The sequence below is a fragment of the Leuresthes tenuis genome, unplaced genomic scaffold, assembly GCF_036924035.1.
Source record: "Leuresthes tenuis unplaced genomic scaffold, fLeuTen1.0.hap1 SCAF_5, whole genome shotgun sequence".
In the NCBI taxonomy this organism is placed as follows: Eukaryota; Metazoa; Chordata; class Actinopteri; order Atheriniformes; family Atherinopsidae; genus Leuresthes; species Leuresthes tenuis.
The window spans coordinates 4,545,275-4,617,363 of NW_027325359.1; the positions used below are offsets into that span (position 1 = coordinate 4,545,275).

At 39.6% G+C, this 72,089-nt stretch overlaps 2 protein-coding genes across 2 annotated transcripts; both read right to left on the reverse strand.

Moving 5' to 3' along the window:
• Positions 1–667: 667 nt before the first annotated feature.
• On the reverse strand, positions 668–39,161 carry trim44 (tripartite motif containing 44). Its single transcript, XM_072385532.1, has 6 exons — positions 38,899–39,161; positions 37,629–38,278; positions 35,478–35,555; positions 28,305–28,601; positions 24,465–24,487; positions 668–2,058 (listed from the first exon to the last, which is right to left on the reverse strand). Exons 2-6 carry the CDS (start codon positions 38,271–38,273, stop codon positions 1,974–1,976), a joined length of 1,128 nt encoding a protein of 375 aa, XP_072241633.1. The 5' UTR covers positions 38,274–38,278; positions 38,899–39,161; the 3' UTR covers positions 668–1,973.
• A 21,103-nt stretch (positions 39,162–60,264) lies between these two features.
• fjx1 (four-jointed box kinase 1) lies at positions 60,265–63,426 on the reverse strand. Its single transcript, XM_072385533.1, has one exon. It carries the CDS (start codon positions 63,070–63,072, stop codon positions 61,789–61,791), a length of 1,284 nt encoding a protein of 427 aa, XP_072241634.1. The 5' UTR covers positions 63,073–63,426; the 3' UTR covers positions 60,265–61,788.
• Positions 63,427–72,089: the final 8,663 nt, after the last annotated feature.

Below are 72,089 nucleotides of genomic sequence, written 5' to 3' on the forward strand. Positions count from 1 at the left end.
CAATCTTCTCCTCTCAATTTCCTTCCCCCACAGCAGGCACATTTTCCTCCCTCAGGTTTGTTATTATTGCTTCAGAACGCTCATAAAGGGGTAATGATTATTCTCTTTTTGAAAGCACAGGAGACTATCTGACTCTGTCCATCCCTGGCTAACTACCATCAAACAGACTAAAACCTACACACAAGAAGAGAGACCCTCCAAATGGGTTTTTTAAGTGCTCTGGGCTCGGTCAGCAGGCAGCACTGAAGATCAAAAGTTAAGCTCATTACAGAATATAAGACAAGATGTTACCACCTAGGTAGCCAAGACCTGCAGCTAAATAAGTATCCCCAAATCAATTTGACAAAGTCAGCATCTCAGTTATAGCCCGAGAGAGCATTCTTGACTGGATGAAGCAGCTCCGGTAGAGAGCTCAGGAGAGAGAACTGTGTGCTGGATGGTGTGCCTCTGTGAGGAGACATGAAGGAGAAGCAATAGTTTTTAGGATATAATGTCATCAAAGTTCGTTCTCGCACTTTTGGGTCTGGTCTACAGTCGGGTCTGGTCTACATTTAAACGCATATGTGCCTTCAATCAACTTGGTTTTCTGTTTCTTGAGCTTTACAAGAGAAAAACAATATAATGCTTCTTCAAATAGAGACACAAATACAACCTTCCACATCCAATATAAAAAACAGGCTGTTTATTTATAGTTTAAGACGCAAATAGACAAAAACTGGAGACATCAGACATTCAGACTCCTGTCCGTTGTCACAGCAGAATACAAAATAAGCTCTTGATGTTTTTTTTCTAACAGCCTATTGATACACTAACAATTCCCTTGGGCAGGTATACAACTTTAGTGCATCTTAGTGCAGTGCTACAGTAGCAAAGTCATGTCATTGTCTCATACCACATATTATTAGTGATACGGTCATGATTCTGAATTTAAGGCAACGGAATCAATCACAATAAAAACAAACTGCTGATATGTAGACAGACTCGTGGCAGTACATCATCGGTGAAAGCTGTGGCCGAGTGGGTCTAAGCAGAAAGTGCGTACACTTCTCTGGACTGTAATCCGTCATATGCTGCAGACTAGCCGGGCGTAATGAGCCTTTACATTACAGAACGTAGAGAATTGATAAATGTGGGAGAGCTGTTTTGCACAGTCAAATTGCAGTTCCATTTACATTTTACAAAACAAAATAAAAAAAAAAATCAGCAACATTCAGCGATCAATAGGAGTCCAAACGCCCCATGGTTCTGGAAATATATCTGAAAAGCACACGAGTAAGCGCAAAACAAATTCAGGAGCATTAAGAATCAGCAGGTGGGGCAGGACATGTAGGCAAAGGAGAGGTGAAGGGCACTGGATGATGGAGAGCATAAAAGACACTTTCCTTGCTTTACTTTTTATAGACAAAATAAGACCCTTGGAAAAAGTTTGTACAATATTTTCTTAAGGCATTGTGGCATCTGAGAAATGCTCCCTTTCCATGTTTCAGACCGTCCAGAGTGTCTAAACAGCAGAAACAAAATGATATTGCAAATAAATGAAGAGTGAAAAGCAGTGTGTCACACACTTTCCTATTCCTGACATCTGTAGGGTTTAACAGATGCTCTGCTGGGCTGCCTACCCAGGCTCCTCTCTGAGTTAGCCAGGCTCACCAGTAAGCCAGGATCTGACTGGCTGTGGAAATTGAGCCTGATGGTAATAGATTGCACATAACTTGCGTGCTTCAATTAAAGAAAGTTAGTAGCAAGCGAGGAATTAAAAAAGTTTGTAGAGTTGAAAAGACGTGGCCATCCATACTTGTCACAGCAGCCTTCTTCAAGGTCGGTTCACTGCCAGAGAGGGATGGGGTGGGGGGAGTAACAGGGGGAGAAGACTGACAGAGAGCGAGGAGACCTGACAGCTCAACGGGGCTGACGGCTGGCAGAAAAAAATCGTGAAGGGCAGGTGGATGTACAAGTAGTCTGGTTGGCTCATATCAGGGCGCATGATCCATGGATGGTCCAGAATCATTGTCTTCAAAATCCTGTTGGTTCATGGGGTGTGCCCTCGGTTCCGGTAGCCTGGAAAAGTAAAAAAAGAAAACAAACGTATCATTTTGGTGGCAGTCCTCCTGCTCTTTTCAACTGCATTTCACAACCACCTGCACACAGACCCACAAACAAACCCCCCCCACACACACACACGTACATACTGCGGGAATATAATGAACCATTGTGAAATGTAATTATCTTCAATCAAGCTAAGCCTTAAGTAGAAATCATTCGTTCTGTCGGTCTTATATTAGCAGCTCTGGTGTGACAGAGACAAAGTGATTGCTAAATTGCGGGGACCTGTTGTAATCCAAGCCTGGCTGATAGATTCCACTGGAGACAGTCTACACTAATCATATGCTCTAATTGGACAATGTCGTGAGGGTGACAGCACACTGCTGCTCCCTGGGAGGAAACTCTCCTGTAACTTGGTTCTACCTTCCCTTCAACTTTATTATGGTTTTCCCACTAAATATATAGTACCGTAATCTATTTTCAAAAAGACTATATGTCAGCAGGAAATTTCTAAACACACGTTTTCTCTGTGGGGATGCCATTTAAGTCAATGAAATTCAATACACTTTAAAGGTATGCAATTCACGCTTATTGACTGTATTTTGATTTAAATATATATATATATATATATGTGTGTGCCCAGTGTAAGAATCTGAGATAATTTGTCGTCTAAATGCATTCATACAAGCAGGGCAAAAAGTGCAGTTGTTATATTGACAGTGCTTCATGACAACCAAGAGAGCATCAGCTACGAGAAATCTTTTTCAACTACAGTTTTTTTAGCTGTTAAATGCAATGCAGAGCAAGTGATAAAAGATTTGGTGACGATCACTTATTTTTTCCTGCTAATAAAAGCGATAATCTAGCTCATAATAACTGTGACTGCGGTTAGGGTCTCTGTCCAAAGTTGGGTTGAACTTGTTTGATAACAGGACAAACAAATGTGCAGCTTGCAGCCCCCATTTTCTTCTCTTCAAATTGACATTTGGAACAGTAATTCAACATAAACAAGACATTCTGCTTCTCTACTTCTGACTGCAAAATGTTGTGCTGCATTTAAAAAGGTTCTCTGCTTCTCCCTTTAAAAACAGACTGACAGACTCTCAATATGAAAACCTTTAGGAAAAAAAACCCAAAACTTTCAAAATTCAAAGAACAATGATGCCTGGAGAGAGCAAAAAAAAGATGGCTGACATACCATCAAACACAAAAGTTTTACTGCCCAACACAATAAATGGGCAGTGAACAGCTTGTTGATCTTTTATATGGAACTGTATGTTGTCTTGAAGGCCATGACAACTACGTTCCGTGACAAATATTTTTTCCACAAGATTCAAACGAGCAGCAAATGAAGAAATGCCAAATGTACCTGATTTTGCAGGTATCATTTAATGTTAATGTTATTTCTATCTCCCGTCTCTCCAAGAATGACACAGACACAAGTCCAGTATCACACACACGCGTGAGCCTTAAAGCAGAGCCTTTCAAGTCCGAATGCACCAAATTCAAATTGGTTAGTGGTCAAGCTGCACAACACTTTCAAGTGTTTACAAAGCAGCAACATACAGTCGCATAATGCACACGACTTGGCAACAAGTTCCAAATGACTGCCAAAAGAAATGATGTTGTTGGACTCATACTGGGGTAATTGGTGTGTAGTTACAGCATCTCTTGAAAGTAAATTGAGACATTAATTATTCAACAGGGCTGTTAATTTGAATCCTTGGCTCAGTTGCCACTTGTATTTCCATTCACTTCACCAGTTTTATTCCAAAATTGTCAACAGCACCGAGCAGGCCGTTTACGTTTTGTCGCAGCACAGCTCACAAAAGACTGCACTGAGCTGATCCTCTCACACAGCTTCTTTCTTTCTGAAGTGGCATTTGGTAGAAATAACTGGCAAACTGATTTGTGTAAAACAATTTCATCTTGAAACTCCAATCAACCCAAACGGTAAAAAAAAAAGAAAGTAATTTACAAATCTACTCCTATGGCAAAAAGTGAGGCGCATGGAGGCAAATGAACTATTTATATTCAGCGGGTCTTTGCTAAGTCTTAGGACACAGAAATGTAATAAGTTATTTACGCCTTCTACAGGAAACTGCTCTTACTTGAGAGAGAATGGCGGCAAATGGAATGGGCGAGGAGGAAATACAATCTTTTTAAAAAGTGCAGCGCTTTAACACACACAAAAATGTCAGAGGGTGGTTAATAAATTCCCATTAAGTTAAAGCCTTTGCTTTGTTTTAATCTTTCTGTCTGTTCATCTTTCCTGGCCAAAGTAAAAGACTATTTCCTCTGTGAATGAGTGTGCAGACCACTGGGTTCTTTCCATCCATGACTTATTCATAAGCTTTAATGCAGCTGATGTTTTATTGATCAGGAATGATCATTGCCTCCTTGCCTTAATGTGACCATGGTCTGTGGAAAAGAGTGGAGCTGATAGCTGGGAGGGTGGACGCAGAATTGGTCAGTGCCTCCGTGAAACAGGCCCACTGTGCTTCTGGGTGATGGATGGACAACAGTCCTAGTGTGTGGAAATTTGGAAGGTTGTGGGAGTGTGTAAGGGAGAATGAGAAAGAGATCTGGGTTTAGATAGGACTGATCGAGTGGAACAAAGCTAATCTTACTAATGTCTCCTCCCTGAGTGAAACAGAGAAGTTTCTCCAATAGCCCTAAAATGAACCCATCACTCATGGAAGAAAACCTCTGGCTCCTGTGAGGAAAACAGAGGGTGGGAATGTGCAAGATGCTGCCTGGACCTTGACTTTTGTCTCTCTCGTTCTATTCCCACTTTGGCCTCAACCCCATGGAGTTTGCTGGGAGATAGGGGAGGGAGGGGTCCTTGCCCTGATTAAGTTTGAATTTCCTGCTCTTAGCAGTGAAGCTGCAGGACTCCTAAGTCATCATCTGGAAACACTCCCACCACGCTGTGGCAGCCTTGCCAGCTTGATTCAGCCTTATTGCCATATGAATAATCATACTGCAGAAGCTTGGCTATGATGAATGAGCCTGAGATGTGTGTATACGTGTGTGTGTCTGTATGAAGATGGAGGATTGCAAAAATGAGGAGCTGAGGAGCAAACTGGGGGTGCTGATAGGGAAGTGAGGTTCTTCTTGATTTAGCTAAGAGGTTGAATGATACTAAAGCCATACACTGATGTCATGGCAATCATCCAGGAGGGGAATAAGTATTTCAATTTACATTCCCAAACATTGGTGATGCCATTTAAGCATACTCCATCACATAGGATGGCTTAACCAATTTCTCAAGCCCAGGGACCTTATGAAATCTGGACTAATGACAGATGGTCTGTAATGGTTATTGATGGAGCCCAAGGGGACAGCCTTTACTCCTTACATTTCAGTGAAGCAATCCATTTTGCCATTACCTAATGAAGTAAAACTGGTCACTTTTAAAGGATGATTTATACTACAAACAAGTTTACCAATTTAATAAATAAATAGGTAAAAGGAAGTCATCGTAAGAGCAATTGAACAACATTTTTTCTAATTCTTTTACTCAGCACCAACAACCACAGTATTAACTCTCCTCTCCAGGCGATTTTAGAACTATTTATATGTTGGATCTTGTGACCAAAACACACTTGGTCAGTCAGGTAAACAGCTTATGGGTGACAAAGACATAATGACCCACACAACGGTCAGGATAGTCAGTGACACACGTTACCTTAACAACCCACCAAGTTTGAATGGTCTTTCAACCACTTCTAACCTGAGACTCTCCACCAACTAGCCAGAACCCGAAAGGCCTTTCCGATGAGAGGTGAAATGTCTTCAAGCACTAAGATGAAGTCCAGTTGCCATTATCAAAGCTCTTAGGATCACCATGACCTGGATGACTGAGAATCTGCACCAAACAGTGATTAGAGGGTTGAGCATCAATGACACGAGAAAGGGAGCGTGAATAAAAAAAATCTAACTGTTTGATTTGTAGATTATGACAACCTCTTGTTGGATTGAAAAAGAGGTTTTGTTGGCTGTTCATTTATAGTCTCTACTCATCCTGGGACAGTTTACATCCCTCGCCCTCTGGTGGAGTCCAGTTTTCCCAACTTCCTCTCTTTTCTTAATGGAGTTCATTTCTTTCCCCTTCACCTTTGTAAAGGGATGTGTAATATAGAAACAGCCCCTGCAGACAACTTTCATCAAGAGCATCCGAGTGATCTCTTTGCACTCTTGCAAACAATTTCAGATATAGATGTATGCTTATGTGGAAAAATGTGAAGCAAATACCATGGAGAGCAAAGGAGTGACAGAGAAGTGGAGGAAAACTTTTAGAGGAGGAAAAGATCAGAAAAAAAGGCAGGAGAGCCAAATTAATATCAGGAGGGTGATGTTATCCTAATTGATACTTGTTGCTGAGATATAAAAACAAGGGGGATGTCACGTGTAAGTTTGAACTAATTTGCCCGGTTACAGTTTCCCATTATAGTTCCACTGTTGCAAGCTATTGAGACCATCATGCAATGCAGAACATTTTTCTCAAATACCAGGAGCACTTTTGAGCATTGATAGTAATTTAGTTAGAAAATAGTTCCTTACATATAAAATCCCCCAAATTAGGTGTTGTTAAAAAAAAACCAATCAAACTCAGGATCCCTTATGATTATTTAAAAAAGCTTTCATTGTAATGGGAATTAAATCCTCTAAAAGAAACATTTTGTTTCCGGGCTGAGAAGCCTCTGACACAATAAGACATGAGGAGGATTATGTGACCACTACAGAGGGACTGTCTCAGCTGTGTGTGAGCCAACCTTTGTGCTGGCAGTAAAATGGAGTTTTCTCCTTTTTAGAAAATGTTGAACCTATCAAATGCTGATAGATATTGACATACATAAGGGCAAAGTCAATATCTTACAATAAAGGTTTAATGTTTAACATTACTTTTATTATTTTTCTTTTTTTTCCCCAGTTAATTCAGAGGCTGATAAAAAATGCGTTAGTGGACATTTTGATGTTTCCCAGAAAAAAACCCTTAGGTTTGAAAGGGGATTTTTAAAATAAAACCTTAAGTTTCAATATGCAACAATAAGACTGACAGAGAAATTCAAGCTTTTAACATTGTTAACCAATGTACAAACAGTGTGTTTTATATGCGAGAATGGAGGCTGAATGTTACAGAGTCAAACTGTTGCGGTTTCATGTGAAACAAACCTAATGAACCTTGGTATTATAGTCTGGGGCTAAATTTAGAACAAAATCTACAGTAGCGTTTTACTTCAAATCACGAGTATGTGGTCAAGAAAGCTCATTATCTGTGTGCGCATACTTCACTTCAGCTCAGTGAGTCTCCACTACAGTTTTACTGCTCTGTTTTGTTTGACATGAAAATGAGAGTGTGTTTCATCCTTCGTGTTCAAGAACTCAGTGTTCGACTCTGCCGACTTAATAAAGAAGATAACTATAAGGAAGCATTGAAGGGTGTTAAGTGGTGCACATCGGCTCTCATCACGGGGACTTGGTTGTGAATATAAAAAAAAAAAAAACATGACTGGCACACTGCTATTTTGTGTCCCCCCCCCCTTCTACTTTTGTTTTGTTTCCTCTGTAACCAAACCGAGCCGGGACTCTGCAGCTGCTCCGTAAACCATGGCTGATTTCAGAGACCTGCGTGGGGTCATATTCACATAACCTCTGCAATACAAAAAAACATTAAAGTATGTTTATGTTAAGTCCACCCCTCCCACTTTGATGCTTTATTCTTTGCAAAGCGCTACTCCAGCGTATTCAAAATGGAGCTCTTCAGAGCTGCTTTGACAGATATTGGTACTCTCTCCTGACAATTCTGGTTTTACTTTGAAACGTAATGTGCCATCACACCACACCAGAATGTCTGTCTGGTCATAGCAAAGAGAGAAAACTGCTGTTACAGATGTGACAACAGTTATTGATGAGTGAGGACGCCATTGAGATTCTACAGTGAGAGCTGGTGTCATCTGTGCAGCTACTGGAGGTGGACGGCAGGCAGGATGAGTCATTACAGTTGAACTGTTTCACTCTTAAACCACCGACACACAGGATGTTCACATGATTCGATGTCCTCAACACAGCACAAGTGTGCCTTAAATTGGATTGCATTATTTGACAGTCGGTTTAACATAATAAAATATGTGAAATGCTCCAGGATGTTAGATTGTTTTTTATTTCTTCTTCTATATACAGTATATAAGTCTGCGGCCCAAGGCTGTTCAGACCCAGTTGAAGTCACGTCTCAAGTTTTCTTGATGAAGCAAAGAACACAAATAAATAGTCCGCAGACACAAGGGGATTCATGATGTTAGTGATTTGCCTTGAAACAAAGAAAACAACTACAGCACTGTTCTACGTCCATGTGATGAAAGAAAAAATCTACAGGGGAGTCAAAAACTCCCTGAGTATTTTAATGATAATTCTGGGAATATCTAGAAAACCTGCATTTTTGTAGCTAAATTATATTATTGCAATATCTTAATAGCTGAAGATTGCACCGAAAGAATGAGTGTACCATCACATGATACATGTTCGGAATAGATGGGAATAATTGCGACAAAGAGCCTCTTTCAAAGTCATGAGTCTACTGAAAGTGTTCACAGGGACTGCGTTCCCTCCGAAAAACAGTGCAACACACTGTGGTGTTTCAATGCTTTTTCAGAAGACTTAATCAGTTCACAGAGGAGCTAAAGAGACAAGGGACAACAACAGGCAATGCATCACTGCACCGTATATGGGACAGAGAGCAAGGGGATGTTTAATATGACCCTGTGTGAGCACAACAGGTTTTTCATCAGAACAATATGAGACAGGCAAGGAAAAATCCATTTCATTATACACTAGATGTATTGCCTCAAGCAGAGTCTATTCAAACTCATGTCCATGTAGGCGATTATCATAAAGTGTAAATCATAAATGTTGAGCACACCACTCCAATCAAGGATTATGTGACGCTTGTGATATGCGAAGGAGGCCTTCTCCTGTGTGGAGCCAGCACACAGTGAGGCAGAAAAGGTCAGCGAAGCAGAATGGAGCGATGCGCTAATGCTCAGCCAATCAGAATAATCACATAGGCTTGTCTGGCTTCAGCAGGTGCAGGGAATTAGACGAATACCGTTACCCCTCCATAAACTAAAATCTTGCTCACTCCGACACATGTATCTGCCAATAATCATACAGACTAATCAACGCAGAGCCATTCAGATAAGAGCATTAAACAGTGGAATAGACTTATCTTATATTGGCTCATTTAGAGATTTCACCATTTCTGAGGCCATGGGGGCAATTGAGAAATTAATTGCAGAGAACTGTAGTAATCCCACCCATGAATCCCACAGAAATAAAGCAGGTCAAACAGAGAGAATTTAACATTAAAACCTAATTGAACATACTAAAAACACCTCCATTGTCACTTACTTCAGGTACATGGCTGTGTGTGGACTACAGATACATCATTAGTAAATAATCAACAATTATTCCTCTTAATTTTCCAGCCATAATACAACAGGTCACAAATGATATGGCAATGAATAATATAAAGTAGATTCCTTGCAGGGCAACGCCGCAACAATGGAATCAGTTTCACGGTTTCCAAATGTATGACAAAGAGAGCAGGGGGCGATGACAGATAGGTTGATGTACTCAGCCAACAACATTTTGCATTCTCAGGACGGCGCACTGTGTCATTTTCTGTTCTTTGACTGATCGTCAGGACTTGGTTATGCATCTGCAATCTTCATACATACAGTCTGCTCAGAATCATAATATTAATGTATCTTGGATTGCTTCAGGCACTTAAAACAGACAGTAAACAAACAATTGACAACCAGATAAAGAGCTGTACTTCCAAAAGTTTCCGATATTGCTTTTTAGATTTAATGGTTTTACATAACTTGTTTTCCTATTAAAATGTATTTAAAAAGCAATGCAACCATCTTAACTGCTTCAAGAATTTAAACTTCCCAGTTTCACATAAACCAGGTAATATAGTTTTACATTATTTGGTCATTTTAGAACTTTATTCGGATTTCAGTACGGAAATGCTGTTGAATGTCTAGTCCCAAGAGGCATTCTTGTCCCATGACAAGATTATTCAAGTTGCTTACAAGAAATGGACAATAATGGAGTTGATATGTATTTGATTAGCAGTTGTGAGTTGATAATGTAAAGCTTTCTAACCATAATCATACATTTTTGGACATTTAAACCTCACCAAGTTCTTTTATTTACTCCTAACCTTAACGAGCAGAGACTAGTGCAATGAGAACCGTGTTGCACTAGAGAACTACAGAGGGAAAATGTAGCTACTGTACAATTTTTTGAGACGTTATTATCAAATGTCAACATAACTTTACATGGATAGATGTACATAATTTACAATCTGAGTTAGCGTTGTGTGTTGACATGAAAAAAAAAAGGCATTCCTCTTCAGGAAATGGTCAAAAGCAAAAGAAATTTGTTGACATAATTAATTAATGTTTTGACTGGTAACTGCAATCTATTTACACTTCAGGTATTTTCCTCGGCAACTGTAAGAAAAAAATTATTTTCTTACGTGTTACAAAGAAAATAAACTAAAGTCTGCATGCTTATTTTTTTCTGTAAAGGCCGGATTTGTCTTTGGCCTAAACTGAAATTTCAGCAGTGTAATACTCCTTTGAAGTCTGAATCTCAAGCTCACAAGGTGATAAAGTTAGAGATAAAAACGTTGGAGAGATAAACTTTATCTCTCCATCCTTTAGTACACAACATCAACTTCCAGCTAATGAATAGCGAGAGCCTACACTGTCCCCATTCTACCTTTTACCCAAGACTTATTGTATTCTTTCTTCACTAAGCACCAACCTGGGAATATTTTATTCTTTATTCATTTTCTTACTCTGTTTGTTTATATTCCTGATGCCTTCCACTCTCTTTCCCTGTAGGCATTGATGATTCAGGGTTCGTGAAGGTAGTCCCTCCTTGTCTGATCTCCACAGCCAGTCATGTGAGCCCTGAGCTGGCTCTATTCCAAGGCCAGACAGCCATTATTAAGACTGACTAGTCACAGCAGTGCTCACACATTTGGCAGGATGGCAAAAGCTGCCCCACTGTTGCCATTTTCAAACAACCCCCTTCTCTAACAGCAGAGCGTTGACGCCTACTTCATCAGAGGCTGCTCAGGTACCCTGACGAGCTGTCCTGGAATCTGGAATGCTCTGGGGAAATTTTTCTGCTCCTCGCTAAAGCCTATCAGAGATGGAGGGATGTCATAGGCACAAGTGGCCAGACAAAAGGAGAGAAAAAAAGGAAGAAAAAGCATGCCTGTAAGAGGAGAGAAAATCCGACTGAGTTGGAGAACAGACTGGCTATTAGGCAAAGCCTTCTGTCACATGAAAACTACGCCTCCCATTCATCCAAGCCCTGTCATCCAAGCCCTCAGTGTGAAGGACACTGAGACAGACAGCCCAGAAAACCTCCAGACTGTCACAACTCTCATCTTGCCAAAAAAAAAAAATGCAGCATGCCTCATCTATTCCTCCCTGCTTTTCCCTCTACAGAATGTTAATCATATCGGATTTAAAGGACTTTCCTTGGTGTGCAGCACAGAGATCTTCCGATAGCAACACACAAGGAGACTGAAACGTATCACTCCAACCACAAAACTAACTTAAAAGTTAAAGTTTGAAATATTAAACTGTATGCTAATGCACATTTTGTATTATTAGACTTTACAGACGGCACTGCTGGGCTTATTTCCCCACAGCAAAATTTATTGTTTTTTTCTGCAGAAACAGCATAGTTGGATTCAAAATTGCAATATAGTGAAATGGAGTCATGGGGCTTAAAAGGCTCGCCACAGCTGCCGGACTAATAAACTTTTATGTGTGCTAATGCATCCTGTAAAACATCAGTAATAAAAGCCAGCCCTTTTCAGAGATGACATGCCCCTATCGACGATCCCATCATCACAAAAATGGAAGCAACGTTGCTGTTGCAGGGAGAACAAAAAAAAAGAAAACAGAAAAAGAGGACGTCCACTTCTCCGGAAACTATCTTTTTCTGAACTAAAACATAGGTAAAAGAAAGAATTTTCTCTTTGAAAATGGTTGTATCGATATTGTATGTAAATGTTACAAACATCAAAAGAATAATTATCTGCAAAAAAAAAAAGAGATGAGAGACAGATTTATTATAGGATTGAAAATTTTCCACCATAGCACAACTACTAAAGCTTCATTTAGAGACGTGTGGTAGTTAAATCTCAGCCGTTTCCTCATACCTTCCTAACTATTGCTAAAAAATCTACATGATGACAGAGCTTGTCATGAGTCTGAAAATAATTGATTAGAAGGATAAAGTAGGGACTGGAAAGGGCCTAGTGCTTTGAATGTGTCGTGGTTGCTGTGTCCAATTGCAGAAGGGAGATGTTTTCCAATAATTTGTGTGCATGAGTGTGTGTGTGTGTGTGTGTGTGTGTGTGACAGAGATAAACTGCTGTTTCTGTGTTGACAGTTCATACCTACAGCAAGTCTGATAAGCCATGGATTCATTGTACCTTAGTTCAGTCTGCCACTATCGCTCTTCTTCTTTGGATTTCTCCACCAAGCAGAAATCAGACCAACAATTCCACCCCAAGGCTAACACACTGTGTATTTGCATATATTGCCTCTGTGTATGTGGTTAAAGGTTTGTGAAAGTATGAGAGATTATCTGTGCATGAGAGCCCCTTCTAGTCTGTGTAGAAAGACTGAATGTTTGCTCTTTTCTTCTCTACAGTAATTATACGGAATGAGTGTGCCTTTTGTTTATGTGTGGTTTTCAGAAGGAATGCTGCAGGTTTATACACAGTGTGACATGGTTTGAGAGCTTCTACTGTGTACATGCATGAGCACTGCACGCACGACAGGGTGCAAGGCAAAGTCTCAACAAATCCAATATGACAATCTGCCTTCTGGATAAAACACTGACAGGAAAACTGTGCGTGTTTGAGGGAAATTGCAAAGGGATTCCAGAGAATCTGTTATGCTGTTGGGAAATGGGGAGAATGTTTGGACAAGAACAAGAAGTCTAGAAGTCAAGAAGAGGAAGGTCTAATTGGCTCATTTTCTTCCTGTGCAAAATGTTACTTCAGTAATACCAGGACAAATAATGTTATTTCAAAGGCAAACAAAACACACAGGCACCACAGGACAGCATACAGAAAGCAGCATGGCCAGACGATCACTTATCAACTGGCTGATAGCCAGTTTCATGAGGTAACTTATCTCTCTTGACAACACTGGCATTTTCAAATCCATACAGTCCAGATGGTAATGTTAGCATCGACTGATCTGTTCAAATACAACAATACATGCACACATACATCGATTAAATGCAGACATGGCTGTCTAAAAATATCACAATTCATGCCACCGCCTCCATTTTTAGCCCCAGTTGCAGGGTGGCTCTAATGATGGTAATGTATTTCTACTGATTTGTCATCCAAGCCAATTCTCTGGTCCAGACTAAACTAGCTCAACAGTTGTTGGACATTTTTTTAAATAAAATTTTGTTCAGACTTACACTGTCTCCACTGGGTAAAGCTTTGGATTGTGTAATCTCCTGACTTTTGTCTTTTTTTTTTCAAAAATATGAACAGCTATTCATAGTCTACAGAGGACAATTTATAATGAGTGGTAATCCCTTGATGACCTGTCTTGGACCATGAACTTTCTTATTTTATTTTGGAGTCTCATTAGAATAAAAAAACACTTTATTTCGATTTCCTTCAAAATGGTTTTGTACAGTTTCAAAGAGATTATCAGGTCAGATCTAATATTTGTTGAAATAATTGAAAAAGTCCTTTGCAAATTTGTGACATACCTAACAGCCTCAGCTGACAATGACAAAGTTAGCAAATGTCAGCAGGATAGAATGCTCATGTAAAATGGTAAACACTGTACCTGCTAACACAAACTGGAAATATCGTACGTCATTTCCAGCACAAGTCAGCCACCAAGCTATTCAATCTTTTCCCACATGTTTAAGGTGTGAACCTACTTTTTCTTTCACACCACATGAGCCAAGAGAGCAGGAAATAACTGCTAATGTGAAAATGTCCTTGCCCGTCCGTCTGTGAACTGAGGGGGACTCTACAGACATGCATACTGTTCTATGAAAACTACAGTTTGGGTGAGATGTGCTCAACCCCCGACGCCCATGCATGTAATTGATTTACAGTACATTGCAGAAAGGTGTGGATAGCAGACGATTCTACTGCAAAGTCTCTCATTATAACAACGTCCCTGTTGTTCTTTGTCTGTTATTTTTTTCAACATGGGAGACTGATCCAGGCGCAGTCCACGTAGCCACACATTTTTGGGCTGCATGCAGTCGGGCGGGGAAAAGAGTTTACATTTACGTGATACAGGCCTCATACATGAGTGGAAGCTGAAACCATGAAAATGATGGTTTCACAGAAAAAGTTCTGTGTTTCCTGTTTTGTGTTGAGCTGCAGACTCATACAAATACAAAATTGTGCAAAAAGGTAGATGGAGACAGGTGAATTCTAAATATATATATGATAATATATATAAATAAAACCCCACCATCATCTCAGTGAAGCTGAGTAATAACATGCAAGTGACCAATATCTGTATATCAGATCACCATCACTTTCCTTTTATATATTGATAAGGCCATCCATTATCTATTTCCCATGTCTGAAAAGACCTTAAGAGTCCAAGCTGGTTTAAAGTTTGCCTGAGAAAGCCACCATGACTACGGATTCTTTCACTCTTTTGATTTCCATAGCTGATTAAAATTCAACCCTTAAAGGTATGCCATTGTTTTTTAATTCTAAAAACAGTGTATTACTTTCCTCACACTTCTTATTGTGTAATCTGACTTTCGTTTTCATTCATAATTAGATGTGTGCATAAAATACCCTCCAATAGTCTACAAAACAAAGATGAAACCACTCCAGAATAATCTGTTTTCAGAAGGGGAAAGTGAGTTGTAATTAACACATTTGGATTTTTCTTTTATATCTCTGATAATGATTTCTAACGGTCTTTGTCTCATCAGAACACACAAACCGCAGAGGCTTCTGCAGCAATGCAATCATCACATAGGACAGCTAAAGATGTCGTAATTTAAGAGGTGCAGGCAGAGAAAAAAAAACAATCAACGAGAGAGGCTGAGAGAAAGGAGTGCAGCACACAGCAACACTATTCTCCATTCATAAGTAATAAAAAAGATAATAACACATCAACACTTTTTATGACATGACATAAAGATGACATGTTCAGCCTTGATTTATGGTCACAGATGGCCAACGAGGGCAAAATCTGAGCAGAAAAATGACTGTAGTTTCTCATTTTAAGTGACTCAATATGATGTTCAGCACTGGGCTTCATAGCACAAGGTTATCAGGAGGGTATTTCTTGAAGTAGATATCACAAAATATGGGCCAATGGAAGAGATAAAATGTTCACGGTAGAAAGCTTGGTGAACTTTACTGGACTAACCTATTGTTGCCGTCTTGTGCACCGTAGCCTTCTGAAATATTATTTGCCACGCTGTCTTTAATTTTTCAGGCCTTTACCTTCTGTATTACAAACTTGCACAGCAAGCTTGCCTCACTTTCCCTGTTTTTAGCTCCCCTTGTTTGTTCTCTTTCCTCTTCAGCAGTCACTCCACAGCTGCCTCGATGAAGTGGAAATACATCTCTATACGCAACACCTTATGCTCATCTCGTCTCCGCCTGGTTACACTCTAGCTCCGCTCAGTTTCATTTCCAGAATCCAACGAGACAAATATTCCCTTACAATTGTCTTTGATGGAAATGTTGCTTCATTACAACACACTAAACCAACGCTAACATGTAGAATTCTCAGAATTTCAACAAGAGCTTTGCCTTATTCGTAAAATATGAATTGCAACCATGACTCTCAGTTAAATCAAGTCTTTATTTAGACATTAAAGGCAAAGCTCAGGAAATGCAGATATTCAAAGACTCCTATGGTGCTCCTTGTTAAAATATTAAATCTATCTCATCTGCTTTTCAATGACAGCAGAACAAAACTGACGATCTCACCGTAACAAATTGTACATTGGCAGAGATCTTTTAACTTTTTAAGACTAGTGCAACATTTGTGTTCTCCTCCCTCTCCCGACATCGGCAGCAGAAAGACAAGAGAGATGTGGCATACCTACATGGATTAACAATCCATTATTCATAGGTATTAGAGGCTCAGAGCATCAGCACAAACACAGCAATAACCTAATGCTGGCACACTAGAGTCTGGGATGCATCTCAGACACCTAATGCAGACTATATGCTCTCTGGGATCGCTAACAAAACACACAACACCCATAGAGTACTCATATCTTTGCATCCATCACAGAAAATGAGCAGCAGGAGTACACTCATATTCTGTGCACTGAGACCTTATAAAGCTATACGACATGGAGTGAACAACAACACAAATCCACTCCAAGTCTTCTACAGCTGTGGCGTAGGTCAAAATCCTCAAGATGGAACTGATCAGGAGGCAATCCCCACAGAAGACAGGCTTCTGTTTTAAAATACATACAGACCTGCAATGGCCTTCCCGTCAGTTCCTCTTTAGCATTTTGACTGCTGGTATACATCATGATTCTCGCTACTTTAACACACAATTCTGTTCTTTTTCTGTTTGCTCATGAGAAATCACACAGCACGGGCAGGTTTGGGTTCTAACAGGATTCCGAGAAATTGAGTGCTCACAATTTCATTGATTTAGAGACTTTACACTTTAAGACATCTCTGTGGCATTCTTAGACCGTGTTACCAATATAAATGTTCACAAAATCAGACTGCTCAAGAATGTTAACAGTTGGATTTACTACATGTTGCTATATTCAATAAACATGCACTCAGAAACGAGAACCAAAAACACGCTGAGAAATATCGAATAATGCGATTTGATGAAGATGGTTAAACTTTAACAGGTTCAATTTCGCTCTTTTCTGATTTGATTAATAGATTCTATTGAGACCACGTTGGAATTAACAGCATGTGTATAAGGAAATTACATGTTTTGTTTCTAATTGCCCATGTACTCGTTTTAGTTGTCTTATAATGTCTAGATTAAATAAGTTTGCGTGGAGAAAGCTGCATCTCATAACTTAACTCAGGAAAAGACTGTTCTGGACTGATGTTTTTTTTCTTCTTCAACTTTTTTGAGAGATAAACAGAGGAATTAAGAAGAATGAACAGACCAACTAAATGACTAAATGAAAAACTATGTCGGGAATTAACCCTGGCTGAAAAAAAAGTCTTTACAAAACACATTTGAAGAAAATGCTAGTTTGGATGCAATCTGGAGTGTTCAATATGGAAAGTAAAATAAATGGATAACGTTGGTAGCTATATAAATAGCCTAAGTTATATTAAAGAACAATAAATGAATAACTGCCATTAGTTATCTTGGAAGCTAAAGCAAACAGGGGTGTGCACAGACACACACAGAAACATAATTTTCCTTTGAACACCTCACATACATCTCCCTGTCTTCCTCTTACAACTGCACAAGACACTGATGAGAGTATTTATGAGACACGCATGCATATCTGCCGGCATACTCAAACAAAAAGATGACTGACATCCCAAAGATCATGGCAACAATATGCATAAATGATGCATGTTCGAGTCGCTCATCATCTAAATGTGCGTCTTTCCATTTGTCAGATTGGTTTGTGTGCTTTGCATTCATTTGGGACCCCAGATTCACGCCTGTGGGACGGTGATGGCCTGAGGAAAAGAGAGGTGACAAGATGACAGACAAAGAGACAGATGGAGAAAAGCCTCAAACATACACACAAACAAGAAAATGGCAACAGATGCAGCTCAGCGAAACATTTTTGAAATATTAAAGGAGAGCAGGTTGACACATTTTCATAGCTATTTTTGTGAGGACATTCATAGAAATAAAGCATTAGCTGGCATCTTATTGTAACCATCACAGTTCTAACTAATTAAGTTTTGCCCACAAGCACATCCCAAAATGTATTCACTTGATATTTGCTTCTCACAAAAGGCCTGTGGTGGCTGCCATTGACGGAGGCAATGTAAATGTTTCATTCAAGTATATGTAGCAGCCTTCCTCCATGCCTTATTCTCTGAGCTTCATCAAATGTGCTCAAGCCACTCTCAGCCGACACCTCCTTGCTTCACTTAACACATCTATTTGACCCAGAGGAGGGCAAGAAGTTCAGAGAGATAAGCTGCGTCCCAAATAATCCGTTCTGCCCCCCTGTCAGCCTCCTTCATTCTTTTGTGGGTTCGTGTGATTGCATACCACGGCTGTGGGTGGTCTTCAGCCGTCACTCAGTGAGACAGAGATCTTCCCCATAGCCCTCCTCTGTCAGTGAACACGCAATAATGGCAGATCACAGGAAAGGGAGAATAAAGCCGTATAGGACAAAAGATCTTCAGCTACACACTGGCAATGCTGACTACACCTAAAGAAATGAATTCATTTTTAAGTTGATGGATGCTTTTATTCGCCAAAACTGACAGAGAGAACCATAACTTCCTGTGAAGACAGATCATTAGAATAATTCATGTTGAATACACCTCAATTCAGGGCTGTGTGGGTGTATGTAGACCGACTCTCCAGTTACCTCCACTGCATAGGAAAATTAATCTTACATCAAACTTTCTGGTAGACAGAGTTAATACATATTTTATGAGCATTTATGTTTCTTATTTAATATTTAATGTAAAACTTTCTTCAATTAGCTGTTAATTCCCTTTTTATTCAAATGAAATGCAAAAATAAAGGAACCATGTGTGAAACATACTACTGATGTGTGTCAGTGTAGATTTTCAGTCGTCCAGGTCACAGTAATCCTAAAAACTCGAATAAGGGAAACTGGACTTTTTCTTTGTATAAACAATGTGTATTCGTAAGGCAAAAAACCATACAAGTGAAAAGGTTATGGAGCAAATGGAATCCTCCCGCATCCCAGGTGTACATGCAATCCTGACAAAGGGAGTGAAGTTGAGATGTGAATGACTGGTGCAGTGAATGAGGCACCTCACATTCTACCAAGATGTGTTAGACTCTCTTGCCAACCATGCCGTGCATGATTTATGCGTTCAAAGTTCCTCCATCACTCCAGCTAAGTAATTTGCCACATGTTTCGCAGATTCTAGCTTTCTTGATTTAGTCGTTTCCTCTGCGTAAAGATTTACTGCTTAAGTGCTTTTTGATTGCTTTTTGATTGGTAAACAAATCACGTGATTAACTGCTGCGATTACGTTTCATGCTGTTGTTTCTTTGGGAGAGCAGATGTTATCACTGTCAACAAAAACCTTCCGCTCTTCTCGCACAAGCGATTCAGGCGGATATCGTGTTAATACAGTAAACATTTGTGGTTCTTACGTCTTCCATCTCCGGTTTTGTTATGTTCTCTCCCCGTTTAATCTTATACAACTACAAAAAACTTCCATTTCATAAAATAAATACATTGTTGTGACATACTGGCTAATTTGGCTTGGTATCGGTTTCATAATATTGCAAACAGGAACAACATTTACACACCTACGGCTCTCCTCTCACCGAGGAAAAATCCGAATGAATGACTTCTAAATATTTCATGTTGTGAATGATATGCCTTAATTTCAAGGAGGACTGTTTAACAGCTGGACTCTTTCACTACGGAGCCCTGTTGTTGTAATATATCCAGCTTGTGGTTTGGCATTGTCTTGCTGATATGCAAAATCGTCCATATTGTCTGAATGTCGTATTATTCACATACACAGGCATGCTGACATATGCAGATTTTTCTATGCGTGTTCCAATCATCTACATACAAACACAGTTCTTGGCCCCGTAAAATAAATATTCCTAAAGGCTCCGGGCAGGGTGGAGATATTTACTGGGGCTCTTGGCTCGAAATGTCAGATTGTGTGCAGTAAACGTGCGGATTGCCCCTTTGTTGATATGGCAACCGAGACACCAGCCAGAATTCCTCTTATTTACAAGACATCCAAAACTTTACCACTGAAAGCATGTATTAGTAGAGGTCAGAGGGTAGTGAAATACTTCCAGACATTAGCTTACTGATATCTTCAGAAGTCCAAAGTGAACAGATACATTTATGTCTAAAATTTACAGTAATTCATAGCGCGCATGTCTTCCTCTGTCTTCGACTGTCTTCTTATATTTTCATCTATTTCTCTTTTAAGCACTACATCTCAGGGGACAACATGAAAGCGGCTTACAGGTATGTTGCAGTAAATCCTTTGCCCCCTTCTTCCATCAGTGTGCACATTTATAAATGTGTAGACACTTTGAGAAACCCTTCTCTTCTCTATCTAACAATTGCATTGTGACTCCAGATGTAAAATGCCTTTCTGTGATCACTGAGGACTCAGGCAGCAAAATGCGAATGCGAATTATGGGCGTGTCAGTGCTTCCAAGAAGAAAGAAACGTAAGTTGGTATGGGGGAGAGAAGACAAAATGGAATCGAAGAATCTCATGTTAAATTGAAATATTTCTCTTGAAATGTTATTCACATAACAGATGCACTGGATAATATGAAATAGGATCCCAGTGTGAGATGTGTACACCTTTGGGCATATTAGAAACACACAAATGCAGAGTATACACATGCATACAGCAGGCATGCAAAATTAGATATGAAGATTCCAACATTCCCACATGATAAATTATGTACACACAAACACAAATGAAGAGGCAAGCACACGAATACTTTTACTATGTAATGTATGCAAAGAAGACCAAACACACACACAAGCACAGAATGAAAGAGAAATTTGCAATGCAATTCATTAAGGGCAGCAGTGAAATGGTTTGGTTGCAGGGAGCAAAGAAAGATTTATTTTTAGAGGACAACAAATCTTGGCAGGCATGGAGTACCTATGTTGACAGGCTTAGGGGGAAGCGGGGATTCATATTGATGAGCAAGTTCAAAGAAGATGCATGTGGGTGCAGGACCGAGGTCCTGTGGGGATGCTCTGTCTACGGCAGCGATATGAAGCTCAGACAGCGGATTAGTGTTTCTGCTCCATAATCAATTTGCTGTCTGGATCCCACTGCACATAACCCTAAACATCCAGTTGTCGCTTGATCCTCTCAAATCTCTCATCTCTTTCTCTTTCTCTTTCTTTCTCCCTACGCCAGCTTTCACTGAGCCTATGCGTTTGCTTCATCTTCAAACTTTTCATAAAACTTTGATCTCTTTCATTCTACAAACAAAATAAAGCGGACCGGAATATATATATATATATATATTTTGTTTATTTTCTTCTATCAACCTTTCCTTTTTGAAAAAAAAAATTCTCCCCAAAGTGTGTTACTTTAACATCAGTCAGTGTAGATGCAGCCCCGTCTGAATTTTTTGGCAATATGAGTTACTCTACGAGTAATTTCTATCAGGGAGTATGTTGTATGAATGTAGAGTTCAACCTTGTCAAAGGGCAAACTATCAGCTGCATCTCACCCTTAGTTCCAAGCTGGCTGCCATCTGCTCCAGAACTTAGGTGTCATAATGCAGGCAGAGCAATCAATAACATATTACATGTTAGCACTGTGCACTGCACCAAGTTATGGCTTTCCTTGCTTATTAATAGCAAGGCACATTAAACCGCAGAGAGGAAATACAGTACATTTCTCGCAATCAGGCAGCACAACATCAATAGCTCAAAGTGAAATCAAAAATTCCATTTCTATTTCCCGGAAACAAGCGTGTTGTCCGTCAAGAGTGGATCAAATGGTAGTGCTATTATCGGTACTCAGCCTTCAGTTTAAATAAAGTCTAATGGATAACATGTTTATTTTGTTCCTAGAACAGATTGACTGACATTTCCTGAAGATGACTGTGTCTATGTTGTGTGTGTGTATATATATATGTCTGTGTGTGTGTGTGTGTGTGTGTCTGTGTCTGCAGAGGGGAGCACTTTGAGATGAAAGCCCATTGTAACAGCTAATGGGGTTGACAGAGTTATAAGGTGGTGCTAAGAGCTTCACTCTGGGTGAAGAAGGCAGAGAGATTTTCTCATAGACAGATCAATAAGTGTGAGAGTAGCAGAAGACTATCCATTTCAATTTGTCTGACACTGACAGATAAAGGTGAAATATATATTGTAATATACAAACAAAGACATAGGATCTAAAAAAATATTAAGGTTGCATCAGTCCGGTCCAGTTTCTGAATCTCCTGTAACCACATGCCTGTGGGATCACCAAACTTGTTCTGTGATAGCGGAAATGCAAAGACTATAATAAATAATAATAATAAACTTTATTTGTAGAGCACTTTTCAAAACAACGGTTACAATCTTGTATGCTCGTTTAGTAATAAAAGATTCTGAGCCATACAGGATTTTATATTGGCTAAGCAGAATAAGAGTTTATTAAAATTGCCCTTTTCACTGGTTTTCAGTGGAAGATAGATTTGTGTGTCATCTGCGTAACAGTGATATTGTACATTGTGTTTACTGATGATTTGACCCTATGGAAGCATATACATGGAAAAGAGCAAAGGGCCAAGAATGGATTCCTGGGGGACACCACATGTTCGAGATTATGAGGCATTTCCCAAGATCACTGTGAAGGTTATGTCTGAAAGATAGGATTTGAACCATTCAAGAGCTGTGTCCCTAATGCCGACCCATTTCTCAAGCCTGTCTAGTAAAATAGAGTGATCAACAATATCAAAAGCAGAGCTGAGATCTAAAAGAATAAAAATTGCACAATCACCAGTGTCTGTAGTAAGTAGGAGTCCGTTAGTTACTTTGAGGAGTGCGGATTCAGTGCTGTGATGTGCTCAGAAGCCAGATTGAAATTTATCAAATAAGTTATTTTGGTTCATAAAAGAGCTCAGCTCAGAGAGGATGGTCTTCTCTAAAACCTTTGACAAAAATGGTAATTTTGAGATCGGCCTAAATTTATTTATTTATTTATTTATTTATTTTTTTTAAATCGGTAGGATCCACATTTGTTTTTTTCAGTAATGGGTGCACAACTGCATGGCTTAACGTGTGAGGGAATGCAGCCTGTGGCCTAGGAACTATTTAAAATGGACAGAATTGTGGGACCAACACTGTTAAAAACCTCTTTGAGAAATCTAGAAGGGATGCAGTCTAAAGGGCTAGAGGAGGGATTTAGAGTAGCCGTGGTTTCTTTTAAAGTGGCAAGTGAGAGGCTCCTAAAGTTCCTAAGAGTAGCAGAGGAATTGCAGGGCAGGGGTGAAGGAGTGGAATTTGTAGGATCAGAGACGTGACCTAATTGGAGTTTAATTTGATTTATTTTTGTGGTAAAATAGTCTGAGAACTTCTGGCAGTTCATGGGGGTATCTTCAGTTTGATGCTTTGGAGGATCGACTACAGATGCAATGGTATTGAAAAGAACTCTAAGGTTACGGCGGTTTTTTTAAATTATGTTGGAGAAGTAAGTGGACCTGGCTTATTTTACTGCCTTTAGATAGCTTAGAATCTGGTTCTTCATAATTTGGAATGAGACTACCAAATGGTCCTTTCTCCATTTCCGTTCTGCTTGTCTGCATTTCCTCTTTTGCTCTCTGGTAGTAACCAGGGCGTGCTGCCAGTTGATTTAATTTTTCTGACTTTGACTGGTGCAAAAGAGTCAAGTATGGCTTGACATTTGGTGTTAAAGTTATTTAGTAAATCCTCAGTGGACATATTTGACATATTGGACTTCAGGTAGTCGAGATTGGAGGGTGCAGTAACAAAGGCATTGTAGAATCTATCGGCCGACTTTGAATTGAAAACACGAGAGGATACATAGTTAGGAGCTATGGGAGGTGAAAATGGGAGGAGGGTCTTAAAAACAATAGCTTTGTGGTCAGACAGACACAGGCTGGCGTCACAGAGCTCAAGATTGTCAAAAATGAGGCCATAAGAAAGAACAATATCCAAAGCGAGTCCTTTTGGGTGTGTGGGACCATCAACAGACTGAATAAGATTAAAAGAATGCACTATGTCTTATACTATGATGTATAAGTGAGTGAAACTTGAACCCACTAATGACACTGCAGCTTGTCATGCCACCACTGCATGCATACTGACACACTAGCACACATGATTAAAGCTTCAGCCTGTCAGACACCATTTTGGAGAGCTTTCATCGGATCAGGGAGATTGTCACCTCGACTGCACTGTGACTTGCATGTGATCAGATACAAGGCATAGCAGGCTTGATGTGTCTGTAGTGAGTGTGTCAGATGTTTGAGGTAGGAACTGGCAGGTGGAACCGTTAGAGGGAAGGTACAAAAAAAAAATAAATAGGGAGAGTGGCGTTTTATGTGGGTGTCATTCAGCAAGATGATGATTAAACAATCTCATGCTGGATGAACCTGACTAAGGAGGCACTGAAGGACTCTGAGTGGCTGCTAAACTGTGCGTTAAAGTGAATTGGAGTCACAGTCTTACCTTGGCCTGGCTTCAATGTTGTGCTGAAAACAATGACGAAGAGAGGGAGAAGAGGAGAGAGAATTAAAAATTTGAAATCTTTGCACAGGCATAAGCAACATAATTTACATAAACACAGGTCCACAGCTGGTGTGGCTCTAAATCTGACCAATTAATTTTCACTTTCATCCACCAGTTGTGCTCATGTGTATTCATGAGGAACAATCTGGAGCAAAGCACCAAGTTAGCTGCAGACATTGTTCACACACTGGCTCTAACGTCAAATTTGGATCAGGATTAAAAAATGTTTTCATTACCTACCTGGTGGATGTCCTTTGTTAAATGCTTGCCTATGAGCTAAATAAAGAACTGAATCAAACTTTCTCCAATCCTTGCCAATGCAAAGGCTTAATTTTTAGCAGTGGACCTTGAAAACCAACACTAATATTGCTGCAGCAGAAGGTGCAAACATGTTTGGGACAAACAAGATGAGAGCTGATGAGCTGAGGCTGCAGAGCACCGAGTGACTGTTTGCCTCAAAGAACACACTTTGGCCTTAAATTTAATTAGCTTCAAATGCCGACGAACACAAGAGCGCAAGATATTCATTCATTCACGTTTTCAAACGCTTCAACAGACTCAAAAACCAATTTGTAAAATTAGAGGACAAAATTTAAATTAGTGGGAGAAGCAATAGTTTTCAAATGACTACACAATCACCAGTTTGCAGCACACTGTGAGCGCTTTCAAGATGCTATCAGGGAGGGCATATAAATAATGCTTTAAATCAATAGGAAAGCAGGAAAAAAGAAATCCAGATTCAGTGTATTATTAACCGTAAAAAACAGATACATAATAATCTTGCATTTCAACGAGTAGCTGGGCCAATTAGTGGATTGCATGTGGGCATGGCACTCTGCAGCAGTGCCACAATCAATCAATCAATCAATCAATCAATCAATCAATCAATCAATCAATGACTGACAGACAGACAGACAGACAGACAGACAGAAAGAAAGAAAAAAAGAAAGAAAGAAAGAAAGAAAGAAAGAAAGCGTCACATTAGTAACTTAAGGTAATTTGAATACACAAAATGAGGCACATTTAGGTGAATTGCTCTATCAGAAGCCTCTCAACTCTCACACAGCACTTCTGCAATGACAGTACGTTCCCAAACAACACCGTCTATTGCCTACTCTGGCAATAATGAGCACATAAGACCAAACAGGGTAACTATAGGCATTCAATTAAGGCCTTAATGACATCGGCCCATCATGGATTAATTTCTCAGCAAGAAAGCAATCTGCACACCAGCTCTTGCCACTACTAACACCTCTCTAGTCGTGCATAAGATCTCCAGAGAACACTCAAGCCTCTTCCCTAAAAAATAGCGGGTGACAAGGGGACCAATGGGATTCTTTAATTTGAGGGCCTATAAGTAGTTAAAGCCTTCGCTGCAATCTTCAAATGAGACATGTCGGAGGGAAGTGCTGCAGAATTTAATGAGAGTGTGAGGATATGACTTGCATTTCTGTCCATGTTAACATTCAAGCAAACATCAGCTGTGCACATATTAGATGTGAACTGTTCTTCGGCATGACAGTTCACATCTTTTTCCATGTCTGGGGCTGATATGGAAAAAGGACGTGGTCATAACTAGCTAGAACTCAGAAACACTTATTAAGTTTGTGAAATTTTGTGGCTAAAGGGTTTGTGGTGGGTGAGGTGAGGGTTCCCTTTTACTGTGGGTTGAGGTTACTTATTTTTCTAATGACTAGGGAGGGTTAGACGTAGATTAGGTTAGACTAGACTTGCCTCGACTGGAGTTGCCTAAAGGCAGTGGATGCTGTTGGGTGGCATGCCTGTGCAACATAACGTGGAGGTCAAGGTTGGTACCTCTGGATTGGCAGACTGGGGTGATAGTCCCTCTTTAAAAATAGGGGGACAAGAGGCTGTTTTACAACTACTTGGGGATCGCACTCCTCAGTCTCCCTGAGAAACGCTAATGGACCTGTTTGCTGAAGCGTGAACAGCTGACAAAGCAAAGTGTGCTCATAGCAATTAACACTGGAGATCCTGTAGCACTAGAAGTCATGAATGTTAGATGTTGAGAAATATTTTTTCTTTCTGATGCAACCAGTCCTTTTTATTTTGCAAATCTTCCTATTGCATTCATTTTTTTTCTTTTCCAAATGTGCCGAAATATTGATTTGGCCTCTCCTAATGTTTCCATTATCTCTCTGATGGATTTGTTCTGCCTAAAAATAGCCTGTTTCACTCCAATGAGAGCTAATTTGACTGCATGCTGTAGGTTCACAGCAACAGCTTCCAAATACAAATGCTTCACATGGAATCAACTCCAGACATTTTTCCTGCTTTTTGGATGAAGAAATAATCAAGGAATAGCTCACACCTTCACAGCTTTCTAGTCAGCTGCAAAATCACATTTCAGCTGCTGAAAAATATATATTTAAGCGATATCATTTCGATACTCTTCTCCATCTTCCCTAAATTAAAGTTGAAAGTCTGCACTTAAACTCAGGATGTATTTGTTTCTATAACTACTGGTGTCAGTGTATGAAAAGGGAACTCTGTTTCTATACATAAACATAAAATATGATTGGAAAAAGTCTCTCTTTTTTGCCATTTAAGGATCAACATTTCATAGGTACCAGCATTAAAGTTGCTTTTGTATCCAATGCCTTATCATCAGCAATGTTTCTAGATCAAATCACAGGAAAATGAAGTACCACTGGGAATTATGCCACGTTACAAAAAAATGTTGCCAACTTGTGATCAGAAACAAAAACAGCTTTGTGATAGGTGGAAAAATGCTTGCATTTCTTTATAGGTGAAAGCAACACCATCTGTTTTCCAAGGCTGCTCTTAGGAATGTTTCCAGCAGCAAACATCTGTGCAAAAAGTTCAAAATAATCAGACTGTTTTTTGCTCCTGATCTCTTCTAAAACTTACAGACTTCGTGATATCATGCAGTCATTTATCCATTCCAAAGCGATGCGTTTCATTAATTCTGGTATTTGGAAGTTTTGAAGCAATTCAAACCTCATGATCAAGAGCCCCCGTTGTTGGTCAGTTTGATGGTTTTCATAAATGTAAAATGACAGTTTAAGATTAAACAACGCTGAACATGCATCGAAAGGTTTAGAATATACTCGATTTTTTTTTAACCTTGTACTTCAGTAAGCAACCAGCTTTGTTGTGGGCTTATCTGCCAAAGAACCACAACTGTGGTGCACGAGCATTCAGAACTTCTGGTCAAAACGTAAACAATGAACAGGTTAGGGAGTTGGTTGTTGTTAAGAAACTATGTAAAAGGCAACAGCTGTGACACTGCTGATTGTAAATAAGGCCCCTAAATCATGGAAATGGAATTTCTGATCCCTTTTGCCCTTATAGTGCCTCTACTGATCAAATGAATACTATTTATCAGTTATCATCTTGCATATGCATAGCATTATTCCTCTGAAGACCAGAAAAACCAGAAACAAATGCTAGATACATGAGGAAACCTGCATGAATGCGTACATTTAATCAAAAGCAAGTATTTTCTGGACCTAATTGAGATGAAAAAATTATTTAGTTCCCTTTTAGTAAACCAGATTAGTTATATTATAGCTCATGTAAGGCAAAGAGTATGATGATATGAAAAATAAATGGTGTGTTTTACAGTAGCCAAACGTATAAGCTTTAACCTCATTAAACAAATTGCTTACTGTCTGACTACAATGGTATTCCTTGTATTTATGTACTCTACCTTGGAATAACTGTGATCTGCAATACTAAATGTATAGTTTAAAAACCACAATAAGGACATTAAAAAAGAAGGGAAGATCTTCTTACCAGGACTCTGTGGGCTGGCCCAGGCCCAGCTGCGAGGACTTCTGCTACCGCTGCAGGACCTATTGCCTGCCCCTCAGCCTGTTCCAGCAGACACAGCTGATGTGTTATGTTGTCCATCTCTTCCTGCAGTTTTTCGGTCTCAACAGTGATCTCAGCAATTTTCTCAGCAGCGGACGCTGTGAGGAATGCTTCTTTGAGGTCTACCAGGTGAAGGGTCCTCCTCTCTTCCAGACGCACTAGTTTGCGGAGCTCATCAAACTGACTGTTCACATATTCTTCTAGTTCCTCTGTAGACATCTAGAATATTTAGACAGGACACAAGAGACAGAGGGAATAGGAAAGTGTGAATGACTGAACTGACAAATTCAAACAGAATAAATCTTTCCAATCACAAAGATCGAGATATTTGCTGGGCTGCCTCATATTATCCTAAATAGATAACATCAGGGTAGGTCTGAATCATAATAATGAGCACAGACAAAACAGAACCAAGAATAGAGACCATGGCATGTTATGTTATGTTAACAAACAACAAAAAAAAAATAGACAAAACCTTTGTCTTGTGCTTTCTCACATTAATATTTTTTCAATAAGCACACAGACCTCTGTCACGCAGTAGCTAATTGATAACATGAAGGAGATTCCCCCGGAGGCAAACTCCCTGCATGGCATATGTAGATAGAGAAGTCAGGGGCTCCCTTCACCACAGAGAGCCATCTGTTTGGCTTTCAACACGGCTGAACTGCTCACTGAGATACCTTTTTAATTCCTTTCCCTGTTCCCAGCGAGGCTCTTTTTAGCTATGACTCATTACGTTAGAACACCTCAATAAACAGACTCCTCCCAGCAGTCCGTCCTACTGATATGGCTCCACCTAAAATGAAGATGCTGTCATGACATGAGACAGCCGAAGGCCCCCCGTCTTGATCTCTGCTTCTCAATAGTTTTAATTGCTTCAATCTATGAACATGAGCTGCTCCGTCTCCCCTCTTCCCTGGAGCAGAGCTTCACTGTCTTTCTTTCCATCTATTTCATCTTGTTTCCCTCAGCCTCCCGCTCTCCAGTGAAGCAAGGAATCATCTGTCTTTGCAAAGGCTGGCAGAGTGACTGCCCCTCAGGGGCCACAGTTTTATTGTATATTTGCAATTTCTGCACAAGGAATCAGATTTTTGAAATTGCTCATTAATTCAAGCACGTGAAGTAACACCTTTATTTTACTCTCTTTGTATGACAGAAAAAGCTGCACATCAAAAATTCTAAATAAGACAGAAAGAGTGAGTTAAGATGTAACTGGAAGGTGTTGAGTTACTTTCTCTCATTACTTCAACAAAATAAACGCCCCGAACGCGTGTCCAATAGATGAGCTACTGCTGTGTTGGACAAACAAGTCCAAGTTCAACTTCTTGTCCAGACATGAAATGCATCAGTAAATGTAGAAGATAGTATCAGAACTATCATTCTCTTTTTCTGGACTCAAGTTACTCTACCTGAAACCCTCAAATACAATAACTTACAATATAAGCTGATTAAATCTTCTAGAAGCCTCATGATTTTAAACATGAGCAGCAGACACTTGAAACAGGAAACACAAAAAGGCATTTAACGACTTCATCTCATGCTGATACTAGAATTTTAGGTTTCAGGAGTAGCTCATGGTTTGATGTCTGTGAGCTTACAATCATAAACCTTTCAAATACTCCTTTTTAAAGGAGAAACTATGTCAAAAGTCTGTTAAATTGAATCTAACTGGCAAATATTTGCATCTCTATAAATACAATCAGAGCTATAAGTAGCAGTAATGACTTAATTAGTTGGGCAGTTGCAACATTCAGCTACTGAGCACTAATCAAGAGTTAAGCTTTAGCTATTTTTCTACTTAGAAACTAGAAAACTAGAAAATGAAGTGAGTAAGTGACTGTTACATTTCCATAACAAATACGAAGCTCAGAGTTCATGAACTTTGGCTTGAGGGGGGGATTAATCTACTAAGCATTCAGCGCAGTCCTACCATGCAGCAAAGCTACAATGTGAAGATGAGTGAATTCTAACACACAACTTAGCATCTTCGGTGTCTTACCAGTGATGAGTCTCACACGTTCCATTCAGGCCAAATTTACGTTAGCTTTGTACCTGCACAAACCTTTTTCCATCATGAAGACATTGCTGACAGTATTTACTAATGAGGTTCAGCGGTAAATTAGAGTTCGGGAGGCATGGACATGATCTTTGCTCCTGGCACTGATGCATATGTATTTGTGGGGGTGTTCCCATCCAGAGTGGAAAATCAAATTAATCTCACTGTAACTTACAAAGTGTTGCATTTGCAGTTCACTGCCTTTTGTGCCATTATCTATTATTGAAAGAAAAAAAGCACATTAGCACTTAGTAGGCGTCCAGAATGCCTTCTTTGATTTTTTTATCAAGTTTGTTCGCTTACTTTCAAAGGATTCAAATGATGCCTGATAATAATGGCTGAGTTGTCCTCCACATTTTCACCTGCGTTGTCCCACACTGCAGTGGAATAAAATTCATACTTATATTGCCACTGTGGAGATGTACATGTGTCAAAGGGCTCTTGGTTTTCCATAACAACAGGTTTGCCTATTTAAATCTGAACACTAATTTGCTCTTTTCTGCATAGACTGCTTTGATCATAATTGAAATGAGCAGGTTGCACTTGGTATGATGTCTCCCTTTGTTGTGATGCCTTTTTATTGTCGCCTGGAGAACTGGACACATCAGCGCTATTTTCGTATTTGCCCGATGGAAAATCTGCCCCTCCTTTTCCAAATATTCCAATCTCCAGGATATCCAAGAAGCCTTATGCCCTCTAAACAAATCCCCATGGTTTGCATGGGAGATGAAGACTGCGATCTAGGATCCTTACCCTCTACCGCTGGACTTTTCAAAACTGAAAATGTGCTAATCTTCATTTACACTGTCACAAGCTCAGGCCACAGAATGAGAATGAGGCCTCAGGGAGTTTCTAATAAACAGCTCATGACTTATCAAATGTGATGCAAAAGTCAAAACGTGACGACGTCACAAAGCAGTGTGTAAATCTGTGGAATTATTTTCATGTTCAGCAGCATGAGTAAAAGTCAAAAATCATATTATACTACCCGTCTATTTATATCAAAAGTGTAATTTGTCACTGGCTATAAAGAAGTTCATTTTATGAAAAAAAAAACTGAAGAGGAACCAAAGCCCTTAGGTTAGTGGATTAGTGAGGAAACAGCACTGTGTCACCTGTCTTTGCTGAAACCTCAGGAGGAGTCACACAAATGCAGAACAAAAGTAAACTGAACGAACTCACAGTCACATGAAAGCAGCCGGAGCTCTTCATCGCACACAGTTCAGTGAGTCCATTATAACATATGCACTCTTTGTGGACCAAAGCATTCTAATTTCATCTAACTTCAAAAGACAGAAAGAAAGCAAAAGGCTGCCGTTTTTTTTTTTTTTTTTTTGTAAATCGAAATACCCTGTAGCATCAATGAAATGATAAAATGTAGAGACAGGAAACTTTTTCTTTTTCCCAAATAGAGGAAAGAGTTTTTGTCAAACTTTAACTAACTATGGACCTCAAAGGGAATATTTGGAGCACTAGAGTTTACCTAAAATTTTTAATATTCTCCTAAATCACAGCCAATCCTACTTCGTATTCAAAGATCACTTTATTGTGATGCCTTTTTAAAAAGGTCTAAAAAGCATTAATAATACATTAGTCAGTAATAGATTTGAACTGTCCTTGCCCTTGGCAAGAGTGGCCCTCCTCCAAGGCAGCACTTCTTTCTCTTACTTTCACGCTGTCTTACATCTCTCCCACACACAATAAATAGAGTTTATTTGAAAAACTTTATTTTCAATAACCAACTTACAATACCTGGCAACTTTTTATTGCTTTTGAGTTCACAAATGTTAGGAACCTTCTGGGCAATGATACCAAGTAATTCAATTAAAATTCTGAGATGGGACAGCAGCGACAGCTATAAAGAGCAATGGTATGTGGGGTAGAGGCAGGAAGAGGAAAAATAAAAGGATAAAGGAGAGAAGGACCAGAAAAAGTGTGATGAATAATTTTAACAGTAGCAGCAAAGTCTTTTCATGCCTTTTACTGTCTATTCCGCTGCCTCAGCTCTGATGTTCTAAAGACAGCTTTAATGTGTCTGCTGCTCTTGTAGATCTTATGAGGCAGATAAAGTTGATATAGACAGTGAACACACGTGCACATTTGACAGGTGGTGCTGTGATGCATTCAGGAATCACATTCGTTGCTCTGTTGCTGCGGAGAACAGCTCTTAGGCAATGCGTGTCCTACAAATTACCCCATGTGGCAGAAATAGGAATGAATAAAACATGAGATTAGGTAAATATGGTTACTGTCTGCTGTAGCAGCCACAACAAGCTTTAAATATCAAACAATGCTCTCTGACAAGAAGGAACGCTTGCTGACAGGATGGGGACAGACAACCATCTAAATCCCTCTTGCTATGTCACATTTCTGGTCCATTGCAGCTCCATCATTGTTTTGCATTTGATCCTATTCCCTTGTGGAGAGTTTCATCGTGAACTTAGAGATTTTACAATCCAGACACCCATGGCAACCACAACCCAAATCCCAAAAAAAAGTTGGGAAGTTGTGTAAAAATGTAAATAAAAACAGAATATAATGATTTGCAAATCTAACAAATCAACATTTTATTCACAACAGAATAGAGAAATCCTATTCCTGCAGCAAGTGCCAGCATCTCTGATGGTCTCGGAGTGCATTGGTGTCTCTGTAAGTGGCTACTTGCACGTCTGGAAACGCTGACAAGGATAAACAGGTTTTAGGGCAGCATAAGCCTCCATCCAGATGACATATTTTTCAGGGAAAGTCTTGCATATTTCAGCAAGACATCACTAAACTGTATACTGCATCTGTTACAGGCCGTTGTTAAAAGGAGAGGGGATGCTATGGCAGAAAAAAAACAGCCCCTTCCAAGCTTTTTTGATGTGTGCTGAGTCTCAAATTCAAGATTTGATAATAATTTTCATGAAATAGTAAAATGTCTCACTTTCATTCACCCCACGCCTACTCACAGACAGCTGCTCATACCTCTCCCTCCCTGAAGTCCTTCAGGATGTCAATACCATGCAATTTAACCTTCTCCAGTACCTCATTCTCGCTCTGCTGCGGTCTTGCACACACATACACATAACTTTGCTCACCAGAGGTAGTCACTCAGATGGTAGCCCGTCATGCATAATAAGAAACGCTGACATTTGAGACTTCAGAGAGGACATGCAGACAAATCCACATAACGTTCTCCAACTCAGTGCTCCGTGAGTAAGTGGGGAAAGTGCTTTTTGCCAAACACACTGCACCCCTGCAGTGGGACAGCACAAGACTATATGTCGAGGAAGTCCTTTGGGCTGCATTGATATTTCTCTATGATAATATATATGAACTTAGGTGGGGTGCCAGCTGCCAGAAAAAGTGTTATCTCTCTCTCTGGCCAGTAAAATTAACCTTCTACATTATGCCACTGTGCCTGGGTCATGTCTCTGCAGGTATTCAGCTATGCTCTTGTGTGCAACTGGTCTCTGATGGGTTCTGACAGGGGAATAAAAGCAGAGCGTAAGGCAGAACAAGGGCAGCAGGGGTGGCTGAGAGAGCAGGTGCTGTGCACTGCCAATGGTAAATTCCCCAGACCCCTGCTGAACTCCCTTGATCTTTACATTCACTGTTCCACCACTCACTGCACAGCCCATAACTCTACACGGTCAGGTTTTATTATCAGTAGCAATACATGCCCCCACTATGGCACCCGTAATAGAAATACAGAAACTGTTTTCAAGGTTGACTCGTCATGAAAATTCACTTTGAATAGCTTTTGTTTAGGTTGACATCAAGAGAAATGGCTGCATGTGAAGTTCTTTGGGTTTTTTTTTTAGATGGCAACCTGGAGGAGTGTCAGCACAAATGCTTTAATAAGGTTATAATCATTGCATGATAATGGAAAGAATCTGAGAGGAAGAAAGAAAATCACTGTCACCTCTCCTCAATAACTATGTGCTTTACACAATGCACCCCCAACAGTACGATGCAGCTAAACATCAGTATTCAATCTCACTGGTATGAGTATGGAGAGGTGAATCAGAATTTAGAAGTAGCTTGAACAATAGAATAGAAAAAGTGAATTTCTAAACACTGATGCAATTCAAGCACTTCAATCCAAAATATGAACTTTATAAATGCTGGCCATTGTTTGAGGGTCTCCACTACACTTCTGAAGGTATGCTGTGGAATCTGGCACCAAGGCATCTGTAGCAGATCTTTTAAGTGGTGCAAGTAGTGAGGAGAGGACTTGTTTGTCCAGCACATCACACAGATGCTCGACTGGACTGTTATCTGGAGAATTTGGAGGCAAAGCCAACATCTTCAGCTTGTTGCTGTGTTTCTCAAATCATTCTTGAACTGTTTGCAAGAACTATCCATCAAGGAGCTGAAACTTTTGACAGGTTGTGATCACTGCTGAATGGGAACATCTCACAAGAGCAGGAGCTTTAGAGATGCTATGACCCAGCTGCTAAGCCGTCACAAATTGATCCTTGTCAAAGTCGCAAAAATCCTCTTTCAATTGGTTATCTTTTCTTTCTTTTTTTTTTCATATATCCTGACAGAAGCCTACAAAAAGCTAAATCATGCAATAATCTACAGCACAAACAATAAAAAAGAATGAATGTCACACACATGAGGCCCCCCTGTAAAACACAGAGGCTTTCTGTTTGGGGCACACGAAACGTTAAAAATACCACATCCAACATATCACAACTGACAAGCATCACTTTATATCAATATTTTTGTAACAAGCTCTGCTCAACAGGTAATAAGTCCCTCAAAGTCTGCACAAAATGCATATCAACATTACCATGTGTTACTTGGACTATATAAGCATTAATAAAAGCGCCACAAGGTCTGCAGAAATTGTAAAATACTGTAAAATGCTATTCTTGTTCGGCTATATCTGACAACCAAAGTATAATTGGCATATGGGCATTTCACTAAAAGACATCTGAAAACAAATGAAGCAAAATTAGAAGCAAATCTACCAGCATAATCATATAAGGAGAGCAGTGATTTGTTCATGGGATGATGCCACTCCCAGCGAGGAAATATGCACTCACCTCAGGATTTGTCCACTTGGTTTTGATCCTCTCAGCCATCTCCTGTGTGTAGCCCAGCAGGTCGTAGCCCTGCCTGCTCTGCAGGTAGAAAGCACCAACAAGCAATAAACATGACAAGCACACCACAACGTAAAGCCCAGCGTGAAATAGCGTCTAATAATTTAAAAGAAACCACAAGCCAAGTATTTGTGAGTGCCATCTGTCATTAAAGACCACCAAACTGACTTCACTCAGTTCTTAATCAATTTCAAAGACAGGGACCACTGTAATTCGAAGGTTTTTTTATGACAATATTAACGAGGCGATTGCAGAAACAGGCATCTGAAATTTCCAGTGCGATGCAGTGAAGTCTAAAAAAGGGAAATTTGCATAAATAAAGTATAACAGGAATCAGGATAACATCAAAAGTAGGTTTGGAGCAAATGATGTGGCTGTATGTGTGACCTTCTTTGCCTCTTGGTAATCCATATGCGTTTGTGATGTAAGAGTAAGCCACTGAAGTGTGCCGCTGTGCTTTGTTTTCCAGATGTTTTGCCACAGGGCAGACTGCAACACTGCAGGTTTGTTTATCTGGCAAGAGTCAAATTATGGAGTTTCTTATTCAGTTTGTGAATATAGTGTTCCCAAACAAAAACCTCGGCTGGTCGAAATATCTATCCAAAACTAAGCTGTGGCTTCTGATAATATAATGCCTGTTTATTGGTTTCCTGTGCAACAACAACAGGTCTGAATGTGTTTGGTGCGCTGAAGATGGGATTCAAAATTGTGTCGCAGTTCGCAAAAGGTGACAAAGATAACGGTCTTGTAAAGAAGTGCAGATCATAAAAAAAGTCTTGTGTTTACTTCTTCGTTGCATCGGCTTTTTAACACTCACGAGTGAAAGTGTTTTGAAACTTGAGGAGCACAAATGCTTCGGTTTTGAAAGCAAACGGTTGTTCTCCTCATGGTTGACACAGAGTTTCAGTAGCTCACCGGTTTGGGGTCGTCTTCAAAATATATATACATATTTTTTTCAAATTCACAATGTCCAAAATCTTTTCAGTGGGTAACAAGTCTCAGCTCCGTTACTTGAGAGCCACTCTGTGGTTAATGGTGCAGGTGTGGTGTTTTGGGGGTGTTTTTGCTTAGTTTAAAACGAGGTAATGGTTCTTCTCCTCAAAGGAACTGAAAAAACAAATCTAGATGCCAAAATTTACAGCTCAGAATCGTGTCATATATCATTAATGGTGCCTTGGCATAAGGCACTCGATCCATGCTGTGCTCACTAATTCTTGCAACCTCATTTTGCGAAATGCTGCAGAGATCAACTTAATTAAACATTGGTATGTGTTTTTTTTTTTTTAGTTATGTATGTAAAAAGTTGATAGGCGATGACATTTCTTAAATTCTTCATAATTTCCCCATCTTCACCCAGACTCAGAGGCAATGACGCTCTTCATATAACATTCATTTAACTGACATGTCGACAGTGCACCTAATAATTTCTCATTTTATCTTTTTTTAACACTGAACATCTTTTTCTTTTGTTGTTGCCATCCGAACTGTTTCAAAACCTGTTGTAGACATTAAAATGCACATTTAAGATTTAATGAGATTTAATCATTAATAATAACTGTTAATAATATTGTTGCACACACATTGTAGCTGCAGTATTGTACTGCACTGAACATCTGTTGACTCACTGAACCTATTTAATATAACTGAAGAAAACCAGCATCTGGAAAGATAAAAGACACCAATAATTGGCAGAAAACCAAATGGACATTGAGGCAGATTCATGGTTCATGTTTCATTTCCATTTCACAATTTTCATAGAAATTATTTATGTGGCTGCATAATAGGATCAAGTTAATAATGAAGTCATGCGTGAGATCATTTTGTCCTTGTTGCATTTAAAATATTATACTGAACACTTACAGAGCCCTAATGAGTAGATTTACTGACTAAAAAGGCCTCCAGCTACTGGAACACTACTTGATACAGAATTAGAAACGCAAGCTACACAGGTGATGCTCTGAATGCATTATGCTGCAAAGCTACAGATGTCGTAAAGCAAGCCCTCGTGATTAGGAACAACACAGAGCATACAATAAATCACACACTGCTGTTCTACCACACTTCAAACTGTCATGTTGTGTGTGTGCAACTCACCTTCTGCCACACATAGGCCTCGTGGAGAGTAATGATCTCATGCTCCCTGTGCTCACCTTGCACGGCGCACACCACACAGATTATCTTCTCATCGGGTTTACAGTAGAGAGAACCTTCCTGTCCGTGCTCTTTGCAGCGCAGCCTTTCTACTGTCACAGTATCCCTTTTCCCAGCCTCTCCTGCAGCCATGGCCTCAGGCCCTGCTTCTGCCCCTTCAGCCTCTTCACCAGGCTCAGCTTCCTCAGGTGAACCGTTCTGGGCTCCCTCTCTTTGCTCGATGGGCCCGTTCTCACCGCCATTAGCCACTGCCACTTCCAGTGGTGCCATCCCCTGATTATCACCCATTTGACCGACCCTCTTTTCTCCAGCCTCATCGTCAGCTTTGCCACCAACGCTGACATCTCTGTCTATGTTCAGACCATTAATCTGTGTCTCTTCATAGTTATAAGGCATCAGCTTATGATGTGTGCTGCTGGAATGTCTGTCGGCATGGACAGGGCAGAAGGCAAAGCTGCAGATGTGGCACACTTGTGTAGCTGGCTGGGCCTCATCAGGTTCGCATGCATCACATGAACCATCCATCTGGGGCAGCTCCTCTTGTTTCAGGCCCATGGCTCCTTCCAGAGGTTCGTCTTTGTGATCCATGATGGCTAAAAAAAAAAAAAAAAGTATGAATCAGACATACAGACAGTAGGAGACAGGTTATAAAGAACTTCTGTGCACACTTCTCATTTTTTCACAAGGTAAAGTCCAAGATTCTCAAGACTAACCCCACTGATATAACACTCCCACAATAAAAGCTTTGCAGGCCAGAGTCCACAGGACCAACACCCAGGGCAACAACAACACAAAGACATCACCTGCCAAGTGCTATAAGCAGGAAGTTACCAGCCAAAGCTGATGAACTGGCCCTGTCTGCAAACAGACAAATGCGTAAATGATGTGTGTCCTGGGGCCTTGACCTTTTTTAGAACTTTATTTTCATTTTGTCTGCGTGTCCACTCATCCTTCTTCCAGTCCACTCTGCAGGGATCAAAAGAGAATTTGCTGAATACTCTATACGCTTTATTCATCTATATTTCCCTCTCCTCACTTTTTACTTCTCCTTGAAGCCTCGAAGCCCTCTGTATTAACTCTTCCCCACTGCAGCTAACAAAAAGCGCTATAAATTCTGACACACGATTTAACTTAACGCCTCTTCGCAGAAAACCACAGGTATTTTCCCACCCCCTTTGCAAGTTAAGCTTGCAAGTGTGCAGTGTGTACTTACACAGCCGTTTCTTCGCCTGCTCCCCGTCTTTGTTTCTGTGAATGGGTTGTGTTTCAGGTAATTAAGAGTCTGTGACAGAATTAGCTTCACGGCTAACTTCCTTAGCACAAATGTTGTGCTTTCGTTGTGGTTCGCTGTGGTTGAGCTGTCGACTGACTTAATTTCACATAACAACAGAAGATAGGTTGCAGAGTCCGGTTCCACTGCGTTTACTTCCTTATTTTTATCAGCTGCTTTGCGTTTTTTCTTTTTTTCTTTTCTACTTCCTGCTTGTAGTCTCCGGAGTGTGTGAAAAACGGTAGAGACACGCAGAGGCTGGGGGAGAGAACTCGCTTGACAAGAATAAGGGCAAACTTAACAACCGAAGCTGGGAGGACGATTAGAGGTTTTTGTTTTTAGCTGTTAAATGAGCGCTTTCTTCTCTGGCACATTTTCTTTTGCTTTTTAATTCTGTTTGTATTGAATTATCATGCTCTTGTCTTTCAACGCGCCATCCTTCTGTAAAAGTAGTCCTCTGCAAAACAACTTAGATTTGCAAAAAGCGTAATCGTCTTCCATATGAAGACAATGTGCACACCTTCGCTGAATCTCGACTCTGTTTTTTTTATTTTTTTATTTACACAATAAAACATCATTTTACCATCTCGTGTACTGTTGGTGTCAATTTCAAGACAATATTCAATTATACTTTGTTGCACGAGAGCACAGACTGGGGGTTTTAGTGGTCAGAAAGCACCGTTTTCATTAGCAACAAGGCTGTAGTTTAACAGCTTTTTGTTGGCTTTACAGTACTGTGAAATGGTCTGTGGCCAGCCCTCCTGTCTTTATAGTTTGCTTTAAATGTGCCAGACCTATTTTGACAGATTGCGACAGTTTGAAAGATAGAAGCTATTTAATTGCATTTACAGTACTCAGGAACAGCTCGGGATTTACACTGGGGTTTCTCCACCAGGCTTGATTCAAGAGTAAGCCACTGAAGCCGCCACTGTCCTGGGTTTTGATAAGAGAGACTCGAGACTCATTACCCAAAATAGCTGAGATTTGTGACACTTGAAGTGCCTTGAAAAATGGATTGTTGTCAGTAGAACGTCAGGTTTGTCTTGGATCAGTCATGAAATGTGACCAATTCTGGTCAAATGCACTTCAATAAAAATGCTTTAATCCATTAAATTGTCGCTTCTAGGCTGCATCAGTGCATCACAGTGTTGATAACTCTGTAGGAGACTATTCAAACAGATGATTTCTACAGTGTAGTGCTACTATTGTACTCAATGTACTTTTGTAATTGTCAGTAAGAATTGTAAAAATAAAAACGGGCTTGAAGATATGAAAACAATACTTTTATTGGGCAAAATGAGCTGAAGCAGTGTTTGTGCATAAAGAAGTGTAGTCATAATGTCCTGCTTTCTGCATTTCGAGCAAATGTTCTGTCTGTTCATATATTTATGATAAATGACAACAAAATGAGTAAAAGTTATAAGGGTAAGTTCATAGCTTATGAAAACAGAAAGGGGTAAAGAAAAAAGAAGCTTAACAGGAAGGGTAAACTAACACTAGTGTTAATGGAGAGTTTCTAATTATTATATATTCCCCCCTCTGTTCATGTCTTTACCCTCCATAAAGCAGCACTAGGGGACTGTGGAGCAGGATTAGAGGTCTGGAGAGAGATACAGAGAAATGAGGAAAAAGAAGCTGTTGTCTGCAGAGATATATAAAAGGCTATTGAAGTGGGCTTCACACAAGCAGTATTTGGCAAATACTTATTGACTGGTAGTCAATAAGTCAATAAGCCCTCAGAAAATCCCTCTCACCTGGATGATGAATCTGTTTTTGCCCCAAGCAAAGCTCTTTTAAGGATGATCTCTCTTACTAAACAATTTCCCCCTCGAACGAACAAAATTATAAGACTGTAAACATAAAAGGTTATTAATTGGAAACATATTTAGCTGCAAAAAGCTAATTTGTCTTACATTGAGACTGTATTTCCAGAGGACATCTAGTCATAACAGATGTATGAATATGACTGGAGGTGTTGTGTACTTGTAATTAAGAGCACAAATCTTGGTTTTGCCACGCATGTCACAGTGTGCTCAGCTGTCCGACTTATTTCAAAACCTCACATTGCTTTGCATTTTGTTGCACAGAATTCTACATAACTGAACTGAAATAACTGAAAACAACTAAAAGACTCACTGACTTAATTAAGATAAGCACTCAATTTGAATGAAGTATATGGCTGCTGGTACGGTGATCTGTTTTTTTTTTTTCTCGTATTTTTTACCACTGGGAAACTGGAGTAAAACAAAATGTGGCACGCAGTAGGAGCTAAATTTGTTTACCTAAATTGTTTTTCTGCAGCTCAGAAAAGGCCATGCATCATCATGGTCTCAGAAAATCCAGCCAAGAGTGAAGGAGGGAGCTTTGGCTGACGAGCAGAGCAAAACACTTACTTACTTAATGCCTCAGTTTCAACATTGTATTGCTGGCATGAGGTCAGTCGTTGGTCTCGAGAAAATTTCAGCCCAAGTATGTCAGCGGAGTGCTTTTTGAAGTAAGTAAGCACCCCCTCCTCCATGGAATAGTTGAAAAACATAAAACAGACTCACTTTGTGAGGTTACTGTAGATGTTTGAAACCTGTTTCACAAAGCAGGAACACTGAAAGCTTTGACTTCCTCAAACCTAGCCACAAACATGGACTTCTGTGAACTGGGGCATACTGGGTTGTACTGCATGTGCAATTATCCCGCTAAATCATGAATATCCTCCATGAGGTAGGCCCCTGCCACTGCAACTGATCAGGAATAATTGTCATGCGTGTGTGTGTGCATGTGTGTGTTTAGGGTGATACAAGGGGTGCTAGTTATCAAGACTGATTAGAGGCACTTAGGGCTGAGTAAAGGCGATGGAAGAAAAAATTGACAGTTTGTACAAGGAGAACTAAAAGAAAACCAAAATCAATATCTGACAACATTTTGCCTAAAAAAAACAATAATGTTATTTAAAGAACACTCAGCCTGTCAGTTTGTAAAGGAAAAAACAACATTATATTTGTCTTATTTTCATGTAATTATCACATATCACATTCTCTTTTGTCAGTCAGAATACGCTCTCTAATACCGATAATATATGAAGATTTAATTTATCTAAGATAATTCACCAGTCCTGCAATAAATCCTATGTCTATGAGGGCTCAGATTATCGAGCTGACATAGATTGGTTCTCTCAACAGAGGAGGTTATGTGATTGTTATGGTTTGATTGTCTGTTTGTTGGCAGCAAAACAAAAATTAGAGCGTAAAACTTGGTTGGAAGTTAGTATATGGGAAAAGAAGAACTCATTAAATTCTGGAGTGGGATTTGAGGTTACAGTATTGGCCTTGTTGGTGCTCATGCACAATGTATTGTTATATTCTGAGAGATATGTCTAATATATAGTCTAGTCTTTTAGCGTACATTTGGTAACTGATAAAAAGGGATTGTTAGTTGGTTAGATGGTTATATGCTCTAATAGTATATAGTCTTCATAAACTTTGTAAAATGCTTGCCAGGTATCTGAATGTGCTATGCAGCATGTTTGAAATGTTCTATTTTTACTCTCCCCTACCAAAGCTACACCTGTAATGTCAGTCCCAGAACCAAGATAATTCATTTTAGATTGCTAAATTGCAGCCTCAATTTCAAAGTCTTTTGAGCAGACGTATAGCACACAAACCACAAACTCATTACTTTCTCCAGCTACAGGGTTATCTTAGCTAACATCTTTCTTCCTCAGTCTTCTTTTCGTCCTACTCTCTGTCTGTCTCCCTTTCTCACTGTCACCTTTAATGCCTCTCAGCAATGGCACAGCAGGAAACATTTAGAGAAAGATTGTTGTTTGATGAATTGTGTGCATAAAGTATGTCATGTTTTGTGCCTGTACTGTTGAAATGCACACTTTTTGGACAGAAACACTTTTTTTTATGTACCAACATTTTTCTCGTCCTTGCTTGGTGGATTGTGGGTCTGTTGTTAACCTGATCATATTCAAAAGTCTGCCTTCCATCAGTGCATGTTGATGTACATTTTGTGTTATTGAATTAGAGGGGGAAAAACCTAGACTTTCCAAAAAAAATTAAGTTTTTTGTTCACTTTAGGCCATTTTTGGCTTTTTTTTTGCATGAGAGGAGATGGAAACACATTTCCCTCTAATTTCTAACAGGGAATATTGAACTCACATGACTGATCATATGTAAGATAAGCTGTTCTGGAGACAAACAAGAACAGTACCCTTGGACATGAAAAAATTATTATACCCAAATGAAAAAATGACAATGTTTTGGACAATTTCTCTTGTAGAAGGTTGAGGCGACAAGTTTGCTTTGTTCCAAATTTCTTCCAGATTCTGTTTACAGCTGTAAACCATAATGCCTTCTTCTGGGTTGATGTAACCAGTCTTTTTTTGTCAGCTTCTTACCACTCTATGCAGCCTACTTTATTTGTTCCAAACCACTTGATAGAGACAGATGGTATTTAATTTTTTCAGGTCAGGTTACTTTATTTGTACCCAATAGGAAGATTTGTTTTGCGTGCAGACAGATGGCATCCACACAACATCTTAAATTTACCAACTAATGGTATTAACTAAACATTTCTAAAGTTTGCATCAGATTTAATTACCAGTTACTTAGTAAAATGCCTACAGTTCGTATGTGTCCGTGATTGGTCAGTGTAAGTGATGTAGTCTGACAAAGATGATAGCACCACAGTCACAATATTCTGTTAACTTCTGTAAGGGTTGGTAAATGTCTTCAGTGTTCTCTCCCCTATCATGTACATATGAAAAAGATAGTGGAATGTGTGCTGCAGCCCTCCATCAAGTTTGACAGAATGAGAGTGAACTAGTGGGTTGATTGCGGTATTGAATTGACACACAAGGCTCAACCAGTGATGATATATCCATGGGTAGGTATTCCATATCTATATTTTATGTTTATTCTAGAGTGGCACCACCCTAGAGGCAGGCAGCCTGCTGCAACAGCTCTGGACATGCAGTTTTTCTCTTTGCATCTTTTTGGGATTTTCTGAAATATACGTGCTGGTTTGGATGCTGTGCAGTTGGAATGGTAACTGGCATTTTTTTTTACATTTGTTATTATGCATAACCATGACAACAGGAGAGTTGTTAATCTGCTGGAGCAATAAACTGAGTTTTCCAAAGTCCAAGCAATGAATAAGACCTAAAATCAAGATGAGTTGAGGTGGAGACATCTTGTATGCAAAGCAGGTGCAAATTGGCAAAAAAAGGTGAAAGAGGGTTAAACCATTTTTCCCTTTAACATCATGGGGTGTGTGAAATCACTGGCAGATAAAATGGACAAGCTTCAACCCCTGATGAGGACACAGCAGGAATATCAGGAAAGCAATATTTTTTTTTTTTAACAAAACATGGCAGCAGAAACAGCTTGAACACCTCACTACTGAGCTTTAAGACTATATGGACAGACAGAGGTAACAGTGAAGGAGGAGGATTACAGTGCATGTTAACAACAGATATGGTAATCCTGGACACGTTACTGAGAAGGAGTGTCTCTGCACCCCAGATGACGAACTGTTGGCTTTGAGTTCCTGCCCATGTTTTTTACTGAGAGAGTTCATCTGTGTTACCTTCTAATGCTATGTGTGACATCATCAGTCAAGTTGTTGCCAAGCTACAAAAACAAAGATTTCTACCAGATCTTCTTCTTCACATTGGAGGAAGTTTCAGGTATTATAGACTGATTCTATTTATTTTCATCATTATCTTTTGACATATGGCTTAGTTTAAACAACAGCTGGAAGTTGTGAGGAAATTAGATATACCTGCACCTCACTGTTCTCTTTGCAGAGGCATTTGGCAGCTTATTTCTATAAAACATTTATTAGGCCTGTCCTCCCAAAAATATTTTCAGAAACCATTATTGCATCATCATAGGATAACAACTGCAGTGTTTATTTAAAGAGCACATGTCCCTTTTTTCTTTAAGTGACAGTAGTTTTTAGCATAGTGAATGAATGAGGGAAACCAGGAAACTATATACTGTGGGGAGGTGATTGGTGATGACGTGCAGCTGTAAACAGAAACAGGTGACTTGAGTGAGACTAAGTGACAGGGGGAAAAAACATGACCAGAAACTGAAAACATGGTGAGAACTTGAAAACATAACAAAGAACCAGAAAACAAGAATATCAAAACATAAAACGTGACATATTGTACATAAAGCATCACTAAAACACCAAAGAAAGAGTAATATGCTCAAGGCAGGCATAAAAACAACTCTTGCAGGATGTCTTGCTTTATTTGTAAATAGAAACTAAAAGAAATGTTAAATGTTAAAATATTCTTATGTCTTATGACATCCTTTTAAACAGGTCTGGACTCATTGTTTTGTATCCTATATAAACTTTTCTTTGTTCATTAAAGTGGCCCCGTCTTAATCTGGTTAGAGTATTTTTTACTGATTCACCTTTCTTCAAAATCAAGAAGGAAAAAAAACAGTGAGTGAAAATACAAAGGGTATTTTGTCTAAAGTTGTTCCATCTTGGCTTTGCTCACACAACATTTTCTTTCTACATCTGTGCTTCCTCAGTGTGAAACAAGTGTGTACTTGCCTCTGAGTCAGACTCTGCGGAGCAGAGAGCACATCACTTGTATTTTTAGATCCCTTCCATCTAATACTTTTGAGACTGGGGAAAAGTTTGAGTGAAGAAAATGTTTCTGCAAAGAGAAATTAGTGCCAGACACCATTCTTTGCATCCAAGAATATATGTATAAAAAAGTAAAAATTTGCAAAGATTAATTACTTTTTTCTACATTCTTCTGTGCCTGGCCACAGCTGGATCACTGTCTTCCATGATATTCTATGACACAGAGCAGATCGCTGACACAATGAAGCATTATAATGACATTCAGTGTTTTCCTCTGTAGTCCCTCTCAGCAGGCCCCGAAACGTGGGCGCCGTGTCACAATGCTCCTCTGTGCCCTCAGACGTTTGGCATCCATATGGTCCGGGAAATGTTCTCAGTGTGCGTACTCATGCCAAAACCCTTCAAATGTTCCAGCCTTGGCTGGAATCCCCTGGGGCTAATGCTCGATTGCCTGGGACTCTGCTTCCAGAAAGACTGAGACACCTCTAAGGTGGGTGTACTTGGTGGAAAACTTGAGAAGAAGGCAGAGAAACCATTTGTTAAAAAATGTTCCTGTTCTTAAGTGCCAAAAATACTCTTAGCTGGTTGCCATACCATTCACTATGGTGATGTAAAGGTCTCCAAAATACCTTGTTTGGAGTAGAAATTAAAACAGATTTCTTATTAAAACCTGACAACCGCTCAAAGCCTTTCAAACAGATTCACTCATTATATTCCTTCATGTTGATAAGTTTTTACTCATGCAGTTTGTGTTCTCTAATCAGAGACTAGCATTGATTACAGAATACAGCAACACTGCACCTGCCAGTCAAAAGGTGGCAACATCAGCTTTTTCCCTCCCTGACAAAGAGGGAAATTGCGGAATGAGGGACTCTGAAAGGATGAGGCAGCATTTGGCTGAGGTAACTACAAATTTAACTACTTAACATACACTGTTTGCTCAAACGTCTGTGTCCGAGGTCAACAAAGGGGAGAGCCGTTTGTACATGAGGGTTGCTGTTGTGACTGACAGAATGGTGGAAACAATCAAGAATAGTGAGAGCAAGGGCAAAAGTGGGGAAGAGTTAGGATAAAAACAGAAAAAGCTTTTAGTGCAAGACAGGGGAGATATTAGGGGAGAAAAAACTGTGTGAAAGAATTAAGATTGAATTTCATTTTCACAGGCAAGAACACTGCCTGTGAGCAAACAAAAGATCTCCTGCCGCTCTTCTCTAGCTAACTGTTGAACAGTAGCCCGTCTTACCAACGGCAGCTCCTCCCCTCAACTCCCCTCTCATTGTTGCACGTCTCTTACTGCTGTTTTCCAGTATCAACTCTTAAAACAATTACCAGAGTGCCACAGGGTTGACATGTCCTGGGTCAGCAAACAAATGTGGAAGACTGCCTCTCACAGGCATTAGAGGAGTAGGATAAACTATAGGATGAAAAGGGAAATTTTTTTAGGAAGAATGGAAATTCATTTCAAACATGGAAATCTAAAGACAGTTAAGCTGCTTATTAACTTGGCTGACGCTGCAAATGTGAATGTGCACATGTGTGCACAGTTATGCTGTCTGTTTATCCCTTGTCTTTAGGGGGATACAACACTAGTCACAGCCAAGGCAGATTATGAGATTAAGTGGTGGGCTTCTGGGAAATTTAAAAAGAAAAAAACTGAACAGAAAATACAAGGAAATCATTCTTAAATAAATTTTTGAGGGGCTCATGTGTCTGTATGAAAGGATGTAAGAGTAAAGTATGAATGAACTCGATATATATTCCTGCTAAATATTCTGCAGTATATGACATCATGTGATAAAGATGAGGGCAGAGAGGTTACTTTCCCTATTTTGAGGCTTTACTGAGAGCAGTGGAATGAATTGTTAAATCAGTAGGACTGATAATCTGCTCTGGCAGGGAAGTAATCTGCAGAAAATCACTATGACTTTGTCTCTGATGCTTTTTATCTCCTGTGCTTTCAAAGTTGCTCAAGATTGCCTCGCAAGTAGACCACATTATCCTGTGAGATTAAATTGTTTTTACATGGAGCATCTGTTGCACTGCAGTACAGGAAGCCCTAAAACACAGGAAATATCAGATCAAGGCTTTGATATGAACATGCTGCAGGGCCAATGCTATTTCTTTTTTAACTTCCTATGTTTTTGTCTCTACATTCCCATCTCTGGTTACCTCTATGTGTTTAGAAATTGGATCTTGTAGGCTAAATTGAAAATGGGGCTGCTTCACAAGGCTCAACACATGGCAGCAGATGTAAAGCAATATTTGAGAAGAGGGGAGGACAAAAGAAAAATAAGACTGACGGACAGGCAAGAGACTGAGGGAAAGACACAAAGAGAGAATGGGGAGTTTCAAGAAGGCAGAAGAGGAAAGTTGCAAAATGAAAATTGAGAAAGAGGATGGTTATTGGCAGACAAGAGTACAGAAGAGGAAGAGAGATGAGACGGTGAGAGGAGAGAGAAGAGAATTGGAGAGGAGTTTAGAGGCTCTCAAACACTTTGCACTCCCAGCACAGCAGATGCCACATTCTGTCTGGCACAGTGATCTCTGGGCCTGTGCTATTTATACCCTCTTCGTGTCACTTCAGGGCCAGCCCAACACTCACAACACACACACATCAAGCATCAGACTTTTGCAGATAGCACACTGGAGAGGCTCTCTGCATGGGGTAGAGAAGGAAAACAATGTGAAAGCACATAGACCAAAATATGCCCACACATACATAAAATCAAACCCATTATTTTCCCGAAGGGATGAAAGGTTGTCATTTATGGTACAGCCTTAACCCCTTTTTCTGCAGCCATACCTTTGTAATGTATGCAGGATGTGGTTTTTGCACAGTCTTATTGAAAAATGTGTGGACATCCCTGGGAAAGATTCGATCTTCGAGGCAGCACATTCTGCTCAATGTATTTTTCTGTAATTATAATTCTATCACAGAAATATAAATGGGCTTTGATTCACCTTCTGTCTGGAGCACAAAGAGATCTCGAATGTGCCAATTTATCTGACCATGCTCTGCCTTTCTGCTGTGTTATGGACAGTGTCTGATGCCTCTGAGCCCAGGGAAGTCAACACTATTTTTGGATAAGGTTAATATACAGCATTGTTTTTTTCTTTTTCTTTTTTTTTTTTTTTTACACAACAAAAATTTAAGACATATTTATGAATATAACCTCACATTGTAGAATCTGTTCCACATGCAATGACATCTGAGGGGTTGGAGATCACAGATGTCCGGCTTAAGCTTGTTATGCTCTGGGATTCCTTGAACTGCATGGTGATATCAAGTATTGTAGGGAGAAATATGCATGTCCCACCAGGCTTACTTTGATCCAGGCTTACTTTGAGGAACATTGTTTTAAAAAGTTTTGATAATTTTCTCGCATATATTTGTTGAGAAACTGGATATCCTCTACCCATCTGAGCAGGCCTTCAATTGATATTTCTTTTATACCAATTCATGCTTGCAATTACATTCTGACATCACCTGTTTGAAATTACATCATTACTTAATTTTGACCTCTTTAATACTCCTATTAATGCCCCAGTCCCAACTCTTTTGGAAGGTGTTACAGGCCTGAAATGCAAAAACTGTTGTACATTAACAAATCAAATTAGGTTTACAGGACAAGAAAAGTGAAATATCTTTGGTTTATACTGTCTGCAAAGTAAACTCGTCGAAGTAAATACAAGCATCAATTAATGGTTATTTCTTCTTTTTCCATAGTGCCGCAAATTTTGGGATAGTATATATGTATGGGTGTATAGAGGATGTAAATTTTACTTTTGATCAAGTCTTGCCTGCTTATAGTAGGCAGGCCAGGCTCTGAGAAAAGGGGTGAGAGCAAACAGTGGTCTGAATAAAACAAAACTGGAGCCTTTGGAATCACCCTGGTTACTAGGATTAACAACCATGAATTACATCAACATAGCCCCTTACAATGAGCAGAGTTGGGAAACTCTGGAACTTTTTGTCAGTGTAGATAGAGTGTAGAGGGCAGCATGAGAGAGAAATAAATTAAAGAGACTATTTGAACTTTAGAAGTAACAGCAGTCTCTACACTGCAGAGAGCTTCCTTCCATGAAACCATAGATTTTAAGAAATAAAGTATAAAGATGATAAAATTGTACATAAATTGTCAGACTGCCTCAGTCTCATTGTAGAGTGTTTCTCTGTAGGTGGAAGGAAAGCTCTATAACAACACAGATTACATTTAAAAGCTGCAAGCGGTGGACAAAAGCAGTCTTTACTTGTGCTATACGTGTAATCTCACTGACGATGCTATGTTGCATTGTTAAGATGCAGCGCCTCTGCTTGTTAAATGGCCTTTGTTTGTAATCAATCAGCCCAAATGCTACAGCAGCAAAGCAGGGATCATTACGCATCTGTTCAGGGAAGCGGAGCGTTGCCACACATCCATCAACTTCACACACCTCGGGCCCATGCAAAGTAATGCTTGCTGGGTGGGAATGGCTGGGCTGCTCGTGCACCAACACAAACACATTCACCTATTTGTGACCGATTACGTTTTATGCAAAGTCACACAAACAAATTCTAATAGGACGGAGCGGGGTGGCTTTTATGTCAGCAAAAAATGCTTTGTACAGGTGCAATATGAAGGCAATCTTTGTAGGGTCACCTTTGATAATATGAATTAAACTAATTTGTCTTTAACTATGTGACATTCTTCAAAGACATTTACCACCTCTATTTGCCCATATAAAATATTTTAGATATGATAAAAAGCTATGGTAATTGCGTGTGGAACTATGTGTAAACCAGTGGCTGAACAGTCCAGCTGTCAGAGGCACAGAGGGGGAGACGGAGCTATGTGTGCACCACATACGCACAGAAGAGAACAACAAACGCTTCCTTTTCTTTGAAGTAGACTCTATCACCCTCTCATCCCTGTTCCACACCCCCACCACTGTCCATCAGCAAGCCATAAATCTCGGCCCTCCTCTGCCGATGTGCCTCTGAAGTTCAGGAATTTGAGACCCAGTGAATTATGGGAACACCTGGGAGGGGTGAAGGGGACGGGTAGACGGAGAGAGGGGGAGCTCAGGCATACCTACGAAGGGCAACATGTTGACAGCCAACAAGGCTGATTAATTAGTTCTGGTGGACAACTATCCTAGGTGTGGATTATATGCCTTTGAAACATGGAATAACCATGGAATATAAACCTGCTGACGCCATGCACATACCCACACACACCTATTGTTTTTACTAGATGAGTGTGCAAGGCAGGCTGGTCTGCTCGTCGGCAACTTCAGATGGAAGTAAGCTGCAGGAAAAATAAGGGATGACAGAGAGAGGAATGTTTTTGAAAAGTCAGAGGGTTATGGAAACAAAGCATGGCGGGGGTCGCGGGACCTGGCTTGATTGTTGATCTTGTGCAGCAAGTTCACATTCCACATGCTTGCATGCTCAGAGTTACATTGGCCTGGCCTTTATTTGTGTCAGTGAGCAGCAGTTTGTTTGAATATGTTTACCAGGTGTGTTGTCTAACGCCCTATTTCAGTCTCCTGCTGTATGTTGGGCTTGTATGAGTATAAAGCTGAAAATATTGACTTCTGAATTAAGATTTTTTTCCATACAAAGAAACTATTTTCGATGACTGACCATACGTAAGACTCTCCCCATTTGAATTAATTTTTTTTAATCCCTTTGAAAACAGGCAGTGTAATCTTGTGAGAAAAACAGGTTTATACTTTTTTTGTCAGGTTTCACTTTTCGACAAATTACAAATTTCTATTAGTAAGACCTAAGTAAACTAATGAGTTCTTTGAGTTAATTGAAAACCCTATCATAGAACAAGAACTTTGTGAATCCCTGTTTGGACAATTGATTATTCACTGATCAGCACTGTAAAATTTTGAGATGAAAGCCACATGCCACTCACGAACTGATGATGCATATAGAGAATATGTTTAAAGAAAGAATGCTTTTAGGGAAAGGGACTCACCGATTCTTTGATTTGATGCTTGTAATGCTGGCTTGGGATTGAATCCAAGCTCCCTTAATCCTATTAAATGCAGGATAAAGGACTGATTATTGACTTATGAATTGATTAAAGATCAAAACTGTAATTTTCTGCTGATAAACAAGTCAGACCACCCACTACTGTGTGTACTCTTGTATATTGGGTTTGGAATGACAATATGAAGTTGAAATGACCATGCTGTTTGTTGATACCTTCAAACCAGCCTTAAAAACGAGATGAACATAAAAGTCTAAACACAAATTAATAAATCACTTTGCTGCGCTTTCGTTATCCTTGCAAAAGAAACAGCTTTTCTGTCTTCAATAGCACTCTGTACTTTTCAATTTCCTGATGGAAGGTTATAATATTTTGCCTATAAAACTGACTAATGTACGACAGCTGATCTCAGTGATATATTTCAACCCCCATGTGTCCAATGAACCCCTTCATTTTTTTTTTATCTAAGAAAGAATCAATGGTATAGAGTGAATGAGATGGCTCAAAAATCGAAGCAGTAAGGGAAGTATGAAGAGACTCAAAATGAGAGAAAATAGATATCCGCCAACATGGTACACAGTGCTATATCATCAAGGACCATGGAACCCTAAGAGGATTTAGTTAATCTCACAGTTGCATTGATTGTTCGGAAAATGCCTTTGTACATAGCCCAAATGATTAGCCTCCCCACATGCAATCAATCGATGCCTAGAGGATTTTAAAATGGCAATATTTGCACAGGCCAAATAGATGTGAAGAAACAGATTGAGGAAGAGAGGAGGGGAATTAATAAAAATGGTTGAAAAAAAAGAGAATGTATAGGACTAAGACAAGGACAGCAGTCACATCTCAATATCAAAGCCCTTTTGTTTAGCCTTGCTGATCCACAAAATGAGAAGGGTGTCCGAATTTCACGACCCCGCTTTCTGTCAATTGCTGTTTTTCATTGTGATATTGAAAAGCTCTCGTTGCCAAATGATGCAAGTTAGGCAGAGTATAAGGGTAAAACACAAATGTTTTCTGCTTTAATTGCCTCCCAATGTGGAAGGGAGTGAACTACTGCACCCTGTATTGTTTCCCCTTTAGTCTGGGTAATCTGAGGATGCCATGAAGTGTGAGACACTAAGCAGCCTCACCATGCAGTCGTGCCAGTGTATAATTGCTGTTGCTGCTGGCGTGGGAGGCCGGATGCCTCAGTCTTTTTATTTGAAATGAGTCAGGTTACAGCTGTGACACGGAAGGCGTGTCTTTACACGAGTGTGCATATTATCCAATGCATGCCAACATTTACGTAAAAGTTACTGTGCAGTGCATGTTTTAAAAGGGCCTTCGAGATGATATAAAACATGATTGTTGACAGGGTTCAATATTTATGGTACATTATGTTGACGGTTTGTTGATTCTTGTATTGTCTGTTGTTATCACCCATTTTATTGATGTTAGAAAAATCATGAAGTTATACTATGAGAAAAAGCTGTACTATGTGATGGGAGGGGGGGTTCCTCCTATCTTTTAGTTCTCATAACATTGGGCGGCTAGTGAGATTGTTATTTACAGTCTGGACTCAGTTTCTCATAACATTGCGAGGTAATATTGTAAACATAAATAATATAAATAGCGATAGTATCTTTTTTTTTTAACTCAGACAACTCTGGGCCAGCTTCCTGATAGGTTGTGTGGACTTGTCTCCTTGCTGCAAGAATAAATGTTTTGTGTTAATTGTCTCCAGCGACTCTGAGCCTAATTCTGAAAGGAGAATTTTTCTGACGGTTGACTTAGGGGCATATTAGAGATGATGACTTGCATAAAACAATATTATAAATGTGTTAAGAAACTGCTTTTCAAGCCAGATCCCCATTAATTACCACTTGTTCAGCAGGCTCATATCTAATACAGCATGTTTTTTACTTCTTCTTTTCATCTAAACTCACATGTGTTGCAAACAAATAAGTCTTGTTGCTTTCATACATTGCAGTGCTCATAGTACTTTGTTGTGTTCTTGTGTGGATTACAGCCGCTTTCGATCACACGATGGAACAGTGAACTCGATGGAACTTAAAAACAAGTGTTTAATAATATTTTTTTCTCTTTGTTTATCAAATGGCATTTTTAGTGTTAAATTGGAGCATTTTACTGCATGTCTGACAAACTACCTCCAGTTGTTTTGCTTCTCTTTTTCGTATTAAAACTGAAATATGGCTACAGTACTGCTGAGATGTCTGACTTTGCAAGTAATCAATGTTATTGTCAATATTTGCTAATCAAAATGCAGGTGATGGAATATTTAAAGTTAAGTGAATCGAGCCAAACAAGGGATATTAAACAAGGAGAAGGGTGTGCACATAAGCAGCATAATAATACTGAAATATGACATTTGGGCTAGTTTCATCTCGCTATTTTGATACAACAATCACAAAGCTTACAAAGTCTATTCACTTAAGAACAACTTATTCTGAACCATTCTATGGAGATGTGTGTAATTAACTTTTCTCTTTTGTGCCTTTTCAAAAGGTGGCCTTTGATTTGTCTCGCCAGTGACTGGAAAATCAATCTGTGAAAGCAATGGGATTCAGTCCTTCATATATTGGTCACATTAACATTTATGTTTCTCCCAGTTTCATTCAGACATGCCTTTGACATTGACAGAGAGCCATGAGCACAGTATCTCCAATCCAAGCATGATTGGACAGTAAATCAAGTGAGATATAGTACACAGGCAAAATCTTCTCACAGCAGCGTGTCACCATAAAGCTTGCCGAACTTTCTACAATTATAAAGAAAAAATGTATTACTGGCAGCAGATGTAGATACTTCTTTAGGCTTATTAAACACTTAGTTTCATTAAAAAAATCTTGACTCTTACTCATGAGTGTTTAATTGCACAACTGTCATCAACTCAAGAAATATGATATTTTACTTGACCTAAGTACGCTGTCTCCACTGTTATTGTTGTTTATGACATGATCAGTTGCACCTCTACCGCAAACTCTGAAAGTCTGTATAATATAAGATAAAACCTTATTAGTCCCACGGCAGGGAAATTCCCAAAATGGAAAATGGAATTAGTCTACAATTTGTTTTCATATTGACGTGTAATGTGGATATAAAATGCATTTTATTATACAAAACCCAATTAATTAATCGAATTAATTAATTAACCAATGCTGCATGTGTCTATTCAATAATGTGACTGCAGTAGTTCATGCTAATGCTATATTGAAAGTGATATGGAACTCTTACTATGTCCAACATAATAAGATTGCAGATACAAAATTTTATGGAAAAGGACGAGTGTGCTCATATAAACATGACCCCTGAAATGTTGAGTTTCTTTGAACATTTAGTTTTTCTATGGTTTTAATTGACACTTTAACCATCAAGACCAGGGATGTCCAAAGTCGGTCTTTTAATCTGAATCAGGTGTGTTGAAGCAGCAAAACATCTAAAACCTGCAGGACAGCAGCCCTGTAGGACCGGATATGGACATCCCTGATCAAGACAGAGACATAATCATTGCACCACGGTGGTAAGGAACTCTCCTCTTACTAGGGATTTCCTAATTTAAGTTCCCATAAGGGCACAACCAGTCAAAGGTTTGTCCTACCCTGACATGTTTATCCCTCATGTCACACACAAAACATCAAAACTACATCATGCACTTATGTACTCTCTGTACATAAGGACACTATCAGTTTTCTGTTTTCAGTTTTCATCTCTTTCTGCTCTTTCATCATTAGAACAAGAGCTAGTTGAAATAGGAAGCAAACTTTGTCAGGATATTTCAAGATAGGAATGTCATCCAGTGATAATGCTGTCAAGGACGCAGAAAGGATAATACTGTCTGTGAAAGCTGAGAGTGCCTGGGTTGTAGGGCTGCCAAGAAACCAAGCCTGAGTTTATAAACCTTAAGGTAAAAGAACCATGAAATCACATAAGCTTCTTTAGGTTAGACATATGGATATGCAACTGTGTCTCTGTTTTTGCATCCCCTTATGCTTTTGTATCCTCTACTAAGTAGTTTCATCTTACCTTCACTACAGCATGTCCAATGTTGAGCAAATGATAGTCTTACTGCAGAGCCAGCAGTTTTTGTTTATGGTGAAGTCTTCCCTCATTTGAAGGAAGAAGCCATCACCTGGGCGACTGCCAGCATCTTATACCTGTCTTCATCATCACATGCCTCAGTGGCCTCCTTTCCTTCTATATTTCTGTCTGTAGACTTGTTTATTGTAACTGATTCACTGGCATGACATTTTCTCACAGTTGGCTTTAATCAATTCATGTAATGACACACCATTATGGGATGATAAAAGCTAGAGTCTTTGTGCCGAACAACAGCCTACGATAGTAGCACAAAGCACAATTAACATAGAAATGACCAAATTACTGAGCACTGGCCAAGCGATTGGGTGCTATAATTCAAAGTGACTATTGTAAGTAACCAAATGCAGGTCTCTGACAGGGTACAGCCTCTGGCCAACACTAACATTCAGAGAGCAAACGGTCAGCTGGCAGGAAGGAATGTGCTGTTTCAGCAGGTTGTAGGTATTTTGTCATCAAGTATCACATGTCCTCATGCCCTTCTGTGTATTGATTCTCATTGCACTTCAGGCAAGGAGACGATACAACTCTCTGACACTCTCAGCGTATAAAAATAAATAATAAGAGAGTCTACTGGCATGCATGAGCATGTATTTTTCATGCTTTCGAATAAGAAAAAAGTTTTCTATCAGGCAAATGAAGAATTTGAATATGAAAGAAGTTGTCAGATGTAAAGGCTGTGTGTTCTAAGTGGTGTGGCATTAACATACTCCTACACCACTCTTGTACTTGTTACGCAGTCATAGCTATATGCCCAGCTTGCTAATTTGGACCAATCAACTCCTTGCTGGATTCTGGAGTTGATTCATAAGCACCCATTCCTCTACCCCAACCTCATTCATAACATTTGCATAGAAATATCTTAATTATGATCGCAGTCTGTGTGAAAATGGCCGTGAGAAGGATGCATTCAATAATAAAATGATTATCTTCCCATGAATGTGATCAGTTATTCTTTTTGGAAAAAGAATAATAAAAAAGAGATCATTTCCATAAGCATACTGATTCACATTTACATAGAGATGAATCCAAATGCAAAAGAGCGTGTACTTGAAAGAGGTCCCATAGCTGTGCTAAGGCATCAACAGGCCTCACCCAGAGAAAATCAAACCACATCAAGCATGTCAGTCAAGTGCAGTGCAACATTTCAGAGAAAGTCAGGAGAGGGAGAACAAAACATTTTAACTCGAGGCCATTACACGGGATCTTATGTCCGAATTGAGTAGTCCTGGATCAAATGAGTAAAACAGGAATATAAGACACATGTTATGACCTTGCATAACAGTGGTAAAATCACCCATCTAAATGTGCTGTCCGTATGTGGATAGCCATCATTTCACACATTGCATGGTTACTTACTTATATACTCCCAGCATTACATAATGAAAGTTTACAATAGAAAAAAGTGTAAATTGACTTAAAAAAGTCAATTAACACTCTCTCTGTTCATTTATAAAATGCAAATGTTAAATATAAAATTGATTGAAGGGTATGAGGTGTTTCTGTAGGCTATAGCCTGACATTTTGCAAACAGAGCTCGAGAGACAGAGCATGACAGGTAGGATGGCACTAAGAAGTGAAATGAACAGGATTCATTTTTTATTTTTTTGCATCCTATGACTTCCATGAAGCAATGAAGAATATCTCATGAAGAATAGCTGTTTTCCTCTTGTGGATGTCCACGGCAGTTGTTTTTTCCCCCTGGTACTTAGGGTTCGTTTTTGGTTAGAATTTTGACTTCTTCTCCTGAATCACAACCATTAATGATGTAGCCTGTACCTATACACTCTGGGAATACTATGCAGCCTAGTTTATTTGCTTCAGATTAGTCATAAAGTGTCTAATTCACATTTACTTTATGTAGCTTTTTAAAGGATTGCTTCAGATTTGCTTCAAAAGCAAATGGATCTTGCACCTGATTTGAAATGTTTAGTCATATTAAGAGCAGCAACGTTTTCTGTGATGTTTTAAGGTGTTATATTCCAAGTTAGTAATAAAAAGACTATATATTTGAAATCAAAAAGGCCTACCTTGTGGGAGGGAGCAGTGTCTCACTATTGCTCACATCACATATTATTTAGGGTCAGGGTGTTGTTGGCAGCAGAAAATGTTTGTGGAGTTCTAAGACACAATGGCATCTGATAGAGACGCACAGAATATTATCAGAAAGTATAAGAGAAAACCACAATCTACTGCCTTTGGGAATTTCTTGTATGCTACCATGGGACATGTATGTCTTATCTGTTCCTGTTAATAAATTCCCCAAAGAGGCTGCCAAGGTGAGTTCGATTACTCTGGTCTTTTTTTCCACAACAAACTCTAGATAAAACTAGATTATTCTATTTTTGTAAACTAAAGAAAATTCTCAGACATCTTTACATTTCAGTTAAATCAGTATGAAAATGTACATTCTTCTCTATTATAGCATAAGATATTGTAACCTCCCCTCACTTCCGCTATCTCCACCTGAAATTCATTACTTTCTACTTTGTCTTGAGATGGAATGCATAAAGGTTCTGACCTTATACTTACAACTGTGGTTTGGACAAAAAGCAGACTTTGTGCAACCACTGCAGGCACACTACAGCCTGGATGTCCAGCCTTTATACTGTCAAAGCCCCTCCAGTCGTTGACTCAGCCCCCCAGTTTACCCAGCATGGCCTGTATCTATTCAGCTGTGACAAAGTGACTCTCCCCATGTTTCATAATGAAATCATTCAGTCATGCACAGGAAGTTCCTTCCCCCATCTAGCCATGAAAGAATGCTAGTTATGTCCATCTCCTTGCACATGGCAGGCTTTTTGGGACAGAGACATTATGAGTCACTTTGTCACCTGATGTCTGGCAAAAGCACCAACAACATTAAAGACTTAGGCTCAGAGTCTAAATATGTTTATTAGCTACTCTGACAAAAGTTAAATGATCTCTTTAATAAAAATGTGGTGATGGCCTGTGGCCTTTTCACTCAGCTTAGCAGTGTGACATAATACCAGAAAACAGATAAATCAGCTCTTTGAAATCATGAGTAAAGTGTTTGAAATTAAATCAATCAAAGCATGATCAAATTATGATGACTATGAACTTAGTGAACAAACAGTGGTCTGATACTAGAGTCAACAAAGGTCTCCAGGACAAAACTGGGGTGACTTGTAACGTTTTTAAGATGTGCACTCATTCTAGATAAATTATGTACTTGTTGGGTCTGGCTAACTCAGATTCAGCAAACAAGATATAGCAGAAGGTGTTAATTAGCAAGATGTACATGCACTGGAATGCAGATTTTATGGGTAACTGTTTCTCATATTTAAGATTAATTTATCTAATCAGGTGCTTGTGTTGACTGGATAAGGACTATTCTCAATGAGGCATATTTTTTCTAGATGTCACTATTAGTAATTAATTTAATTTAATTAATTAGTAACTAATAGTGTCACTATTGCCAATCAAATGCTATATTAGCTTGAGCAACATTCTTTTTGACATGACTTACTGGTTATCCTGACTTTCACTACTCTTTTGACTTTTTAGAAAATAATGAGCTTTTTACAGTGATTTATGTACACAGCTGGAACTCTTTTCACTTGCCTGCCTGAGGAGTGTTGGTCTGTACTGGTGTATCCATGGAGATGATCCTCCCTCAGCTCCTCTGGAATGTTTGCAATGTGCACAAAAAAAGAAGAAGATCTGTTTGAGTACCTGGGGTCTGTGTTCAGGCCTGCCCAGGGCCACCAGCTGTATGATTATCTGAGCCTCAAATTCAGTCTATTCTGAAGACAAACTCATTTGAAAGACACAGCAGAATACTGACTTGGAGAAAGTAAAGGCTAATTGACATGTGCTGCATAATTACTGCTACTGGTGCCACGAGCTGAAACAAGTTGCAATCTACTTTACAAAGCTGTGTGTGTAAAGATTTTGCTGCTTTTGGGAAAAAAAAAAGGGGGGGGGGGCTGAAGAGGGTCAGGCAGGAAGAGTGAAGGAAGAACATATGTGAACAGTTATAGGGGATTCAACTACCTCTTTGATTTCCTCCCCATTAGTGTGATTACTGCTGGCATGGACCCCAGTTGAAAGACTTTCTTGCACAGAGGAATTCACAAAAAAATCTAATTAGGAAAATGAAACTTTCATTCCCTATTTAGAAAATAATAGAAGTTGACAGTGATGTTAATCATGAAGAGAGATGCATGGTGCAAAGAGTGAGAGGAGGATGAAATACAGATAGTGGAAATTGCAAAAGACAGGAAAGAATTCTGGTTTAGACATGCAGACTTCTTTTTGGCATTGTTTTTAATCCCGGGTGTCTGCAGCTTGTCATAAATCTTTGTGCAGTACATAACCTGACATGCTTAGAGCCATGCCCAGCCGCATGTGCAGCCTTTGCAACCCCTGAGACCCAGACGTTTGCAAATAACCCTACACCCAACCAATTAACATGACCCGTTTTCGACCATACAGCAGTAAGTGAACGTATTGATCCCAAAGTCCCTTTTACCGCTGAAGCTGAAAAAAAACCTCCATTTACACGTATTTACATGTCTTTTGTAGGAGAGGCACAAACCACTGACACATGTGCTGTTAGTTACTCAATAACCTACAAGTACAAAAATTGAGACACTATTTGAATAAAAATGCTTTCATTTTATTCATTGGAACAGTTAGTGGCGAGTCTTTTGGCTTCTTGAAAAAATTGTAAAAGAAATCATATGAGGTGTACAGCAAAAAGACTGGAAAGCATTATGCCTTCAAAAGTTTGATAATTTTCCTCTCATGTGCTCATAATTTTAGAAATCAGACACAGCACTGGGGTTGTGGTGGAAAGAATGGAGAGGATTCTTTCATAAGGGTTGAATTTAAGTTTGGTGGGTTGATGTGAAGTGAGAGTATGAATATAAAGCAAAATATTAAAGACCTGAGGCATCATGTGTATTCTTTTTTTTCTTTTGGAAGCCTCTCATTTATAAAAATTCAGCAAGTAAAAAAATGTAATGGATGTCTGAAAGCAAAGCTCTTATTAACTGTATCTGGCCTCTCATCGGTGCATGCATTCAGTGGGAATCTTCTTAGTTTTTAGCTCAACAGATTGAACCAAGCCACCTACTGAACTTATGCTATCCATTTAAAATGTGTGACAAATACTCACAATGTTGTATGAAAAGGGGTTTGTTATATTATAGTTACGGAACAGTAAAACCCTTCTCAAATCTTGTCAAATAATATCAGTTGTCTCCTTTAGTTCATCACTCTGCGTGAGAAAATAAAGGGGATTACAGAGATCTGTGTTGTAGCGTGCCTGTGGCTGACAGTGAGGCTTTTAGGGTTATAGTGTGTCTGCACACGGTATTCCTGCAGCACAGCAACACAAACTAGGCAAATATGAATTTGGTGCCCTCTGATAAAGCATTTAAGAACACACTACATACAAATCCGACAGAGTAACAACAGCCAAGTTAAATTACAGTGTATTTATATATACATATATATATATATTTATATATATATATATATGAAAAGATGACATTTTGGAATGTTACAATGTACATTAAATTAGTACATTAAATTAGTTTAGCGTCAACATTGGTTGTCAGACAATATTTACAACATACCAATGCACAATGTATGACACATCTGTGACTTTAAGGCTGAATATGCAGTCCCAACACATTTATAAGAGTGCAGGTGCTATTTGTTACAGTGTGTGCAAATGACTTTCTATAAAAAGCAAGATGTCAACAGAAATATGGTACTCAAGAAGAGACAATTTAAGGCTTAGGAATACATCACTGGGATTAATGAACACAAGGCCAAAATCCAAACACATAAATCACCACATATGGTGCCCTAGACATATATACCTGTACTCTTTACATTTGTGTTTATCCAGGTGAGCATTAGTGGAGTGAAGTAATACAGGATAAACTGGCCACAATTACTCCTCTCGTTGAGGCATAAAGTGAAAATCTCACTGGGAGGTTTATAAACGTGTGAAATTTGCCAATTCATCCAGTGGGAAACACATTATATGCACAAGAGGTAGTTCAGCTGGAGAGTCAAGACGGTTTTGTATAATAGCCTTGCACAGGTGTACAAATCTCGTTATGCAGTGCCGATAACAAATCCATCATCTGCAAGTGCTGGGTGTTCACAGCTGGCTGTACTTTCCTTTGCAATGCGAAATGTGTTTATGTAATCTGTCTATCCTGTCCTGAAGAACACCCGCGTGCTCATCTGAGAGAAATCCTAATTCCTGAGACAAAGGCTCGCTGTCTCGGTAGAGCTCCAGCAGCCTTTGCCTGGAGTCTCTGCGCCTGTGCAGCTCCGCCACGCGTTGCGTGGTCCTTTTTCTAAACACGCACACAGAGTTCAGAACTGATATGTGGTATTTCTCCCACATGTTTAACACCCGGAAGCCATGCACAAGCCCGGCCTCATTGTCGATAAATACAAGGTCACCCTTAGGTGTTTTGTGGAGGTTGTTCGTGTCCCTCTCCATTACACGCGAGTCCCACTGCAGACTGAACAAATTGCTGACTAGTCTGTCGAAGTTTGCTGTTAGGTAGTCGAATATGATCAGGTCGGTCCACTGCATCAGCTCCAGCAGTTCTTCCATCGTCTTATTCCCGAGTCCTTCAAGCATTGGATGCAGCCCGCTGCTCTCCTGCCTGAGCGGCGCAGGTGTGACAACTCCTGTCAGATTTGAGATCCACTCTGTGAGAGAAACTACGGCTCGATCACTCCACTGTAAACTATCTATCCGCGTCCTCACAGCCGCCCATTGTTCACTGTCACTGTTAAGCTGGGACAGTATCAGAGGAGGCAGATTTGTGATGCCAAGCAAACTGGCAAGGTAATATGTCAGAGTTTCTCCTTGTACCTGGTCCGCGTTTATCCCATAACGCACACACGCTTTAGTTCCATCCGCAAATGTGGCGAGCTGATTGGATATCCTGCCGCATCCAGGCTCCAGTTTCACTACCCGGGATGTCCTCGCTCTTCTTCTCCAAGTCCGAGCATATTCTTCCGTGAACCCTACAGGGAGCAGATCCTCCAGCCATTCACTCCAAAATATCCCGCTGTCCACTGGGGAGTCTGACTTGACCGAACCCTCCAGCCGCGATGACCTCTTGTTATCCCCATTCACATGGTAATCTCGATTTCCTACAGAGACAGGTTGATTGGTGAGGTTGCGAGCCTCAAGTCTGTCCCCCAAATTTGTTCTTTGATGAGCTGGAACAGCAAGTAGTGATCGGAAAGTTTTGGCCGAGAGGTCCTCTGGGAGACCTTGGTGAAAAGACCCTCCGTCCGGTACGGAGAACCTCCGTTTGTATCGCTCCAAACGGTCCTCCAGTGCGCTCCAGACATAGAAAACACTTGCGAGGGCGCACATAAAGAGTACAGCGAACAAGTTCGCTGAGAGAGCCCTCATGGTAAAGATCAACGCCTCTTCAGCCCACAGAACTCTAACAGATTTTGATATGATATGGAGAGAACAGTTCACAACTGGTCTGGGCTGTGCGCCCCGTGTCCCGTACACCCCCGACGCACCACGGCACACAGAAGGACTGTTTGAGATCACAATAAGAATAGCGTCTCCAGTTATGTCTGAATTTCATCTCTCGTGTCTTTCAGATGCCTTTGGAAACAGAAAAAAAAAATCTCGGATGACCACAGTGTCGATATACTCTGTTGGACGTTCTCCGTTGTAACGCACTTGCGTTGTGGGGGCTTTCCGTCAATGTAAACCTCTCTGCTTCTCATCGTCCCCTCTCTCCACCAGGCGCTGACTGAGTTTAATTTGTGGTGGTGTACACTCGCCCAGAAACACTAGGCGGTGGGACACGTGACTTCAGTCCCGAGGTGGTGGGCGGATCGTGGGAAGGAGGGTTCAGAGAAGAGCAGAGCAAGTGCACCGCACCGCGTTTTATGTTTGTGTGCTAGGATTGTGTGGTAGTGGACCATGCAGCCATTATGATAATTAATACCTAGAGCTGAGACAGCCTGCTTAGGATTTAATCTCACAATTTTCAGCAAATCACATTTGGCACTTTGTCCAGGCTAAATATAAAAAGGTCAAAATACGCAAAATAAGGGGAGGACGATCCTGTCTGTAATCTCTGTCCAAATTAATGTAACCATTCAGCAGTTTTTAAAACCACTCATGTCTACTGTTAGGTCGTGTAAAGAATGGTGGTGTCATCACTGGGCTCTGTAGCCTTCTCTAATATACAATTTAAATATAACTGGTGTTCATTTTCAGGTTGTAGGTGTCCACATCCATGTGACACAGTGTTTTTTTAAAATCCAGAACAAGGGAGCTATTTTTTTCTGTTCCATTTTGCTGAATTCAATCAGAAAAAAAATGTTTGACATTTTATCATTTTTTCTTCTAAAACACATTTATATGCAAAATACATACATGTCTTTATTCACTACTTCAATATTACTCTAAGGTGGGCCACAAGATTAGGTAAATCTACTGGCACTCAGCCAGCTTTCAACATGTTTCACCATCTCAAGCACAGGGTAACTGTTCACTCATTAACCTATTTTGGTAATGGTAAAAGTTCACACCCATGATTTATATGCAATATCTCAGCCGTGCCATGTGCTGCTAAGAATTTGATAAGTCCTGCTTGAGTAATTCTTACCCAAGGCAATTTTTAAACCAAACATGACATGCACAAACAAATTTTACACATTCAGTTTTCACACTTTATTTTTTGAACCTTAGTTTTCTAATCAAATTAATGAGGTCATTTTATAATATCATATATGCATGCTAAACTGCCTGAGCCAACGAAGACACGATAAGACCAAATGAACTACAGGTTCACTAATGTGTGCTCTAAGTGCCTCAAGATTGGAAGGTGGTATCTGAATGTGATTATTCTATAGCTTGAAGACAGATATCATGAACAGCAAAAAACCCCAGCCATGTTTGTTTATCATTTATAATCCAGTAAAAAGTAGGGGTAGAAAACTTCACATGGAGAAGGTTACGTTATTCTAATAGACTCATATTTCTAATAGAGCTTTCTGCTAAGCTTTGTCAAGTTAGATCTTTTGACATGTGAAGATTTATTAGTTCTGATCAAGTTTGTTTTATTCTGCAATGCAGATTGACAGCAGTCGCAGAGCAAAGGGAATAGAAAAATCTGAGTGATGCAGAAGAAGAGAGTCATGTTCAAGTGCTAGAATCTCAAGTAAAGGCTTGTGTAGTGATGCATGGCTGAGCATATTTTTTAAAACATGTAGACGGAACTAGTCCCTGTGGAGGTGGAGGAGTTTTACTAGTTAATTTTGCTTGCTAATTTCACTTTGTGTCCACTTCTCAGATAATTTCACTTTGTATTTATTTCCCAGAAATGCTGATAGAGTGCTAGATATGCTGGCAAAGAAGGAATAACAAATGGGATGGATATTTTTTGTCTACAGTAACTTACCTTCACCTTCACTCCAAAACTAAGTAAAAGCAGAACTCAAGACTTCTGAGGTCTAGACATGGATATTAAAGACGGCTTAAGTGCATTGCTGGAATTCTATCTGAGGTTTGTTGCTTTTTTTTGAGAGTCGGGTAACTATAAGGACTAGTTTAGTCTGCAGCAGCACTGGCTCTGGTGTCCATTTCCTTAAGCACAAGTGTGTGCATGTGCACATATCAAACCTATCTGTTTCACGACCTGTGTTATCAGCAGGTCATCCAACCCATGAAAGCCCCTCAGCACTGCCCACACCCTCCTGTCGCATTCCTCCCACAGCAGTCCCAAGGGGGCCGTAACACGCAAAAGCTTTTCTCCACCAGTCATAGCTGTCCGTGGTCAAGCGCCACAGTGACACAAGAGAGCTCAGACCGTCAGTCAATCTGTCTGCAGCGACACAGTACACCCATCCCTCGCTGTCTGACAATGCCACAGCTGTGATACAATCTAGCTTTCTCTGTGTGGTTCCTGTCTGCAGACGCAGATGGACACAGGGAGGGGCCGCAGAGATAAAGGGATGGAGACAGAGGAGGAGAAAGTGCATTGGGCTTATGCCACCTCTTAGTCTAAGGTTAGTTCATGCTGAGTAATAACTCAAAGGTCCCTTGACACTTTGCAGCACTCTGTTTTCTGGACTGAATAATGAATGTGCAGGGCTTCCATTAGTGTTGAAAGCCACAATAATTTCACAGAGCCTCATGATATTTTTCTTGCTCTGGGATTCTGGGAGGGGTGCAGGAGATCCATGGATAAATCTATGTCTCTTGGTTTATATTTTCAGTAAAAGGATCTGTATATGAGGATAGGGAATACAAATAAGGATATTTCTCTATTGATTATTTTATATAGATTAGCTGATTAATCTAACAGTTGTTTTATTAATCAATTTAATTACTGTTTTCTATTAAGTTGACTAAGACTTTAGTTAATTTACCAGTGAATAATAATCATAATTTCCATTAACTTCCCACCCTATATTGGGCTATCTTAATCATAGCTAAAAAAACATAATCATGATTACTTTGGTCAATATAATGTTAATGATTATTCAACACAATTGATAAGTGGCTTTCAAAATTACATGAAATTATTGGCCTTTAAAATTAAAATCTATCTTTTCAACATCAGTTTTTCTCCCACTTTAAATGGGATTAAAACAGAACTGTAAAGCACCAACAAAAACAGACATTTTAAAAGAAAGAGCAACATTATTTGGGCAGGAGCTGTATAGACAAGACTACAGAGTATATGTGATTATAGAGTCTGCAGGTGCAGATGGGAGGCCCTCATGCACCTCCCGTGACCTGCACTGAATTTATGGGGAACAACTCCAGGAACCACAAGTTAACTTAAGTGAAAGTTTTAGTAAGTTGTTACAGCTTTTTCTCTAAACAGCTTGTTAACAAACTGTCTCAGTCAGTCAGGTCGGCTCAATCTGAACTAAGCATCCACACAACTGGGTGGAATCAGTTTGGGATTAATGGCAGAAAGTGTGCCACTGTGACAGGGTATGCTGTATTTATCAAAGATGACTAAACAGGAGAATTGGTGAGGGATGGAATGCAACATAAGAATTGTTTTATACAGATGATCTTGATTTCACTGTTATTGAAGGCCTTGATTGTAAACAAAATTTAAATTCTACTAATTGTCGAGCCCTTGTCTGCATATTATTGCACAAACTACTCTCAACTTGCAAACATGATTGAAAGCTTTGTCAAGTTAGTCATTTGCAATTGCTAACCTTTGGATATAGTTAGTTAAATTTACACTGTGTTTTAAACACAAGACCACAAAGCACTAATACCAACCAACAATAGGACACAACTCACTGTAACAGATACTTAAGCAGCTGTGTTGTTGTTGTTTTAGGGTTGGAAAGCCCCAAGATGATTTCTTCTTAGATGTTTGTGCCTAGAGCATTTGCTCTGCGGTGGAAAACCATATTCATTTTGTAGAGTGGAGAGCATGGATTTATTGTATATATATATATATATATATATATGTGTGTGTGTGTGTGTGTGTGTGTGTGTGTGTATGCGCGTACTGTATATGAACAGTTCATATCTCTGTCCATATACATATAAAAATAAGCATATATGTATTGAATTCAGGTATTGGAATTTTTCAATTTGTTCAAGGCACCCAGTCTGTGTTTGAGTCTTCCCACTGTGATGTAATTTGGATTAGAAACATTTAGATGGGGATGTGCTCCTTTAATAAATACTCCAGAGACAGATAAAACAATTCTAGCAACTACTGGTGCCAGGGTCATAATTTTGAAACACTTATCTCAGCACTAATCTCAAGTAATGCTTAGCAGTTGTGCATTAGTTGCACAAAATTGACCTTACAGTCAGCACACTACGTTTTTGGCTTCAATTAGCAGGCAGATGGTGCTGGTGTTAAATGTGGGAGGCCATGTACTCAATCACAGTGTTTCCAGGATGACGCAGTTTAACTTGGTTTTATCCAATCAGCAAAGAAGGCAGATAGCAGAAACGAGAAGCCAGTGAAAAATCAAACCAGAGGTGTCGCTACAACAAGAGATCCACTGCACTGCTGAGACCTGAGCATGGCACACAGCCACCAAACTGCCCCCCCCCCCCCCCCCCCCCCCCCCACACACACACCCACAATTCACTGCAGTGTAACTACACTGCTATTGCCAGTCTCCTAGTACACAGGCTCGACAATTTAAGAAGAGCATCCGGCTGTTGAATTGCTTATGAGTTATTGTTAATAAATACCGAATTTTTCTTGTAGCCTTGAACGAGTTGCAGAAGGCTTGGTTTATTGATGTGCTGTGCTTCCCATCTCCATCTGGTTTCAATGCAGCAGAGTGGAAGGGGGTTGAATCAGAAGAGTGGTGGGCCATTGAAATTCAGTGCTACACAAGAGGGACTCTCTTGCAAGAGTGACATCAGGAGGGGAAGAAGAGGATGTACTGTGGAGCCACTCGATTAAAGAATCAGTGTTCAATCTACTGGATTATACCCCCTGACCTGCCATGCCAAATCCCCTATCAAATAAGTCAAGAATTGAATTTTTTTTCCTTTGTGTTAACTGGCTTATTGACTGAAGTGTTCAGTTCTTTGTGATGACATTCCCTATTTAAATGAGCTAAAGAGAGAGTTTAAAAGCATCAGATCATTATGTGAAAAGTCATGAAATGCACCACGTGATAAAGTTTTGGCTCAGCTCTTGTGGGGGTTGTACAGTCAGTTAAGATTAGAGATGGAGGTTAAATGTCCTCCTAATATTTCAGGGAAAAATTTAGCAGTTTCAAGTTTAATAGGCAAACAGCATGAAGTGCTTGCTCTCATATCACATTGGAATGAGCATACTGTAGGCTATGTGGGAATGAAGAACGTTGTGGTTTGCAAACATCTTCGTGCTCAACTCCTCCCTGCCTGCTCTAGATTTCAAACCAGTTTAGGTAACCACTAATGAAAAGCATTAAGACTTTCCAACATTTGGCCCCAGCTTATATGAAGAAAATAAGGAATCCAGTCACATTTTGAACAGATGTATGAAGATTAGCACATCAACATGACTCATTATAACTAGTGTAAATTACTTTGTGGGTTAGATGGGAGGAATAAATATAGAAGAGAAAACCACAGTCCATCTTTCATTTGACTAAATTTGCAGCCAAAAGTTGGAAAAACAGGCCTTTGCAGTGTCATATTAATATCTATTTTCTATATGGGGAAAGCTGTAAGCACATACTAGTTGACAAGAAACTGTTGCGCCAGTGATATTGCCATCCATTCACTTGATCTTGGCACTTCAAAATATTCCTTTCAAGTATAAGAAGGAAATTAGCTGAACAGCGAAATTCTGGCAGAGATCAGCTCAAAGTTTGACAGCTTTGTCAGTAGCAGCTATAATGTGTCATTGATCCGTTCATAGTAAATACAACAGTAATAAAGTACAATGTGCAAACAATGTGGTTAAATTCAAGTCTTGCCTTCAGTACCGTTTCTAAAAGTTTTAGGTTGCTATGTCAACCTGAGGATTTATGTGTCCCTGTGGAAACCCGTTTTATGGCTCTGCAGCAGAAATAATAGTCATGTTAGGGCATTAAGGGAGGGAAAAGCCAGAAGTATCGAACAAAAAAGTGACCCTTTGGCATTTTGACCTTTTTCTACCCATGAGGCTGGTAGTGTTGACAGGACTCGTGGTGGGGAAAGGGTAAGCAAACAAGTTGCATGGAAAAAAACTTCAAGGCAAACGCTGTAAGACCAACAGAAAATTGAGAAGCCTTATTTAAAGCTGTCTTAGTATTTTGCTCCAAACTGCCATGAAATACAGACTAGTAGAGTTATTTTAGTCCTATGCTGATATAAAATAGTCCATCTTAACTCAGAATTGCTTTGTTTTGGAAATCTGGAGTCATTTGGTTACTGTTATCTAATGGTTATCATCTGTCTATCTGAACTGTACTACCTAAATAACATTAGCTTGTCTTTCAATCAAAAATAAGTACAAAGAGTTCCCAGATAAGTTAGGCTTTCCAATGACCTTTAACCACACATACAGTATCTTACCAATATATATTAGCATTATATTACTATATTGAAGTTGGTCGTAGAGTCAAAGCCAGATAATTTATGGCTGGAGGCCTTAGGGCTCTGTCATCGTACCACGTATGTGGTTCACACCTCTCGCACTAGCCCCTTATCTCATTTCCCTATTTGCACACACTTGATTCTTCCACTCAAGTCCTCTATATTTGTCTCAGTCCTTTCCACCAGACAAGCAGGTGAAAGAGTTGAAGATAAACAGAAGAAGATGGGAGTGAGGGGACCAGCATTTAACAAAATTAGACGTTAGATACAGCTGCATCATCAAGCTGTTGTTTTGTTTTAGCACACAGTTTTATTGAAGTATTCCATGAGATCGGCATTAAATTTGTTTGAAACAAAGTACATGTTTACTTTTTATTGAATTTGTAGTGCAGGATGAATGTGCTCCACCCTCTTCTCAGAAATCATGGTTGCCAAAGAAACTTCTGCATAGGATACATCAGAATATCCTCACTTAAAGCTCCTTCTCTCTCCTCCTGGTCCATTTCTAGGAAGTGAGACATCCTTCAAATATTTGGCTTTGAACAATCTAAGTAATAAGGCGTTCTTATGTTACTTTTAGTTTTATATAAACCTTGTGTGATTTATGCTTTTGCCAAATGTCTGTATGTGTTGTGTGTGTTTTATGACTGTGCTGTTGCTGCTGTCTTGGCCAGGACTCTCTTGCAGATAAGATCTTTTATCTCAATAAGACACTTTTTGGGTTGAATAAAGGAACAAAGGCAGGGGGATGGAGAAGAAGAGAGACAAGCTTTATGTCTTACAAACACACCTGTTATTGTGTTTATTGCCAACTGACGGCAACTACAAACAGTCTGTGGTGTAGGTTAGGTTGGTGCATGTAACTCTTTTTTATGTTAGTGCTGTTGTTGATTCTTTAGCTGTGCTCATTCATAGAAAAACACGGATACAGTAAAAAAAACAAAAAAACAATGAAAATAACTCCTATAGTCTTTTTCATAACACTTTTCCTTGGCCTAGTTGGAAAGCATTATTCATATATCAGGGACATATGGTCAGATAAATACATAAGGAGTTAGCAAAAGACAATCAGGGCCAACAAGAAATCAACTGTGTTTATACTAAGCTCCAACACATGTCTGCAGTAGTGAAGCTACAGATGTTCAGAAAATATTACACAAAAGGTGCATTAAGTACTTAGTGTAATGAGTTTCTATGTGATTTTTTTTTCATGGAGGATATATTATTATTTCTATCATACAAGTATAATAAGACATAATAGAATTTATCACTCCTTTATCAAGGTTGCTAATTCCAAAAATTGATTTACAAAAGCCACATTAGTGAACAATGTCTCAGGCTGCTCATCCCTGCTGCACACGCTCACTCTCCTGTCCTAAAATGTATTTAATGTGGGACAGAATTAACTGTTTTCCTTTTATAAAGGATGTTCCAGTGTTTCCTTTTCTAAAGGAAATATTAAGGGAAGCACTGAGGCTACTCTGCTACGTTTTGGAGAATTTGACCAGGCCTTATCTAAGCTGCTACTTAGACACTTTTGGGGAATTTCACTTTGTATGAATCTTCATACAATAAGTGTTCATAGAGTGTTAGACCAGGACCAATGAAATGGTGAGGAAATTTGTTTTGCTCATTCTCCTTCCAGGACAAAATAACTTTCAACCAATCAATGTTCGACCATCATGTGGCATCAACAATATTGGCTATGTGCTGTTAGCATTTTGGAAAACTGCATATGTGTGTTCTCTGAATGTCTGAAATCCTTCACATGTACGCCACACATGGACAGATACCTATTCTAACACAAATGTACCAATATGGGATGAGTCTTTTCTGTAGGCGTTGAGGTTGAGTGCATTTTACTTGCCAACTGCTCACTGGTGCCTGGAATCGGCGATAGACGCTCACTACTGATAGATTTGTGTCCCACAGGATAGGTTTGTATCACTGTTGGCTGTCAGCACATAGATTACACCGTTTAAGCAAGAATGATCACTGCTATTAACAACAAGGCAGACCCAACTGAATAATTTAGCATTCTGGGTAGTGGCAGCAGTGGCTCATTGCTGATAAAAAAGAGGAGGAGAATTGATCAAAGAGCCAGGCCTCAGCCAGGCATGGTGTTATAAATGAAAAAATCGGATCAAGGTGATTGCTTGTAGTGCCGTGCTCCCATCTGGCACGTCCTACCTACCTTCCTCTCCCACTGAGATTCCAGTGGTGGTTTTGATTCCATCTTGCTGCTCACAGCGGCAAATCAATCTGTTCGAAAGCAGATGGGAGTGACAGGGGAGAGTAGTGCTTCATATGTATTCCAAGAGGTGATGAGAATTTATTTTCTTTACTCACCCTAATAAGTACAGAATTTTGTGACTTGGTTGTTGAACTTC

What these genes read in the sequence shown, in the direction of transcription:
- trim44 (XM_072385532.1), bottom strand. Translation starts at nt 38,273, where the DNA reads ATGGATCACAAAGACGAACCTCTGGAAGGAGCCATGGGCCTGAAACAA. An exon ending in AGGCCTATGTGTGGCAGAAG is followed by an intron (nt 35,556 to 37,628) that starts GTGAGTTGCACA and finishes TTCTACCTGCAG; the next exon opens with AGCAGGCAGGGCTACGACCT. An exon ending in CCAAGTGGACAAATCCTGAG is followed by an intron (nt 28,602 to 35,477) that starts GTGAGTGCATAT and finishes TAAATATTCTAG; the next exon opens with ATGTCTACAGAGGAACTAGA.
- fjx1 (XM_072385533.1), bottom strand. Translation starts at nt 63,072, where the DNA reads ATGAGGGCTCTCTCAGCGAACTTGTTCGCTGTACTCTTTATGTGCGCC.